This window comes from Lacerta agilis, chromosome 6 (genome assembly GCF_009819535.1).
Source record: "Lacerta agilis isolate rLacAgi1 chromosome 6, rLacAgi1.pri, whole genome shotgun sequence".
NCBI lineage: Eukaryota > Metazoa > Chordata > Lepidosauria > Squamata > Lacertidae > Lacerta > Lacerta agilis.
Window position 1 is genome coordinate 80,652,498 of NC_046317.1, and position 59,917 is coordinate 80,712,414.

Below are 59,917 nucleotides of genomic sequence, written 5' to 3' on the forward strand. Positions count from 1 at the left end.
TACCAAATAGTATGGGAAACAGCCTTACTAGAAAAACTAACCAACAAGCTGAAACTGACAGGGGGACAAATAGAAGAAGACATCTTCACCCCAGTATGGCTCACCTTCATCACACACACAGCCCAAAAAGACAATGACAAAAATCCACCAACAGCATACAAATCAATATGGCTAACCTGATTCAAAACACCCACCCACCCCACTCACACATGAAAACAAAGACCACCACAGCCAACCACAAATGAACAACCGCACCCTAGGCCAACCCCAACCTCTCTCACCACCAAAGGAGCACAAGCGAACAACAGAGAACCTGCACAAACAACGCTGACATCAAACTCTACATATATTAAGTAAAATAGAAACATCGTCACCTGACCTCACCCCCATCTCTCCCCCCCCCCCGTCCACCTCTTTCCCCCTTTTCTTCCTAATGTCTCAACAAATGAAACTGATTTGTATAAATGTTACATGGGGGGGGGGATATGAGAGAGAGTCATTGTATATACTTTTGTAAATCAAGAAAATCTTTAATAAAAATACATTAAAAAAGAAATATAAAATGTGGGTACCTTATGAGAAACCTTCAGGAACTCTCACAGATAAACGAGACTGAAAAACAATTGCGTTTGCATTTAGCAAAAACCAACCACAGAAAACTTGCCTTGTGGATTCATAATTCCCCTCGGGGGTTCAAAGGAGCAGAAGACTGACTTGCCTATTTTTTGGGGGGGGGGGGGAGAGGGACACCCAGGACTTACAGACCACAAGTGGAGGAGAGAGGAATGGGACCCACTGGAGCCTGTTTGTTGACTCACCTCCTGTATTCCTAAAACGTAGCCCTGAAACAGATTTGATAGAATTGATAGAGTCATGTGTTTGTTTGCAAACACAATTATGTTACCACCTGTCAGGAAAAATGTAGTGAGAAGCAGGCTTGGAGGGGTTTCCCCCTCCCCCTTCTCTCGTCTTAAATAGCTAGCACTTGATATTTTATGATGCTGACAGCACATCACTGGTACCTTATTAGTGTGATTATATATGACAGTGAGAATTAAGTCTACCATTTTGATTGATGTAAATTTTGCCAGCAGTGCAAAAAATCCCATCCTCCCACTCCCCCTTCGTGCTATTTTTGATCCTCCTGCCATCATCTTTGGTGCCTGGGAGATGGCAGGGAAGAAGGGTAGAATTCCCAGGCTTGGCCTCCATGGGAGGTCTAGGGTGGCTGCTTTTCAAGAGGCTTGTCTTCTCCTCTTTGTCTGCCACATAAGAACATAGCACATTTCTCTAGTGGTTCAAACCACTAGAGGACAGTACACCAGGAACACCGCTTTAGCTCTGAGCCACAGCCTTTCCCTCAAGCTGGGGTCTCTCTGTAGCTCAGTGTTGGGCAGTGGTGGCTGCTGTCTACCAGGACTGGTAGGGTAGAAGTCTGGGAGCTCACCAGTAGGTGGCACCAGAGCCAATGAGAGGCGGAGCCAATGGGTTGAACCCCCATCCTCCTCCCTGCTGGGTTCTGCTGAGGTATGCAAAAGCCAACAGACAAACACGGTAATGAAAGCCCAATATAAAATACACAAAACCGTGAAAAACACTACAATATGAACTACGAGAATATTATGAAAATATTTAAACTAGAAATTATTTATATCAACAAATAGACTGAAAAGTGATCGTGCAAAGTCTCTCAGGCATCCTCGTCTGTCCTCTGACGGGTGGCTAGCTTGTTGTCCCCCGTTTCACAGGTACGGTTTCATCAAGGAATGGACTTCGTCAAGAGGTATACAAGATTAACCCTGACTAAACAACTCCAACACTTCAATGGTTGGTTACCTTGGTAAAATCAGATGTCACCAACTTCTCAGTCGCCAGGTTTCCTTGTTAGGGGGTTGGTGATGCTTTTGTAGAAGCCGATGGTTAATACCTGCAACATTCACTAGCAAAGGCTAGATGAAACCGTACCCGTGAAACGGGGGACAACAAGATACCCACCCACCGGAGGACAGACGAGGATGCCTGAGAGACTTTGCACAATCACTTTACAATATATAAATATTGCACATCAAACTCTGCACCTTCAGAGCTGACCATTTGGATAATAAGCCATAAGTCATGCCTTCGAGTAGATACTTGCATACATAGTTTATGTGATTTCAGTCTATTTGTTGATATAAATAATTTCTAGTGGTTCTGAAAAGGGGCAACACTTACTCTAAAGAGGAGAGTTGATGGATAGTGCCACCCCCTGGACTGGTTGTCAGTAAAAAGGCAGGCAATTTGGGCTGGATAGGGAAGGTTGAGGTTGGTGGGGCAGTGCCTCATCTGTCCAAATGGATGTGAGACAGCCACAGCTGGAAGTCAACATGGCAGACAAAAAAACCCACTCCACCAAAAAGCTTGCTTGCTTATTTCCTTTATCTTCCAACATTCTTCCAGCAAGCTCAAGGTGGCTTATGTGGTTTCCGTCCTCGTCATTTTATCCTCACAACAACCCTGTAAAGTAAGCCAAATGGAGAGGCTGAGGTTGGCCCAAGGTCATGTAGTGAAGCTCCATGGCTGACTGGGGATTGGGACCCTGTTCTTCTAGATCCTAATCCAGGGTTTCCCAAACTGAGCCCAGCTGTTTTTGGACTACAGCTCCCATCATCCCTAGCTAACAGGACGAGTAGTGGTCAGGGATGTTTGGATTTGTAGTGCAAAAAACAGCTGGAGCCCCAAGTTTAGGAAACACTCCAACCATGATATTGAGTTTCCTAGAATGTTCTTTTCAATCTTGGGTATTTAGAGCTATCGAAGTTAGTGAAACTAATGCTGCAATCCTAACCCCACTTGCCTGGGAGTAAACTCCACTGAATTAAATAAGGCTCATTCTGCAGTAGAAATGGTTAGCACTGTACAGATTAGTCAAGATGAAATCCACATATTTTGGTTCAACAAATGGAGGATGGATTTGTTTGCATAGGCCTGAGCATTATGATCTATGCTTAATCTGCCCTTGAGGGTCCTTTCTGAGTATTCTAAATTTCTCTAGGCTAGGACTTCATTCCTGCTCATTCACCAATTAATGGTAACAGAGCTATGGGGGTACTTATTTAAGAATCATCAGTCTGAAAGGAACTTTGAGGATCCTCTCATCCCATCTCACCCCCTGGGGCACACTCCACCTTACCTCAATGGATATCTGCCCAGACATTACAACTTCTTCCATAATCTGACAGTTCTTTGATTGAAGATTCGCCTCTTTAGGCTGTGATGAAAGTGGATGGGCATCGAATGGGCAGAGAAATGTGTGAAACTGTGCTAAGATTTGTGGTGAATTCACATCTGTTCAAAGATAGTGAGGTGTATATATATATATATATATATATATATATATAGAGAGAGAGAGAGAGAGAGAGAGGGAGAGAGAAAGGGAGATAGCACTTCACTGTTTTTTGTCCCTGTGGGGAAGAATCCTTATTTGGCAGTGGGACTTAGTCTCCACAGAGACTTGGTTTATTTCTGCATCTGTGCGGTATTACTCAGATTGTCAGGTTGGCCAATTGGTTGGGGGGGCGGCTAGGGAACTGGGCCACTATGTATTTAGAACCTACCTGAATATAAATTTAACCTTTGTACACTGAACTACCTTTTTTTCCAACAAGCCTTTAAACTGGAGTTCTTTCTCAGTCTGAGCTCTGTTGATTCAGGTACTCAAAACAAACCCCTAGAACATAATTCTTTAATTCTGAGCATATCATCTTTTGCACCACCCTCCAGTGGATAAATCTCTGAATTCCAGTGAAAGTTAAAGTAGATCCCACCAGCCTGGAATCTGTCCGCTCCTGTATATTCCGTAAAGCACGCGCAAGTAGCAAGTCCTAAATTGCGATCTGTGCATCGCCAGTGGTCTACAATGTTCTTTCAGATGGTTCTGTAGGACCACAGTTGTGGGACGGGTGGATTAGCTGGGATTAGCTCCAGGCTGCAGTGGTGAGAGTTTATCTACTCGACACAAAAGGTGACAAAGATTTCAGTGGTAAGGTGCACACCTGGGAATAGCCACACTTCCCATTTCCCTCCAATCTACTTGGGCAGTACAGCTGCATCAGAGTGCAGAAGCAGCCAATTCATTGCAGCAAGAATGTAAAGAACAAGGAAACCGGCATAGTGGTTTCAACTTCAGCAGTAGAAAGGATAAATAACTAATTGAGGTGATTTGTGCTTCTAAAAGGGGGAAAGTAAAATAAATACCTTTTAAGCTCTTGGATTTATCTATATTTGATCATTTTTGGTTATGTCAACATGTCAGTATTTTCTTATGGACTAAAATTTGATTTTATTGATATTTCCTTACGATTATCTTATATTATTTCATGCAAATGCCTTAGAGGTTTTTTCTGATTAAGTGCCATATAAACCTTGTTAAATAAAACAAGACACCATTCAACCACAATGGAGCATTCTGAAGTCCTACTGATGTCAGTGTGAGAATTAAGTCTGTATGTCAGTTGCATTGAAATCCACACCTCAGTTAAACTTGGATATTACCGGGCTTCAAAAGTGCTCATTTTTTGGCAAATTATTCCCCTTGTTTTTTAAAAAATAAAAATAAAAATAAATTGAAAGCTGAACTAATTTCTGTAAGTTTGTCCTGCAAACTGCTACTCATTTTCCCACTTGTTTTATTTACTTGCAGTGGGGCACAGAACTTCAGCCTTATTTATTTGAGAACATATTTCTAAGCCTGCCTTCCCTGAAATGTAGTCCAAGGTGCCTAAAAATAATGGAAAATTAAAACACATTGTGTTCCTTTGGGGGGGGAAAGGAAGAAGAACCACACCAACAACTTTCCGCTTGAAATTATGTGTTGTGTATATGCGAATGGTGTTTGTGAGAGAGGGGATATCTGGTTTGAATTGGGCTCTCTCCCCCCCCCCCCGTCCTTTTTTTGGCTAGAGACATACCCTGATGAAAACTGAAGTACTGTAAACAAAATGAAGTATTTACATCGTATTTGAACATAAGCTCTCTTCCTCCCTCCCCCCTCCCCCCAGACAAAGCTGCAGCTTGGATGGAAATTGTTTAGTTCCATCATGGCAAATTTAAAACGTTTGGACTGTGAGGCAGGGAGTGTCTGAATTTAGAAAAAGATCTCTCTCTCTCTCCCCCTTGCCTTTCTTCTTTTATTTTTAGAAAAGGGAAAATACTGTTGCATTAGCTGAGGACATAAACTTTCTAGAAAGCAGAGGAGGGGATGTGAAACTACGGAGCCGGATTCAAGCAAGATTAAGCAGGGAAATGAATGGCATTTGGAGAGGGGGAAATTCTTACATTTCGCCTGGGTCGTACACTTTAATTTCTGCTATCAGGAAATAACAGATCGGATTCTCCTTTACGTCGGACAAAACTCTACTCGCTGGAGCAAGCTGAGAGACTGACTGGAGGGTAGAGCACGCATAGGATCGGCCTTTAAAGCCGCAATCCTAGCTAGGCATTGATAGGAGGGAGTCCGTCTTGAAAAACTCAAATATGCTCACTAGGCTCAGCATTACAGACGGCTCCCTCTCCCCAACCTCTTTCCAGAAATCAAGAACACATTTTCAGCATTTCCCCCACCTCGATCCCTCAGACAGGGAAATTACCCACTTCTGTCCTATCACGTTTCAGAAAATTAAACATCTGAACAAAATAATCATTAATAACCGTGGATTTATATTGCTTTGAGGGCGATGATAAGGAAAGGACGTGGCACAGGGCGATATCGACAGGCTGGAGCATCCAAATCCAGTAAAAGAAAGATTTAAATCAAACTTGACAGAGTTTTCAAGGTGATAGTCCGTATGTTTATGTAAGGTTTTATAATGCTGCGCGTGCTTCGCCTCTTATCTTTCCACAACACCCAGGTAAAGTAGGTCAGCGTTAGTCCTTTCACACTGCAAACTGGTAAGGGAAGAGCCAGCTCTCCTCTGCATGTTTTCTGAGAAGGCAAACCTAGAGAGTAGCAGGAAGCATCAAACCCATTAAAGAAAACAAGTTTATAGCTTCTGTATCTAGTTTCTGCCTGGTTATCTTCCTACTTCTCTGACGTCCTCCAAACTAGATTGCAGATTCAGTTATCTCTGCCCGATCGCAGAGATGAGAAAGCAAGGTTCTTTCTTTCTTTCTTTCTTTCTTTCTTTCTTTCTTTCTTTCTTTCTTTCTTTCTTTCTTTCTTTCTTTCTTTCTTCCCAAATGCCATTCATTTCAAAGGGGCTTGGCGTTGCTTAACCTTGACTGGATCATGCCTCATAGTTTCACACACACGCCCCTTCTAAAAAGTATGGCTCCTCTGTTAATGAAATAATGTATTCCTTCTTTTCTTTCAGAAAGCTGTTTCACAAGTCCAAACTGTTTAAATTTGGAAAAAAATAAAAAAATAAAAAAATTCCTTCCAGTAGCACCTTAGAGACCAACTAAGTTTGTTCTTGGTATGAGCTTTCAGGTATTCTTCAGATACCTGAAGAAGTGTGCATGCACACGTATCTGAAGAAGTGTGCATGCACACGAAAGCTCATACCAAGAACAAACTTAGTTATTTAATTTTTTTGTTTTGACTATGGCAGACCAACAGGGCTACCTACCTGTAACTGTGTTTAAATTTGCTTTGCGACTGCACCAGGCGATTTTCATGCGAGCTGTTGAGTTGGGTCGGGGGCTGAGAGTTAGCGTCCCGATGGCAGAAGGTGCTACTGAACCTGGGCACTTCTAAAACAGAGTTTAGCCTCTATGCACATGTATCTGGGAATAAGTCCCACGGAGCTCAATGAATGAGCGTTACTTCTGCACAGACCTGCCTAAGGCTCTGCTCTCAGACTCGCCCACCCCAAACCTATGCATGTTTAGGCAGAAATAAATCCCCTTGTGTTCAATGGGGCTCAATCCCAGTTAAATGGGTGCAGGATCAATGCACCTGCCATGTGTCCTCCCAGCTAAAGGAAAGGCCCACACATTTAATAATAATAATAATAATAATAATAATAATAATAATAATAATAATAATAAACACCCTGGGGAATTTGAATTCATGACTTGGTTTGCAATGCAATGCCATTGAAAGAGGGCTTTAGACAAACTGAAAGCTGCAAAAGATGGAACTCCTTTTCCTCTGCAGTTGCTAAAAGCACAGGTGCCCCCTGTTCACTTGCCCCCCCCCAACTACTATCTTCAAATCCTTCCTTAAAACTCAGTTTTCCCATTAAACCTTTGACACAGGCTCCTAGCTTCTAAGCTCTAGCTCAGCCTAGGTGCAGGTGGAGCAACCTCTCATCGCTTGCCTCTTTACAGTGGATCAGGGAAGGGGACTTGCTCGCAGCAGGCAAGGCAACTGCAGTAGCAACTGCATGAAGTGATAACAAGGCTTTCAAGTTTTCTGGTGCTTATGCCAGATTAGCATAGAGCATACTGTAAAAATAACATTGATTTACCATGCAACCCTAACTGTAGCTGCTCAGAAGTAAGCCTTATTGGGCTCATTGGGGGCTTACTCCCAAGTAAGGCTTAGGACTGCACCCTTACAGTGTTGCGCTGTCAAGGGCCTTCAAGATAGTTGAGATGATGTACTTGTGTTGCTAGAACACTGCAAAAAATTAATGCTAAGTAAGTGCTAAATATCAACAAAAGTATAATCATTTCTGGGGAGGGGGGTGTAAATGAGAAGACAATCTGGCTTTATGCTAAAGCATGTTATGTCCATATAACCATTCCTGTCTGATCATGTTTCAAGGAGGCTGGGGTTGTTCTTGGGCTTGTTTCTAGCCACAGCCATCCCTGGATGATCATGTGGGGGTAAACACCAAATTTAGCACCCTGAACTTAGACTCAAAGTCCAGGCTTTCTAAAGAATAATCGTATGGAAGCAGGCCCCACTGTGCCCAGAGTGAATAGCTGGGATCCTGAATGGGTTTTCGTCAAGGTGAGTCCCACTGAAATCTATTGGACTTGGTCATTTATTCAATTGAAAACTCTATTATTAATATTATTATTTATATCTATATAGCCTAGGGTTTCCCAAACTTGGGTCTCCAGTGTTTATCGGACTACAACTCCCATGACCATTGGTCCTGTCAGCAAGGGATGATGGGAGTTGTAGTCCAAAAAACGCTGGTGACCCAAGTTTGGGAAGCCCTGATATACAGACTCACTCATCAGTAAAGATCCCCTGGTGCCTTATGACAAAATAAGAGGAAACTATTTAGCCCCATTGGTATCAGGGATTAGCAAACATGTATATTCTTCCCTAGGTGCAAGACTATTCTCACCATTCCCTAAATCCAATAACTTCATTTTCGGTGGCCATGGGTTGGTTATGATTGCACTGTGCCTGGTCCCTCTGAACTGAATGGGTTTACGGGACGGGATAATTCAGGGGAGCTTGAAGCAAGCATGCAGAGGATCCGGCACACCTCTCTCCTGCTGCAATGGAGAAAACTTTGAAGCGCCTACACACTGGGCTGGATCGTGTCCCAAGTTAGCTGGTGTTTTAAGTTCTCACTAAGCTTTAATTAACTAAATAACTAATCAATGAGGCCCAGGGTTGGTTCTTAGTCTACAAAGGATAGAGCAGCCTCCAGATCTAAAATCAACATCGACAGTCAAGGCTACGCTACGGAGTTTTAATGAAAAATACTGGCTAGAATGTGGAAGCGCTGCGTTTCCACCTTCTGGAGGCTTTCTTCCCCCAATAGGAAGCTCCTCGGGGCAGGAGCCTGTCTGGTTTCCCCTGACTTTATAAGGCACCACTGTGCACTGATGAAACTGTATTGTTCCTATTAGTAGGAGCACCAGAAGAAAAATAAAAATAAAAGCCGATTTAGTTGCTCATTTACTTTTCGTTTCTTCGCTTGGTGGGGATGGGACAGGTAAAGGAATGCTCTTTGTTTTAGGAGGACCTTCTTTAAGTTCATCCAAGACCTCCTAAGTAAGTTGGGTAGCCGCGCGGCAAGCAAAGGAGGCCTTTCAATTAAAGCAAAAGTGCAACGACAGGCAGAAATCCAATAGGTGAAGCCATGGGCTAGGGCAAGTTTTACCTGCAGAACTTGTGTCGGCTATGCTGCCGGCAACACCCAGCGGGTTAAAGTGAAGGGGAGAAAGGCGCTTCTAAATGAACATTCTGTTCAAAAATGGTGAAAACGTCGCAGGTGACAGATGGATCTGGGCTGGAGACGCAGCGGGAGGCAGAAATTTAGCAGGTGGGCTTACCCCACCACTTTGCTGCATTTCCGAGCCCTACCTCCAGAACTTCTGCCTGCTAGACACCAGCCCGGATTACATAGGAGCCAACTCCTAGGGGCCGAGGTCCCAATAAAATAATTGAGCCCCATCCCACAAAGTTGAAGCGAATTCCCATTCAAATAGTGTGTGTGCCAAATTATGTAGGGTGGGGCTTACCTGCCCCCTATATTTTATTCAAGTTGACAACTCAACTCCGCGGTTGCCTTATTATTTTTTTCTTGCCCCCCACCTGCGTTTTTAAATTCAAAGAGGGGAGACATGGCAGCCCAGGTAGATATCCATCAGCTCGCCACGAGGCTTGCCAGATGATTATCCAGGAGTTGAAACCAGAAGGAATCAGAGCTAGCAGGAAAAACGAGGAATGCTCCTGCTTAAGGGGGGGGGGGCGAGAGAGGGATTGAGAGAGCAAGAGAGAGTAGATGAGCAGGTATCTGCGCAGGCGCCTAGTTCAGCCTCGCCGTGTGCCCAGGTGGAGCGCTTTGGCTGGGACTCCAGTTGAAGAGGCAGCTGCGTGGGGTTTCAGTCCCCCCGCCCCCCCTGCCGTCGGTTCCTGCGCAAAGCCCCACCGGGTGGCTCATGTCTCTGCTAGGGAGGATCGACTGGCAAGTAAGTCGCCTTCTTTCCTTGTTTTTCTCCCCGCAGGATCTTTGCAAGTTGTGGAGGCGGTGCGGGGTTTGGCTGGTGGCTCAGAATGTAGGTAGGAGTCGGTCGGGGATGATCAAGGGTCGCTTCAGGCGGCAGGTCTTGCTCGGCTCCTGGAGCTCTGAGCCTTCCACAGGTTAGAAGTTCCTCGGAGGCTCCACAGAAGAGCTCGGGTTGTGTAGGGGGAAGGGGAAGGGGTTTGAGGAATTTCTTTCCCAAGGCGGAGAACCTCGTGGCTTTCCGAGGAACTTCTCGCGCACGTGGGAGAAAGTCTGGTCCAATTCACTTTGAACAATGCGCCCACATATATATTCTTAGCATCGCACCCCATTGAGGAAAAAGCAGGGAGAAGACTTAACTTTCACGGAAAGCTGCAATCCTTGCACTCCATTACCCCGGAGTAAGTCCTATGGTACTCTGAAACCGCCCGATCCGGTGCGCGCGCGACTCGGAGACGGAGTGTTGTTCTAACTGACTCGGAGTAAACGAGCATGAAAAAGCCGTCGCTTGAGTTCAACGGGACTTACTCCCAAGTAAGCCTGCCCAGGGTTGCAGCCTTAAGCCTCTTTGCATTCCTGCCTGCAAGCCCCCTTCTTTAGGGGCAGGGGGCGCCACGTTCTCTGCAGTGCCCCCAACTCGCTCAGCCGCGCTGTAGAATGACAGCTCAGATCGGCCCGAAGCCAAAAGTCTCCGGTTCCAGAGAATTGTTGATGGGCCGGAGCGGCTGAGCTATCTTAAGAGAGTAACACGTTGATTGTGACACAAGCTTTACTGGTCCATAACACATTTCTTAGTTTTTAAAGGTGCCACGAGACTTTTTCTTCTGGTTTTGCTGCAACAAGCGGCAAGGCCGCAGCCCTAGCCTGATTTACTTGGGAGTAAGCCCCGTTGAATTCAATAGGGCTTACTTCGGAGTAGACACGGCTAGGATGGCTGTGAGTGGGGAGGAATGCATACTTTATCTTAGACAAGGGCAACTTCTGAAAAGACTTGTATTCCACTTCGTTTGACTGGTCCAGGAATGCTATAAAGTAGCTAGTCTTTAAGGCGACCCCAAAGATTCTTCTTGCTCTCCAGCGGTTACTGCAAAACAGCAAGTTAGTCATAAGAAACCACCGAAGTTAAAAACCATGCGCGCCTCGGAAAGCCTCTGTAGAGACAGCAAAAGGAAGGTTTATCTGGAATTAGGAAGGTTTTTCTGGAATTCGATGTATCATTCGATTTCCAGTGTCTGAACCCATTCGATCTTTTCCCTGAAGGAAATCCGTTCCTTCAGTCTAGCTATTTCTAGGCTTGTTCTACGAAATGATTTCAGTGCTTCCTGCAATCGATAGAGAATTAACATTCAGAGCGAGTAGGGAGGGGGGTCCGCCACTTCCCCCCTTCCCAGCTCCCGGCCCTGCTCCTGCGTTTCTCGCGCCAGCCTGAAGCCAAGTATTTCGGTGTCTGAAATTTGTCCTGAGGCAAGTGGGTAGAAGCGAGTCCTTTTGCAATGCTGGGCACTAGAGCAATTCCTCTGGCGTGACTTAAGAGTGCAAGCCTAACCATGCCTACTCGGAAGTAAGGCCCACTGACGTCAATGGGGCTTACTCCCAGGTAGGTCGGGGGTTAGGGTTGTAGCCTTAATTCTGAATAAATACGGGGGCGAGCAGGCTGTATGTATTATGAGCTTTGCATATCAGGAGCCGGGCTCGTTCAGAAACCCTAAAGATGGGCATTTAGTGATAACTGGAGCAAGGAAACTAGGTAAGCTTTTGAACCAAACAAATATCTTCGTCACGGTGTTTACCATTTAAGAGATTCCTTTGCCCGCAGTATTTTTGGTTGGGAATCCCCACTTCTTTCTATAGGGCAGGAAAATAGCAATGGCGTTTGGAACGCCTCTTTTAAGCACATGGTCAACCACCTGTTGCAACTGAGCAGCATCACCCTTGAATTAGGAACCTCCCAGTTACTATTCACATTAATTCTCACACACACACAAAATATCGGTTTCACCCTCAAATCCATCGTGGGTTTTCAAAAAGCGCCTGTCCGCCCAAGAATTCTCCTCTAATTTATCAACACGTCCATTGTGAATCATTTAGTTCAATGGGCATAAAATTTCCAAGCATATCACTTAGAAAGGGGAAAACATTAACCCACCCATCCCTGTATTTGAGAATTATTCCCCAGGAGCGTCTCTATGTGGCCAATTCAATGTGCGACTGTATGCAGTTACCGGTAAGCCTACAACCCCAGGCTTGCTTACCATTGCAGCCAGATCCATTGACCTCAATAGGGATTACTTACGAGTAGACATGTATGTTGTTGTTGTTTAGTCGTGTCCGACTCTTCGTGACCCCATGGACCAGAGCACACCAGGCACTCCTGTCTTCCGCTGCCTCCCGCAGTTTGGTCAGACTCATGTTGATAGCTTCGAGACATGTATAGAGGTATGGATTGGACATGGGCCTACATTTGCACGTCAAAAGCACAAATCTCTTAGTGTAAAAAGATACATCTTCATATTAATTATACTTCAGCATAATTACAGCAACATTTTTTTTAAATCACTGTGACAGAAGCTTTTAAAATATGCTAGAATTTTTGCACTGTCAGAGGCTTTGAACTGGTGTAAATATGTTCCACGGGACTTCAGTGTGCTTAAAATTGCAGGCTTTATCTCGAATACATATCCAACATCCACTTTGTTACTAAGAATCTCTCTGCCCCCCCCAACCCATTATTTGCATAGTGCTTTAGTTTCTTTGTGTATCATAATTAATGGGATGAGCTTCGACTGGGCTATAAATATATTTAGGACTGAGGATGCCCCAGTCCCATAGCGCGCAGGTGATGTCTCTGATTCAGGCAACTCCTATATGTATTACCATCTCTTTAGAGCTGAAACGTTAAAGTTTAGCTCTTGAATTTGGGAATGAATGGGAGAAAGAACGCCAGCATTAATTCCATCACTCGTCGCTGATACATTTAGAACAAGTTGGATAATTTAATTTGGGGGTGATGGTGGGGTTGTGCTGGAAAAGAGCCAAGCGAGCAGTGAAAGGAAAGAGGTACTTTGGGTGGGGTCGAGATCTTCAAACCTACCGGAGGAGGTATAGAAGAGGCACCCGGTGGTCCAAAGTTTTAAAAACAGTGGGAGTTGTTGTGTAAACGTAAAACTGGTTCTCAATTCTTTTCCGCGGATGTTCTGTCTCTCTCCCTCTCCCCCCCCCACCCTCTCCAGTGTGTAGGCAGGGTCTGCTAATTCAGGTGGTTGAGTTTTGAGGGACATGTTTTAAATTCTTACCCAAAGATCCCATTTCCTTAAGTTCTCATCTTGAAAATTTTACAGTACTTGGTTGTTGTTTTTTTAAACATGACTTGCTTTTGCCTGTACCACACCCATATGAAGGTTCCATTGAAAGAAGTGTGGATTATTTCTGAATGGATGTATTTAAGAGCTGAAGTGGGCAACCCTAAGATTTCTCACCTGGTAAGAAGACCCATTGAATTCAATGGGGCTTTCTTCCAAGTAGAGAAGCATAGGCTTGCACTCCTAAAATGGAATTAAATGCACATTGATTTGGGAGAAATTGGGCACAGTGGGGTTTACTTCTGAATGTAGGATTGGTATGACTTGTAATTTGATTTACAATTAATAACGATAGTTGAATTTCCTGAAGCCACTTTATAACTTCACAGGTAGCTCTGGAGGCATTTGTTTTAAGACATTTCTGCTTCACCTTCATGTCAATTTAAAAACAGCATATCGGACTCTGAGCCTATCTGCATTTTTAAGGAAGCAAGCCCCATTGATTTTAATTTGAAACGAATTAGCTACTGAATGGTATCTTTGCTTTTTCTACAAATGTATGCTGTCTCTTCTGGCAAAAACAGACAATAGTCACCGTTCATTCACACCCAAGCCCACAAAAGTTTGCACCATAATGTAATTTACTTTCAATGGCTGTCTTACTGCTTTAGTAAGCATATAGAGATTCCCAGTCTTACTTGGCGATTTCATTTGAAACGAGTGGGACTCAATTCAAGTTGGGAGTTTCCAAAAGGTGGGGAATTATCCTTCACAACCTTTCAAAGGAAATCAGCAGGACCACCCTAACCACCAACCACTATTCAGAAGTAAGTCCTATTGAATTCAGTGGGACTTGACCGCAGGTAAGTGGGGTTAGGATTGCAGCCTGGCTGCAGTCCTATGACCACTTGTCTGGGGATAAACCTCATTGAGCTTAATGGGATCAGACATGCATAGGATTGCACTGCAAGAACGCTTCCTGCACATGCTTACTCTGAAGTAAATGCCACTGTGTGCACTGGGACTTGCTCTCTAGTAAAAGTGCTTGGGAGCTGAAACATAATTCTGATTTTCTTTTCTTTTTTTCTTTTTTAAAAGGGTTGAACTATAACCCCCTCAGTTTTGAAACGTCAGCAAGGATAGATACTCGATCAAAGGTGCCCTGAACTTTGGAGCACCCCTTAAAAAGAAGGGTCAACGGGCACCCCTAATTTGGTTCTAATTAAATTTCAACCTTTAGGAGTCCCCCCCTCTCATATTTAGACTGTTCTGCAGGAGATCAAAATAAATGTATTTTAAGGGGATGATGATGATGGCACTTCTGAGGGGGTTTTAAGACTACCTCTGTCTTGCTTCCTGAGATGCCTAGCCTTAATGACGCCAACTGCCTGAGAAACGTAGAAGCTGAGTCAGCTTCACCTTTTTACGGTTAAACGAGGATTATTTTGCCCTTGCTGGGCCCCCCGTCACTGCTAGGATCCAGCACCTGCGTGCCAGATTGACAGATAACAGGGCTGGGGAGAATCATGCTGTGGTTAGCTCTTCTCTCCCCCTCCACCCCGACCTCCTTTTCCTTACCTGATCAGTGACATCGCTCTGAGAATCTTCACCTGGTCAGTTTCAAAGCTGGAAGGGCAGGGGGAGCTGTGAGCCAGATCGCAGGCTCACTTGAACAGCGTGCCTTTCGACTGGACCACTTCCGCGTTCCATTTGAGGAATCCCAAGTGGATGGGAGAAGAAAAAGGCACAGCTGAACAATATAAATCGATCAGTTTTATTCTAAAGAACTCTAAAGGGGGGAGTTTTCAATAAAAGGTCCAAGGGGTGTTATTTAGTGTGGCACCTTAAGCACTCCCCCCCTCCCCCAGGTCAGAGAAATCCAGAACGATTCCAGTTAAATACTTGAAAAGAGCTCTTTAAATTCCCCCTCTCCAAAAAGCTGAAGGGGTGTGTGTGTGTGGAATGAATGAATGAGGATAACTGCTTAGGTCAGAATGCTGCAATCCTATGCCAGGTCTGCTCAGAATTAAATCTTACTGAATTCAGACGCCTTACCCGCAGGTAACGGGGGCGAGTGGGTTACCAACCTCCCTTTCCAGTTAATGAGGCTCAGTTGTAGATACAGGAGTGCGACTGAACAGAGAAGAAAACTGATCGCCTTTTTAAAACAACACCATCCCTTGTTTACAAAAAGTGTGTTTCATCCTCCAGACGCCAAGTTAAACACTTTAAATACTTTTTTTTTAAAAAAATTATTTAATGCGAAAGGATGTGCGATCGTTATGCACACTTCCTTGTGAGCAAGCCCCGTTGGACTAAAGTGGGGCCCATTTCTGAGTAAACATGCGCTGTAAATCGCTTAGGTGCCCCATTAACTTCGTGGACCACGCCATAAAAAGCTTATAAAATCCCGGAGAGGGAAATCCAAATCGGAGGTCAATGTTTGAGTTTCCGGTGAATGGAACTTGATTGAAATGGAGCTAAGTGTAAAGAGAGTTCCCTGATTTCTATGGCATTTGACTTCCGAGGAAGTACGTTATGCTTAGAATTGCATATGGGGCACAGTCCTCTCCAGCTGACAACCTGTTCATATCTTGTTTGGAACGAAAGTGGACGAATGGAGAAAGGAAGATAACACGTGCCCCCTGAACACAATTTTATGGGAACCTCCATTGAGATACAGGAGTTTTTCCTTCAGCACAATGGACCCTGGGATCAGCCTATTATTTGAGAGAAATCCCATGAATATTAACTTCATTTTCTGTAAAACACCGGGAACGTCAGTCAGTGCAGAAAAGGCGGCATACGATTTTATTTGTAGTTTAAAAAAGTAACCAAGCAGTTAAAAACAGCCGTCTAGTGGCGCCTTTAAAAAGTTGCACACGTATCGTGGCATAAGCTTCCGTGGATTTAGATTTGTGTTTCCAGTACCTTTGCAGTGTAAAAACAAAATAATAAATAATAAAAAATAAAAAAATCTTCCAGTAGCACCTTAGAGACCAACTAAATTTGTTCTTGATATGAGCTTTCGTGTGCATGTGCTTCAGTGTAGTTTGCCTTTCGCTATATCGCTCGGCTGCCATCCTAACTCCGTTTACCTGAGAGTAATCTCCATTTACACCTGCGCTGCAGACCGGCGCACTTCCAAACTCTAGTGAGGAATACAAATTCAGGACAATAAATAACACATCTGATGGAAAACTTATTTGTCTCTAAAAAGGCACGCCGAACCCGTTTGCTTTAGCAAATCCCTTAAAAAGAAAGATGTGCATGCATGCAGAACGAGAGAGGTGTTTTAGGGTTTGTTAAGGGAGGCTAAAATCCAAGAGGATTGTATACTCAGCCATAATAAATGTGTTCGGCTATAGATGCCACAAGACCCCGTTTTTATACTCTACTGCAAAGAGCGCAGGTAGCTTTCAAAGTTCTACTTAGGGAGTCTGTTCCATTCATGTCATCGGTCTTAAGAATGTGATTGGATTTTATCTGCGCAGGTTGTAGGCACAATGGTGAGAGCCTGGCATTATCGTAGGTTACTGCGAGCCATTTGTGCTTTTTTTATTTTAAGTCTTAATCTTGTCAGTATCTTCCCCTTTTTGTAAATGTCCCCATCTCAGGAAGTCCGCGGTGCATTAGGGGAATGGCGTTAAGCACAAAGGATGCTTTTGTTCGTTCGCAAGCTTAAATTGTTAATATTTATTATTATGCTAAGTCGAGATTTCTCCATCTAATCAACCCACGCTGCAAACACAGGACGCTGTCGTTAAGGCTACTTGCCGGAGATTAGTTCTACCGTAGGGCGAGCTCTTAGCACCCGCCCAGGCTTGTACAGAAATCAGTTGGGGGAAAGAAAACCCCGCGCTTCGAGTCAACAAAAAACAAAAGGGAGTGTGGTGGCACCTTGAAGGACTAGCAGATCTGTTGTGGAAGTGGGCTCTAGCTAAAGAAAGCGTGCGCAGTGCGCAACAAGGTACTGTTCTACGTTTGGTATAGCAGGGCTGCCGAATAGAATTTTTGCAAACCGGTTTACCACCATTGTTAGGATTCTATTTATTTACAAACAAAGGCCTTCCCCGGGATTTAGTGCGCCTTACTCTTGTGTAAACGTGCATAAGGTTTGCAGTCTTCTGAGCCAGAAACGCTGCCCTTTTCTTTCCTATTCAATGAGTTTAGGATCAAGGCAATAGTTCCGTCTGATGTCCGCGGGTTGATAATCCGGACCGTGGGCATATTTGTAAGAAAGTCCCGGGAATCGTGAACGGTTGCTCCTGTCTCAATTGGGCCAGGTCCCAAATAATGATAGTCGTTTCTTGCCCAGGAAGAAGAAAAAAAATCTCATGTCATAATAAATCTGTCTTTAACGTACCGCAAAAAATCCCTTGTTGTGTTTGTGGCAGCAGCCTAAGGCTGCAAGCCTTTGAGTATTTCCCTAGGCGCGAGCCCCGTTGAACAGTGTCACTTACTTCCGAGTAGGCACTCGTGGGAATATATTGTAACAAGCGCGCACGATCCTTGGGGCCCAGCAAAATTGCTAACGGCGACCTAGCTTTGTATAGGATCAGGCTGCAATACAGCTCTTAACTTCGGCGGTAAAATGTGAGCCACTCGCAAACTATAAAAAGTAAAGGCAGCCGTCTCTGGGTGGCGGTGGTGGTTGAAGTTCATAAGGGGGTAATGCCTTTTATCAGACCAACCAAAATATTATCAAGTGGCGATCCAAGCTTTCCAAGTTCCCCAGGGACAGCCTATCAGACGTAAGATGTTCTTGAGCAAAGCACCGGCGGCTAAATTGTGGTGAGAAGCTGGCCTGGTGGAAGGGTATTGCCCTAGTTTATGGGTTTCGAGATTCATACACGATGCACATCAAAACTAGACTTAAAAGTGGCGTGCTGTGCGCAAGGCCTTTTAAAAAAAGGAGCGGATGGCTTCGCAGGAGCAGGCGAACGACCCAGATCAATTCCCTTTGTGGTTTCTCATCTAGCGGTGTATTCTGGGAACTATTAACACCTATGTTGGCTTCTCTTCTGTGACCCAGAGCAAACTCCCCCTTCTGCCTTTTTTTTTGGGGGGGGGGACGGGGAGGCAGGCGGGGGCTATTGCTGACTCGGTTTTCTTGTTCTCCGCTTGCTTGCTCTCTCTCCTTTTAATGCTTCTCAGTTTCCAGCTCTTTTCATCCGGTGGTTGGCTTGTTGTGCTGCCTGCATCCTCTTCTGACCAACGAAGGGTTAACTTTTTTTCTTGGCCCTTTTATTTTTTTAAAAAAACACTATTTTGGAGACCCTTCCGCGTCTCGGCTCCAGCTAGGAAACGTGCATGGCAGCTTGCAGCTCTCCCCGTCGTTTGCGTGCGCGCCCTGGGTAGACATTTGGCCCTTTCCCCGCCCCGTTGCTAGCCATGCGTGTGCGCCTTTGGGCAGCCTGGCGCTTTCCCAGGCGCGCGTGTGTGCGTCTTGGAGACGCTCCAAAGCCGAGAGCGCAAGGGGGCGCGGCTTGCCGAGAAGCGGCTTGCGGCTCCTTCGCCATTGGCTAGCTTGGCGCCGCCTGTCAGGGGAAGCCCCCCGCGTCCCGGGCCGTCCCTGGGGAGGAGCTATGCTAATGAGATTGCCATTAAGGGGAGCCGGTGAAAAGAGGCTCAGTCACTTACTTCCCGGGAAGTGAAGTTCTCTCCCCTAGTCTGCCTATATGCCTGCCCATTAAAACAGCCCTTTGAAGGTGGCGGGGAAGAGCTGCTCTTCCCCCCCGCAGTTGTTGGATTTACGACCCTTGGGCTGGGACGCCCTTTTGTTTTGTTTTTATTTTTTGCCCTCTCTGGTTTATATTTTAATTTTTGGGGGATACTGGACGCCATGTTGTGGAAACTAGCAGACAATGTCAAGTACGAAGAGGACTGTGAGGTGAGAGCTTAGGGCTGTGCATGGGGCTAGTCCTCAGTGGTTTGGCTGGGGTTTTCTTTTCTTGGACGGGAAACAAAAGGGCAGGCGGTAGGTGCATCCGCCGGTGGAATGGGGGTACTTGGATTGGAGCCTTTAAAGATGTGAGGATCCGTGGAAACAAGGGATTTAGAGAGAGTTTATTTCGAACAAAAAGAGGCACTCAAGCCAGGCAGCAAATAATTGAAAATCGGTGGCGTGGGGGGGGGGAGGGTTGCTTTCCTCATAAAGGAAAATAAGGCGCTAGTCCTATTGAGGCACAAACTGTAGAATTAATTGATCGAACTATAATGTCTTGGATGCCTTTATTGCATTCTGACTTTAAATTCAAAGAAAACCCTCTTTTGTGGGGCATGGGGTGCAGCAAGGCATTATAGAACGGGGCACTCTAAAACTTAAAATTAGTGCTTGGATCAAGTTAAGATGAGATGCAAGTTTGCATGGAGTGAGTCAGCTTTGCTGCGGGAGCTGACTTGAGGTGTTTGTGCCCTAATGAGATAATGAACCCCAAGCATTAAGTGGAAGTAATTGGATGGCGGTGTTTGGGTGCTTTCTGCTCTCTGGACCGTTTCGAACTCGCAAGTTAATGGTTCCGGATCTTGAATTGTGTGTTAAAATGGCAAGAACCTCCGAACAAGCCTCTTTCTCTCTTGTATATGCATCTAATAAAAAAGATGTTGCAACCAAGGTCATCAGAACTGGCGAAGAGCGGAGAAGCTGCCTGGGACGGGGGACGGACGTGATTGGCACCTCCCCTCTCCGCTTTGGAGGATGTGGCTACTGTCCTGGTCGCAGACTCTCGGTAGTAAGTTACTAAGCAGCACCACTGAATTCAGTAGGATTATGCCTAGGATCTTCCTAAAAATCGCCCAATATTTTTTTCGTTTGTGTGGCAGGGCTCCAATTCCTGCTTACTTCAGAGTAGTCCTACTGAAGCTAGCGGGATTTCCCCCGAGAGAAACGGTTCCTTCAAGTACGGTAGTTAGAGAGCTCAAGTGAGTCCCTGAGGGACGTTTTTCTTGTGCGTTGCACCCCCAGCAATAAAAACGCATAGCATGGTCGAGGTCCAGAGCGTGGAAAGCCGCGTTTGCGGAGCGTCTGGAATTCGTTCCAAGAGCGCGAAAAATGGAGACGGTATCCTAAGCGGCTGCGGTTCGGTGCGCCCTTAAAGCCCGGCAGTTGCGCTGAAATGGCATTTTAGATAATTCTAACGCCCCCCCTCCAAAACCTTCATTTTTCCGACGGTAGTGGTCCTATCCTGGGAAGTGAGTCCCCTGGAAGTCATGGGGCTTTCTTCTGAGTAGACACCTCTGTGTGTATCCCTGTTTGTGCAGAAAGAAGTACCTGGTCTCCCCAAAACTGTAGGACAGGGTAGATCTGCCCTCCCAGAAAACACTGAGCAGTGATTTCCCCCTTTTGTGCTCCGACGGCGCGGCGTTCAGGAAGGAGCGGAAACGCTTAATCCCCTCCGAGCTGCTCTTGCTCGCGGTTTTTTTCCTCCCCGAGGTGAAAATCAGTACAAACTTCCGCACGCTTTTTCGGCCGAGGTGCGTGCGCGCGCGCCCCGTCGGAAGTCCGCCCACGGCCGGGGGAGGGGGACTGAAGGAGGGAAGAGCGAGCGAGCGAGCGCCGGAGATCTTCCTTCGGCTAGGCAAGCGCTCCAGCCTGTCGGACGGGTTCTGCCCAGCGCGGAAGGGAGGCCTCTCGCTCCTTCTTTTGCCATGCGAGGAGGCAGCGAGGTAGGCAGGAGGAGAAGAGAGACAGAGGCCCCGGGAGGGGATGGCAGGAAGTCGGCGATCTTGGCATTGAAGTGGCGCCCGTGCCCTCTGGGAAGGCAGCTTGGCCCGGTTCCTTTTCCTCCGCAGAGAGAGATAAAAAGAGGTGGATGCCCACGCAGCCGAGTTATACTTCGAGGACGGCTGCTTGGAGGGTTTGGTGGGAACTCTGGCAGGGCTCCTTCCCCTTTAAATCTGTGCTCGGCGGGTGGAAGTTCAACCGGAGAAGCTTTGCACATTGCTCTTATCCATCCCGCAAAAGACCCCTCAAAAATGTGAAGCGGGGAGGACAACGGGCTGGTGCCTAAAGTCACTTTTCGCGTGGTTAAATTACTCCGCCCCACTTTATAGCCAAGGGCCTTGTCCCAACTGCAAGGGGGGTGCGTGTTTGCTTTAAGGGGGTTGGACTAGTTGACCCTTGCGGGCCCTTCCAACTCTACAATTCTATGGCTGGAAACTGGTGTGTTCTGATCCTCTCAAAGCCTTGTGAGGAGCTCGGGTTGCAGTTAATTCGGATTAATTAGTCCAGAATAAGGAGAGAGTTTTTTCTTTTTAAAAAGCCCTTTCGGGATTGCCCCCTATTACTTTCCATGTAGGGCTGCGGTAGATTAGGAGAGGCTATCTCCTCCCCCACACGCTTTTCATGTGAACATTTCGTGTAAATCCATTTAGGATCGCAGCGCGAACTGTATTGCACTGGGAATTCAGGCCTTCCTTCCCAGCGATGATGCAGAAGGTGCGATGCACAAGACGCTCATGTAGGTGGAATTTATTTGGGTGTTCTAAGGGACTCCCAGTAACCTGCTCCTCTTTAACACGTTTGCTGGGAAAACGTCTGTCCCACAGCTATGGACGAGGGCTGTTTGGATTTTCTCAGTAAAAGTGTGCAGCAAGATCCCAAACAGGTTTACTCGGAAGTAAGTTCCGTGTGCAGCGAGGCCTTCCTTCTGGTTGATCAGTGCACAGGGGGAGCGTGAATTTGGAATCGAGGAGGCCACGGTTTGAGATTAAACTGGGGGAGTTGAAACGCCACTTTAGGACTCCCTGCACCCCAGGCCAGTTACTGCAAAGTCCGCATCCCAATCCGAAATGGCCTTTTCTCGGGGAGGCTTCTACAGTCTTTGCTGAGGGAGGGAGATCCTACGGATTTGAACTGATCCCCTCGTAGAGCTGCACCTCTCTTAAAATGCACTTTTCGCTTGGTAGCGAATCATAGAGAGACAACGGGCAGTGCGAGCGTCTGGCATGTTTACTTGGAAGTAAATCCCTGTCGCCCTACTCTGCAAAGGTAAAGAGTGCAAAGGAGCTTGCAATCCTATACACACTGAACCTAGGGCTCAGTCTCGTGGATTTAAGCGGGACTGACTTCTGAGTCTTCATGCCCAGGATTTGCCCTACTATTGGTAAGGAAATGGCAGGGCCGCCTGGATGAAGATCTGGAAGGTGAGGTGTGCAACTTTCTTCTCCCCCTTGAAATGAGGTCCGCGTTCGCTTCCTTCCTGAAGGCTTCGGTGAAATCCAGCATCTAAAAGTGCGCTTTGGCTTAAAAAAATATCTATGAAATCCTGAGCGCGCGTTCTAGACCGCAAGTCTTTGCTAAGCGTTCCCTTTTCACATGGCCTCCGCGTCTGTTTTGGGTGCCTGCGATAAGTGAGAGAAGAAAAAGCAAATATACCTCTGAGCGGGTACAGATTATTTTCTCGGCAGTCTGACCTATTCTTTTCCCTGCGATCAGATTTTGTTGAACGCCCAGAGAAATGTGCATAGGGACATGAAAATAATAATAATAAAATAATAATAAAATGAAATGATGGCACTGTCAGGTTATCCTTCAATCCCCCTCCACCCCCCGGGTCATTCTATTTCTGATGCCTTTGAAGGTGGCAGAGTCTCCCTCCCGCCTCTGCTCCATTGGTCACACCGCAGCGTCTCTGGCTCCTTCCAGAAGCCGCTGCCGCCCCCGTTTCCCTTCCCGCAGGGTCCCCGTCGGGATCTCCATTCTCTTCTGATTAACCCGCCCCTGTTAGTTTAACGAGCGTGGAGGGAGAAGCGGCTTTAAAAACCCCCAGGATTATCAGTGTGGTTTAGACATGCTTTTAAATTGCTTGGTGTTTTTTTGTCGAAAAGTTTAATTTCATTCATTCATTGATAAATGCTGCCTTGAGGTCCCGGAGAATTTTTTTTTTTTTTGGCTAAATGATTCGGGGTTTCAAGATTGCATGTTTGCTTTTTAAAGAAATCAGTACTGGAAACTGGTAGTTGTTTTGTTTTTGGCAGATTTTAATACTCTGCTCTCTCCCTTCTTAACAGGCGCCCTGGGCAGTGAGTTATATTAACTTTTCAATGGCCACGGGAGGGGGGTATTTTTTAAATTAACTCTTGTGATGGGCATAGGAGTGTTGTAAGACATTTCCCAAGACAGTGGATTTGTACTTTAAGACAACGTGAAGGTAGCATTTGTTTATTTTTAAGGAGGGGAACACTAATAGACATCAAACTTGTAGTCACCAAATTTTAAATCTAGGCTTTCTAGGTAGTAAGGAAAGTATGCATATTTCTTTATAACAAATGGGGGAAATTTCCTTCGTTCCACAGTATTGAACAAATTGATTACCCTCTGCCCACCCAATCTAAGCAAAATAAACAAAAAGCAAACTCAAAATTTACAGTACTGTACTAAACAAATTTTCTCTGTAAGTAAGATCCATTGAAATAAATGGGTTTTTTCGTTCAAGGACATGCACTTTGATCTAAGTATATGCAAAAGCCTCCCAGCCGTATGGCAGGAAGCCCAAAGTGCAGTCCTATGTACACTTTGGGAGTCCGTGTACTCTGTGGCACTTACTTCTGAGTAAACAAGTTGTAGGCTTGGCTTTACTCTTCTACCTCCCCTTCTTTCCCCCATTTCTCCATTGATTTGAAACAGAACTTAAAATTAAATTAGTGTGTTGACTTAAAAGTATTTGTATTTATGAAAGAGGCGGGAGGTTCCTAAAAACCAAATGCATTGCTGAAAATAAGATGATTTGAACTTTCAGTGGGTGAGTGAAGCTGCAGTCCTAAGATAAAATTTAATTTAGGTCCCTCAGGTGCTAGTATATCATTTCCCCCTACCTCATTCAGGGTTAGACTGCAGTCTTCAGACTGCTTGCTTCGAAGTAAAGTTCTTAAAAGGGGGGGGGCAGAGAAGATATTTTAGACTCATCCAGAGAGTTTCCTTGTACAGTAACTGCTACTTCAAATGGGTCATTTGGAGGACTATGACTAAAAATCCTTGTGTGCCAAGTAAACAATAATAAATTGAAGCCTGCAAGGCTTTTGAAGCACAACCCTATGCATGTCTACTCAGGAGTAAGATCCATTGATGCCAGGTAAGTGTAACATTGCAGCCTAACTTGCAGTGCTACCTTGCTCTGAAAGACAGAATGTACCACTAAGATTTGTCGATTTACAGTGGACCTTGCTTCCCGATTTTTCCTTTAGATACTGGGATGCAAATGTGCTGTTGGCTCCTTGAGTGGGGCTACCAGAGACCTCTCTCTCTCCAAATATCCTCCTTTCAGGCTGGTACCTCTTTTATAGAAATCAACTTCCTCCACTTTGCTCCCCCCACCCAGTCCAGACCCTATGATATCTTGGACTGATGCAGGATCTTTCTTTCTACAGGACCGTCACGACAGCAGCAGCAATGGGAACCCCAGACTGCCCCACCTCTCGGCCGTCAGCCAGCACTTGTACAGTCCGGCACCCCCACTTTCCCACTCGGGGGCCTCCGAGTTCCAGCCCCCTTACTTCCCGCCCCCGTACCAGCCTCTGCCTTACTCCCAGTCCAGTGATCCTTACTCTCACCTGGGCGATCCTTTCTCCATCAACCCGCTCCACCAGCCGCCGCCGCCTCCCCCCAGCCAGCAGCAAACCAGTTGGCCCAGCCGCCAGACCAGCCAAGACCACTCCAGTTTGTCACACCACGCTCGGTCTGGTTTGGTCCCCCATCTCCCGGCTCTGGAAAGCGGCTCTGCTGGGGTGAGAAGGGAAACCTACAGGCGATCTGAGCTTCTCCTGCCTCACGGTCATGGTCTCGATGCTTCCAGCTTGGCAGAGAACCTAGGACTTCATGAAATGGCCCATCAGATGGAAGAGGTGCAGGTAAAGATTGGCGAAAGTGATAAATGGCAGTTCTGGATGCCCCACAGCCTAGAAGAAAAGCTTTGGTTGCCTTGCCAAAGCGAGTCTTCTTTAAAGGAAGGGACTGTAGCTGAGTGGTTGAGCATCCACAGGTTCAATCCCCTGCACCTCCAAATTAGGGTTGGGAGAAAAATACCGTCAGAAACCCCAGAGAGTTGCTATCCATCAGTGTAGACAATACTGAGCTAATATCCTGACTCTTTGTTGAGGCAGCTTCCTAAGTTCCATCAGGCCCAACAGAAAAGCAAAAAACCTGGAATGTGAGCACCAGTAAATCAAATGTGGGAAACTTAAGGGCTGATCCTTCTTTATGCTTTTTATTTATACCTGACTTTCCTCGAAAGAGCTCAAGGCAGCATGCATGCCCCTCCCTCAGTTTGTCCTCACAACAACCCTGTGGGGTAGGTTAGGCTTGGAGATAGTGACTGCCCAACATCACTCCGTGAGCATTGTGGCTGAACAGGGATCTGAACCTTTCCAGTTCAGGTTTGGGGGAATCTGTGGCCCTCCAGATTTTGCTGAACTCCTGACTTCCCTGTCCATTGACCATGCTGGCTGTAGTCCAGTCATCTCCACACCACAATGAGGCAAACTCTTGCATGGAGGAGAATCATGTGCCCTGTATCTTGTTTCATAATTGGTCAGGATCCATAGTGCTTCAGTGATGATGATGATGATGTACTTGGTTGGTTATGTGTACAGGGTTTTAGTCCCCTAATTGAGGAATTGAGAACTTGTTCATTGACTTGACCAACATGGCCAGTGGTCAGGGAAGATGGGAGTTGTAGTCCAACAGCATCTAGAAGACCACAGGCACTCCTGACCCTACTTCAAAGCACTTCACATCCATTTCAATAATTTGCCTTTTGAGTTAGGTCAGAATTATCCCTGCATTGCTGAGTAGTGGCTGGCTTAGCAAGTTCACTGCAAGGAGAGATTTGGAGAGTCGCTCCTTCATTCTCTTACAGAGCAGCCCTATGCCTGCCTGCTCGGAAGTAAGATCCATTGGGTTCAATGGGACTTGCTCCCAGCTAAGCACGCATAGGATTGCATCCTTGGTTGTTATACAAAACGGATGCAAGAGAACCCCCTTCTGCATTATTGACCAGTGTTCCTGAAGCTCACAGAGATGTCACTGCAGTGTCTTATAGATTAAAACCAGTCACTTAAAAGTTCTATTCCTTGCACTTTGTTCCAAAATCCGCAGAATATCACCACTATGAAATAGACCATACAGAATAGGCTCTTTGGGGGGGCGGGAAACCCTGTAGACTGGAGCCCACCATTTTTGCTCAGCAAGAAGCTAGATCCGTTTACTAATTTGCAGAACAAACCCTGTACAGATCCATTCCATGCATTTAAAGGGCATCCAATGCACATTTTAAGCCCACGACTTCCCCCGAAGAGTCCTAGGAGCTGTGGTTTGTTGAGGGTGCTAGGAGTGTGTAGCGGTGTGAGGGGCAAACTACACTTCCCAAGATTCTTTGGGGGAAGTCATGTGCTTTAAATGTATGTCAGGTGCCCTTTAATAATTTTACGCTGTGGCGTGGCTCTCCTTCCTCTTTGTCCAACATCTCTTTCCTCCAGACTAAAGAGAAGGTAATCGGTCCACAAAACTTTACAATGGTCCCCATTTCAGAAGCCAAATTAGGGCAGCAGAACTGCAGTTTCATTTCTTGTGCACACTGCAATCCTTAAAAGCCTTGGGTGAAATTTATCTCTTACTAGTCGTGCTGAAGTCCTGGTGAAATCTGTTTGCAGTTAAGAATGGAGCTGCAGTCCGAAATGTGCAGGAATACCCTCTGAGAAATAAGCTAAGTCAATGGGACTGAATTCTGAGTTAGCATCAGGAATGGGCTGCGCACACTAACTTGCATGAAAAGAAAGTGCCACTGATTTCAGTAGGGCTGGCACCTCTGTATGCATTATTAAGAGAAGACTGTACACCCGATTGCTGGTCTCTGGTGGGCATCCTATTGGAATAAAAGGCTCTTCTTGCAATTAATATGTTTAGCCTTAAAGTTAACCCACAGTCCCGCAGCTTTTGATTGGGTTCATAGCCATTTGGAGGAAAATAGCATTGTGTATGTGCATTTCTTGTAGTGGGGGGAGGTGGGCTGTATTTTCTTTATTCCACAATTGTGTCCTAAAAATTTCACATTCTCTCTCCAGCATGTGGAAGATCAGCATTTATTAATGCATGACCAGACAGTCATTAGAAAAGGTCAGTAAATCTGCATTCTCCTGTTGGTTTTTCCTCTTGTCGTCTTTTAAAAAAAGATAAGGATTTCTAACTGATATAAAGGCTAGTTTCATAGTGGTAGATTGTTTTGGAAAAAAAGATTTTCTTTCATGTGGCTTTCCCTCCCCCCTTTTTTAAAAAAATGAAGTTTCTGTAAACGAAAAAGTAGAGCTTCCCTACCCCTTTCCAGTTCTCTGCATGAGCTAGCATGTGTGCCGGAGGCTGTATTCCATATAACCCATTTACTCCAAAGCAAGTAGGTTGTGGGTTTGACTGGAGTGTGCATTTGTTTACATACAGATGCTTTTAAAGGCTGTTAAAAAAAAATCCAGGACGTGGAATTTGGGACTAATAAAATGGGTTATTAAATTTTCTTGTGGAAACTTTAAAAACTAGTCTGAGCTGTAATTTCCCCAGGAACAGCAAATCACTGTACTTGCCCATACCAGGATAATTTTTTCCTGGTGCAACATTCACACGGGTGAACTGTTGCTTTTTAAGTGTCGACATGCTGTTCTATGGGAAACCAGTTGCTTCCCCTCTCGAGATTATCACCAAGTTATGGTTTTGCACTGTGCAGATTACAGTATGATTATGTTAAGGGTCTCTGAAATGAAAGAGCTTCTATCCCCTGAGCCTGTAAGACAAAAAATCTAAGGCTATTGCAAGTACTTTCGAATTTTTTGGTTCCCTTTTCATATGGTCTTTTATTTGGAAGCGAAGCAGGAGTGTTTGGCTACGCAGGTGAATTATGGAAGAATTTTCAAAAGCTGATTGGGTGTCGGGAAGAAATGTTCTATTGATCTAATCTGGGGAAGAGTAGATGCGGATCCCAAGTATTACAGTAAAGGCTGGAGAAAAGGTTAAGAGCTTTTGCCTGTTGTCAAATTAACCAGGGAATTCCACTGTTTTGAAGCAAAGGTCTTTATTCTCTCCTGCGTCTCGGAGTTCACCCATGTTGCTTTCCTTTCCTTGTTAGAAAGGGAAGACTTGTCACTACTTCCATTAATGACCTTGGGGGTGGGCGGGGGGGGGGGAGATCACTGTTGAAAGATACAGGCAGATACACAGATAGGTACAGGCAGGCATGGAGGGAGAAAAGTGAAATTGCCTTCAGACTTTCTAAGCAGGGAGGAATGGGTTAAGCTTGCTGTCCTATTGCTTCTAAATGGATGGGCAGAAGGTTTGCTTAGGATTTATCCACAGTGAAAAGTTTTCATTGGTGGCATTTATTTATTTTTAGGGGGGGACTGATGTGGGGGATACTAGGGTAGACGAACTCCTTGAATCTTGTTCTCTGTCCTTTCCTCCCCACTACGTTGTTTAAAAATAATAATCAAAGGAGAGTTTTGCCTCAAAAACCTCAGGGTGACTTGGAAAGGAAAAATGTGACTGAGAAAAAGCATTTTTTTTTTTGCGCTGTAAACTGTGCTGATCTGAGAATTAGCTCACGGCAGAAGTATTTTCTTTTTTCTCTTTTGCTGTCAGCTTCATGCCGCTTGAGAATCTTCCTCTTTTGATAAATAAAAGTATTGGGCCTGATTGTTAAACCGTTTCCTGGTCCATACATTATAAGGGGGGGGGGAGGGGACACCGGCCTTTGATTTGGCAAAACATGACTGTTTCTCAGGCAAATGTAAGATAAGTTCTACTGACTTGCTTCCTTTACTACAATTCCTGCATTGCAACAGTGAATTTATGGTGGCTGCTTACAAATCCCCCCCCTCCCCATGCAAAAAAGCAGGGAGTGCATAACTAAAGAAAGAGGATATAGATTTGCATGAAATATGCAAATGTAGATATGGAAAATAATTACTGTAAGTTAAATAAATGCAATGATCTCACCATAGTGGGAAATACCTTTATGCTTGCTCAGTCTGCTATCTAGGTGAGGGGTAGATTCAAGGTTGATGTTCTCCCACCTTACGGTTCTTTGTTGTTAAACTGGGCTGGAATGGAGCAGCTGTTCAGAAAGAGGATTTCCCTCTGTCAAATAGGGCATGCAGCCACCCAATGCCATTTCAGGTTTCAGAAAAAGGAAGGGACAAAGAGGCATCACTTCCTTAGTTAAATGAAACTTTAGCATTTTATAGCAACAATAAAACCGAGCATTTCTGCCAGAGAAAAATAGGCTGCATTGCTGCAAACTGGAAAAACAGTTAAGCATGCATATGTATGTATTACTCTTTTATCATTAAATAATAATAGTAGGAGTGCATCAAATGTGGATGGTCTTCTACATTTTTCACTTTCTTACTGAATAATTTGCAGTAAAAAGTTTCAGCTGTTCTTCATGAGAACCCCATTGGGAAATGCATCTTAATGGGTTAATAAAACACAGTGGATTTATGATGTCTAATAGATCTATTAAAATGTTAAGTGATTTAGACTTCCTTAAAGGAAAACCCAAAAGTGGGGAAAACACACACACACCATCCTCTCCCCCCCCTGTATATCTTGGTTCTCCTAGGTCCTATTTCATTAACAAAAAACAATGCATTAGGTCTCCCTTGCCAGAAGGATGGACTTATTGGCGTCGTGATCAACCCCAACGAAGTATTCTGCTCTGTTCCTGGGCGGCTTTCTCTTCTCAGTTCGACATCTAAATACAAAGTGACAGTAGCAGAGGTTCAGAGAAGGCTCTCTCCTCCAGAATGTCTCAACGCTTCGCTGCTGGGAGGGGTTCTCCGAAGGTAGGAGGCTGCGATTTCCACCCCACTCTTCTCTCCTCCTCCTCCTCCCCCCCCGTCAAAACTATTCCAGTGACTAGAGCTTCTCATGCAGCCTCTTAAGCCAAACGGCATGTAAATACCATTTTTGTGTCTCGACAATTTTGCGCAGGGAGAGAGAGAGTGAAACCCAAACGCTGCATCCTAATGCAGTTTATTTCCAAGCTCTGTGTTCACGCTCTTCTTTCTCTTTAGCGCCCCTTGCATTTCCAGAAATGAAAAGTGCTATAACAAGTCTAGAAACAAGTTCTCTTTTTCCTGTTAATATGACACGTTGCTTCTCAGTCTACAAAAAGAGAATCTTGCACCCATTATTTTCAGGTTTTCTTACTCCTCCTTCTGTGTACCACAGTGTTTAAATGGCGTTCACATAAATTAATAATCCGCTGATTCCTCAACCCAAGGGTACAATTTCCAGTTTGCTGTTAAGGATGCCAACTGGCCAAACTTCTCACACGCATAGATACATGCCTACACCCCGTGTCTTTAATAGCAAGCCAGAGGCGCAAAACCCGGCAGGTGAAGCTTTCTGAAGCAGAGTGAGCCATGCTCCCTGCTAATGTCTGTGCACTAAGCTGCTGTTAAAGGCACAGCTGCAGAGATAGATCAATAAGCTGGCAACCCCAGGGGGATCATCAGGGCAGCAGAACTTCGTTGGAAAGATGTCCAGGGTTCCTGCTCTGCGGAACAAGCAAGGGGGTCTCCAGTGCAGTTGGGGTTGGCTTACTGCAGGCATAGGCAAACTCGGCCCTCCAGATGTTTTGAGACTACAATTCCCATCATCCCCAACCACTGGTCCTGTTAGCTAGGGATGATGGGAGTTGTAGTCCCAAAACATCTGGAGGGCCGAGTTTGCCTATGCCTGGCTTGCTGCATTTTGAACTAACACATATTGTTATCTAAAGACTGGACCCTCCCTCGCCCAAGATCATGAAGTCTCTAGAGACTAAAATGACCTCTAACTGCACCCATGGAAAATTCTAACTTGGATAGAGATAGAGGAGAGAGATCTTCTGAGCAAGGTTCTTGGATAGGTTAAAACACACACACACACACACACACCCACACACCCACACACAGTGTATTAAGAGCATCTGTTGTGGTTACTTTCTAAAAAGAACCAGAGCTATTGGCATCCTTGAGGAATAATCACGAGCATGTGGTTTGAAACACCAAAGGGGTGTGCTGGAGAATCCAGCTCAGGTCCACCCTCCCCAATATTCCTCCTCCTCAAATGGCACTCCTGATTTCGAGGGCCTGGGTGGGGATTGCAATCTTGGTTAATATATCTATGCTTGTGCCGCAACAAATGCTCAACTTGATGCTCCATGCTTGTAAAAGGTTCAATTTTCATTACGCCTGCCATAAGCGTAATGATCTTTGATAGTGTGAATGCAAAGGCAAAGCGTATTCTCTCTCTCCCCCCCCCCCCCCGGCTTCCTTTCTTTTTGATCTTGCTTTCTGATGTTTATGTGATGGAGCATTAAAAAGTAGGTCAAAGCTTGTTTTCCCATTCTGACCCCCCCCCCCGATTCCTCCCCCCCCCCACCCCCACGCAACACAACAGAACTGCACTGAATGTCAGTAATTTGGCATTTCTCAATTGCTTTGAAATGTGGCCTCTTTCGGGGGCGTGCGGCTAAATAAAACACTGTCCACCTCTCCACCCCCTATTTGCAGAGCCAAATCTAAAAATGGCGGCCGATCTCTAAGGGAGAAGCTGGACAAAATTGGCCTCAACCTTCCAGCTGGCAGAAGGAAAGCTGCAAATGTGACTTTATTGACATCGTTGGTGGAAGGTCAGTCTTAATTCTTTATTTATTTATTTTTTAAAAAAAGAGCTTTTCTGGGTAAAGGACAAACGAGGTGACTTGGATGAGCATGTCCTCTAAAGCAGCATTGTTCCATTTTCAGACTTTAGCCCAAATATGCATATCTGGACTTGCTGTTTCAGCTTTTGCCAACCTGGTTCTCTCCAGTTGTTTCTGGACTGCAGTCCCTGGCTGGGGCTGATAGGAGCTGTGGTCCAAAATGATTTGGAGGGCGAAGGGCAGACCCACACCATGCATTTAAAGCACATCCAGCACACCTTTTAAAAACTCCTGACTTCCCCCAAAGAACCCTGGGAATGGTTAGTTCCCCCCTTTGCAGAGCCAAAATCCCCAGTACTCTTAACTAAATTACAGTTCCCAGGAGTGTGCTCTATAAATGTGCACTGGATGTCCTTTAGATATATGGTTTAGATCTGGTTCTGCCCTAAGAGTGTTTAACTTGGAAAATTTTTTTTTTTACTACTACTGCATGGTGTGTCAGTGCTGCTGTTGAGACTTGCGCCCTCCCCTTCCCCGTTGAAGCCCAGTGCTCCAAAATCATTAGGAAGGAGAAGGAGAGAGAGAGATAAATGTGGGGGGTGCAATGCCACAAGCGTTAAATTGGGGGTGCGGCCATTGATGTAATGCAGGGTGTAGGCTGTGTGTGTTTGTGGGGGTTAACGTTAATCTGAGACTGCCCAGACTCTAAACTGGAAACCGTGCTGCTGTAACTCCATCCTTGTGACTCATCCGTGTGTGAACTGGCAGCTGATCTGTGCTTCAGTAATCGACAATCCCAAGATTTTATTCATAGGAATTTTATGGCAGCGCTTCTCAAAAGATCTGGATAGCCAACGTGTGCATAGTCTCCTTTGTTCCCGTCTCTTCTCCCCCACCCCAGATTATGTCTTGATCCATACTTGGCCAAATAAAATTATTTTTAGGATGGGAAGGCGGAGTGTGCTCCATTGTTGCTTTTCTGCAAGAGCTGCGGATGTGTTGTAAGCAGGAGAGCAAATCGGGTAGCCTCTTCAGTGGGAATCCTAGGAACCTCTCATTATTTAATTAATTCATTTCCAGAGGCACACTAGCAGTGTGTGTCCCATCAGATAGTTTGGCGAAATTCTTGCCCCACTGCATAACTTTTGATTAAGGAGTTTGATACAAAGCCTTAAGGGGACCAGATCTAGTTGAAATTAATCCATAAATTTAAGAAAGTGTCTTAAAGTTACTAATAAGAGCTTTAAGAGTCCAGAATGAGAATGTTCATTCTGGTCTTATGGAACTTGCTGTACTGCCTGGGGTAACCCGGGTGCAGGGGTGAGGGGGTAAAAACAGATGAGATCTTGGTTAAAAAAACATAATGTTAAATAAAGGGATATCTTTGGAAATTAACTTTAGGCTAAGGGGTTAAAATGTATAGATAGAAAGAATGTATGAATTTAGAGGTAGGGTATAAGATGTAACATGAAAATTTCTACAAATGAAATAAAATGAACTCAATGAGGGGGGAATCGGGGAAGTCTATACAACAATGTATTCTAAATTATAAATGTGAAAATGTTTAATTGGTTGTTAAATTTATAAATTTGGATAAAAATTTATTTTAAAAAAAGAGAGAGAATGTTCATTCTGATAACTAGCTTAGGAATGTCCCCGAGACAGCAGAGTTCAGTGGTGGACAGTTCCCAGTAGAATAGCTCTCCCATAATAAAAGCTCCATCAGCCTCCAGTAACCTTCAGATCAGAGATAACTGTTTCCAAAAGAATTATTATTATTATTTTACTTGGCGGTGGAGTTTAAGGTGAGAGTGTAGCAGAAAGAAAGTACTGGTGTATAAGACTACTTTTTAATTCAGGAAAATCTTCTTTTAAAAAAGTCAGGGGTCGTCTTATATGCCGGGTGGAGAATCTGCGGTCGAGTATATCTCAAACTCTATATTTTAACTGGAAAAGTTGGGGGATTGTCTTATACGCCCAGTCGTCTTATACGCCGGAAAATACGGCACATGCAGTGGTTTACTAAGTGAGAGCAATGCTTTATTACAGCCATGGTTTCAATGGGATAAAGAATATTCGGGATTGCAGCCATGGGTTCTTCTTACATTTTCTACAAATAGAATGTGTGTTTAAAGCAAAAGATTTAATGAAGGAGGAAGGGAGAACTTGTTGGTATGACAATTCCCACCATCCGTGACTGAAAGCCATTCTGTTTTGGGCTGGTTGAGTTTCAACAACATCTGCAGGGCCACAGATTCCAAATTTTGGATTTGATGGACTTGCAGTTCCATGTCTTTAAGCACATGGTGTAATCCCATTTGAAATAATTAACTGAAATTACTTGGGGAGGGGAGGGGGGCTGAGCTAGTTCACATGTGCATGGATGTTTAACTTCCTTGATGAATGGAAAATGAATGGATGATGAATGGCATCCATTGAAAACAAGCATGTCTGAGATGATGCACCACCTGTCTGTAGCAGCTAATCTATGATGGTTCACTCAACACTTGCAAGAGATCGCTTGGTGCATGTTCATCACTTTTATTGCAACATAGGCGAACCATCCTGTATTTTCTGAGCAAATGTGTTCCATCACCGGAATGCCGGGTCGATTGAATTCAAACGGGTGAAATATGTTTCGCATCCCACATCTTTTCGTTTAACTGGATTGTCTGGGTGGAATCCAGATCCATTAAAACGAATAGTTGCTTTGCTAGTTGTTTTGATGGGAGTTGTCCTCAAGTTCTGGATGAGGTGTCTTTTTGGTTCAAGCTGCACCAACCGTATGGGAGGGGATGCGATGAACTCGTGTAAGCCAGCCGTGGTAGCTTCTGTCGCTGTGCGGCTTTACAAATATCTAAGCTGCTCGGAATTTTGTGTTCATCCAAGCTACTTAATTGTGAAGTAATATTTTGCAATCTCTTTTGACATCTTCCCAAAAACAGTCTGGGAACAGAGGCCAATTACAGGATGAGAAGGTAGAATTTGGCTAATTATTGGGGTGGGGGTGGGGCGGGGACGTGGGATGATGCAAGAAACTCTCTGCCTCAATCCTAAACAAAATGCCTAGTGCCCCAGTCCGAAGAGGATGTTTCTGTATAGACAAATGTCCAAAAAGGGTTTCTTGCTGAAACTTGTTTTCAAGAGAGCTTTGTTTGATCAATAGAGTAGCTCAATAAGTCTCCACCCTTTTTGGAGTCTGGGCCCACCATTCGTCTATGTATGCCATACTAGGCAACTGCTGTGCCATCTCCCCCCCCCCCACAAGAGCCATTTGGGGCACCTTGGTCTCTTGCACGATTTTGGGCAAAGATCTCCCCCCCCGAAAAGTGGTTTTTTTTGGGGGGAGGGGTCCATGATCTTGCAATGTACCCCCAAATGTGTGTGTGCTTATGGCGCTGTACCCTAAGAAAATGCTTTTCCCAAGTCTGATCTTGCATGGCTTACGTGACTTGTGCAGGATTTTGGACCCGGAAGATGGTGTCCCGGATTTGGGCCATGTTGTGTTGGAGGGTATGGTATGTGAGGACTCGTGCCGCCTTATTTCCACATATTTATATGGTGACAGTGCTACTGCTGAAACCCTCATTAGGTCAGCCTGCAACCCAGTTAGCATAGCTTTTGTCAACCTGGTGCCTTCCAGATGTTTGGGACAGAAGCTGCCATCAGGGATCAGAGACTGGGTGAGACTGATGGGAGCTGTAGTCCAAACTGTAGATTGCTTCAAGATGCTGTGGACCCTCTCTTGTTCCCCAGACACCACCTGTAGAAATCACTTCCTCTTCTGCATTTTGTGTGTGTGTGTGACAGAGAGAGAATATGTACACACACAGAGGGAGAGGGAGAGAGGCCCTGTCCACGATTGGACCTGGCTGTGCAGCTCCTGATTTATTACTCATTTCACCCCAAAGATTCTAGTCCATGGGTAGGCAAACTAAGGCCCAATCGCCTTCTAGATCCATCCCGCGAATGGTCCGGGAATCGGCGTGTTTTTACATGAGTAGAATGTGTGCTTCTATTTAAAACACATCTCTGGGTTATTTGTGGGGCATAGGAATTCATTCATTCCCCCCCCAAAAAAAAAGTCCGGCCCCCTGCTGAAGGTAGAAGGTCTGAGGGACAGTGGACCAGCCCCCTGCTGAAAAGGTTTGCTGACCCCTTTATCTAGTCCTTGATGGTGAAAAAGTTTCCCATCCCTAGGCTAGTTGATCCACACCCTAGAATAAACCAATAGGCTAGAAGGGGGTGAGGTTTGTGAGGCCTTGGCCTAATTTTACTTGGGCAGCAAGGAGAAATGGAGGACCCCCCCCCATATTTGACTCTGGCCACTGGTTGCACCAGCTTGGTCCCCTGTCCGCACGCAGCCCCTGACAGGCCACCCTTGAGGTAAGTTATCCTGTGGCAGAATTCTGTCAGACACTGGTTTGGGCTAAGAACAAAGAAACCCCCTATTGCAAGTGGCACTTGAAACATAAATTATGAGCCTGGTGGAAAAATAAGTTGGGACGTTATAGCCATAAGTAGGGCATATCATGAAAAGGATGTATTATGTAAAATTTGTGCTGCAAACTGCTTTTTGGGGGGGGGGACGGGACATATTAAACTACTATTAGATATTAACATAATATCTAATGTAACTCACCCTGGGACCTTGGGGGGGGGGTGAAGGGTGGGTAATTAATAAAATGAATAAGAATAAGAAGAGGATGAATGAATAAGAAGAGGATGATAATCACAGCTTTATTTTTGTGGTTTTTTTTCCTCATCTTTTCCAGGCGAAGCTGTACATCTTGCCCGGGATTTTGGCTACGTCTGTGAAACTGAATTTCCTTCCAAGGCTGTGGCCGAATACTTGACTCGGCCGCATCTGGGACGCAATGAGATGGCTAACAGGAAGAACATGCTGCTGGCTGCAAAGTAGGTATTCTCTTCTTGAACACGAGCATCCTGGGTGACCAATTTGTATTTCAGCATTTGTATCGTAACCCTTCCGTTCTACGTGAAGGAGGACTGTGATCTGAATTGTTAAAAAAGATTTAGGGCAGGCGTAGGCAAACTCCGGCCCTCCAGATGTTTGGGACTACAATTTCCCATCATCCCTAGCTAAGAGGACCAGTGGTCAGGGATGATGGGAATTGTAGTCCCAAACATCTGGAGGGCTGGATTGAGGGGATGGTGGCAGTTGTTGAGGCTTGCTTTAAGGCAAGGCTTCCTGATATTGCTGGTCTGCAAGCCCCATATCCTTTCTCATGGGTCATGCTGGCTGGAGCTGATGGGAGTTGAACAATTGCCTGAAAGTTTCCCTGTCTGCAGCCTATAGGCTCCTACAATGGCTGGTTCCAAGTTCAAGGGCCCTCTGACTAGTGCCCCCAGCTGGGTCCCCTCTTGCATCAGTGCATTAAAAAATTTTTTTAAGCAAGTTTAGGTTTCTGAAGATGTTGAATGTGTATGTCTGCCTGATACTGTCTTAAGCAATGCTACAGAATATCGGGGTGATTTTCATAGTAATAGAGCAAATTGTCTGAATTCTTATGCTTTTTGACATGCAAAGTTCCTTGGGTGGGGAGGGCTGTTCACTTCCTGGCAGTTCCAGAAAAAGACGCATTACGAATTGCTGAAGAGCTGCTGTCGGTTGACCTCTGTTGACCCTCTTGTTGTGCTCCAGATGTTCTTGGACTCCAACTCCCATCAGCCTCAGCCAGCATGGTTGTTCTAGTGATGATGGGAGTTGTAGTCAAACAGCAGGTTCCTCATCCCTGCTTGTAGGCAATTTACTCATTGGGACTGGGCAAGGCTCTGACTCCGTATCAGCCTGTTTCCTGTGCTCCTTCTGAAGTTCAGCAGAGCTGGGTTCAAACTCACCAAAGTGAATGCTTTAGTTCAAATGAATTAGAGTGGTGGTGTTAATTGCATGCTTCATCTCTCCTCCCTCCCCCAACTGAAAGTCTTGCACAGCATCCAAAGGTGCTTCTGTGTTGAATCGGAGCCCCTGGTTTTTGCTGATCACCCAACCTCTCCAGTCCAACGACAAACTGCTCCTCAGGGTTTGGGAAGACCTTTTCAGGACAGCGTGGGATGTGGCTTGGTTGGTGGTGGTGGTGGTAGGAGGGCTTCGGTGGAGAATGTTGGAAAATTGGTGGGACTTGCCTTGTGCACATGAGTGTGTTTCTCATCCAAGCACAATCACCATGCAGCTCAAGACAATAGTTCTTTAAAAGACTTTCATTTTGGGGGTGACACTCTCAGATTGAAGAGTACCAAAAGAAAGTGTTTGCGGTGAATTTCTGCTGATGTCTAAATCTACCAAATATTTTTATTTTGAGTATTCTTAAACCAACCTTTCACTTTTTGTTTCCCCACATTTGTTTTGTTGTAAGTGTGTGTGTGTGTGTGTGTGTGTGTGTGTGTGTGTGTGTGGTGTGTTTTAATGGAATAGTGGACTCCTCTAGGAGGCTGTAGCTATTTAGTGTTTTAAAAAAACGTTGTATGGACCTCAGGATTGCATAGCTAGTTCCTGATACAATAGAGTTTTATGGTGATTTGTGCCAAAATCTGGTTTGGGTATACCATGGCGTCTGCTTAGAGCATTTTGAGGTTTGGAGTGCAGCCCGATTTTTTACTGAAATTCTCTTTGAATGGAGAAAGGATTTTAAGAAGAAATCTGAAGGCTCCAGAATGCATCACACGTAGGCTATTATTTCAGGATGACAGCTTTCCAAAGTAGAGCATTACGTATGTTTCTGCATTTGGGCCTGGATGAAAAACGCTTTTTATTTTTAAATGGTGCTTAAAATGTCAATAGGAGGAAATAAGGACCTTTTAGCTTTAATATGTCTTGGCGAATGCTTGCAAGATCAAAAGGCACCACGTGCCTTTTGGAGCACATATTCATCAAATCCCAGCAATACAGTGATCCCTGTGGGGGTTTTAAGATGTGAAACATCCAAAAGCATTTTAGGTGCATCTAGCAACACAGTTCCACTTACAGCCTGCAAACTTGGTGAATGGTTTGGAATTTGTAGGTATTATAAGCTTCAACCATATTTCTCCAGTGAGAGATAGCTTGCTAAATTCACTGTCTCTGTTCTGTTGCCTTCCATACCTTCTGCCAAAACCAAAGCTGTGGAAATTGTCATGCAGCTGTACCTTAAAAGCAGATTAAATAAAGCTGGTCTAGGCAGAAGATCATACGGAAGGGAAGGTTTTCCTTCCAGCACTCAGGGCTAGTACACCCCCCCCCCCCAAGGAATTGAGCCTGGTGGCTATGTGGGTGCTTGTGCCAAGTTATAAGGATTGGCATAATACAATCTTTTCTTGCTGCCCAAGTAACACCCTGGCAGCAGTATTCTGCACTAGCTGCAGCCTGTGAACTGTATTCAAGGGCAGCCACACACAGTGCATTGCAGTAGCTCAGCCAAGAGGTTGGTTCACTGATGCCTGACTGTCCCAGCCCAGGAAGTGTTTGTCACGGAACATAGCAGCTTCTTATATACCAAGTCAGACCATTAGTTTATTAATCTATGCAGCTGCTCCTTTGGGGAGTGTTGCCCTATCCAGAACAGGCCATCTCACTCATTTCTGTACCCATGAACCACTTAACCCACAGCAGCTCCATGTAATCTGATTCAGCTTCGTTTTTTAAAAAAAATATTTTTTATTGAAGATTTTCTTGATTAACAAAGCAGCTTCGGTTTGTTGGCTTGCATCCAGCCCATCACTGCCTACAGGCACTGATTCAGATGGCATGGAGCGATACAGTTGGGTGTCACCTGCAGGGCATCGCACTCCCAAATCCCCAGAGGACATCTCCTAGTGATTCCATATGCACGCTGACTAACATGGGAAATAAGACGGATCCCCGTGGATCTCAAACCCCTTGCCCAAGAAAGGGTGCTTTTGTGTGTGTGTGTGTGTGTGTGTGACAGGGCAGTAGCTGCATAGAAACTTAGTGTCCTGTTGAGGAAGATGTCCTTCAGTACGATGGATACCTTCTTCCTAAATGAGGCATCAACTACTCTCTGGACCCACCCAGTCAGGCCCTCCCTGCCACATCGCAAAAACCATCGTGGGCACAAGGGTCAAGAGAGCACATCCACATCCCCATCCTCAATAACTGAAGCTCATATCGCAAACTTTGAGCAGATGGTGCTCTAAAGGCCCTCACAGGGCCCGCATCAACTGTGGTGTCAGATTTGTGGCAGGGATAAGCAACTCAAAGGCCCTCACGGTGCGCTTAAGACAGTTTAGCCATGAACAGTCTCAAATTGATAACATGGTGCAAAACAAGCATTAACTCCCCCCTCCCCAAGTAGTCTTATAGGAGGCAAAGAGGTTTGCTCTCCCTCTTAAAATTCTGAGGACCAATGTGTGAAATCGTAGCCTTCTCTAGGAATAATAAAATGAATACTGGCTTCCCCACTGCCCTCTTGAGGTGGTCTTGAAGGTGCCAATGGCAAGTGCGTTGGTGATGTCAGAAACACGTGTTCCTTAGGCCCCTCCTCCAAAAGGCTCCGTCCACACTTGCACTCTACTGGGATTGCTTTGCTCCCTTCCTTCCTTGGTGGTGCTCTTAGTGTGCCGAAGGGGTGGCTGGTGGGAAAAACCAGCCTCCCTTCGCTCCAGCCAGCTCTTTTACCACCTCCTTTGCCCTGCCAACTTCTGAGCTTTGCTACATGGAAGAACAGTCTGACTTGGTATAAGATAACTGCTTTTGTTTAGCCTACCTTGGAGGGTTGCTCTGAGGATAGCAAACACACTGGTCTGAGCTGTACAAACAGCCGACTTTTGTGACATAGGAAATGGCATCATCTCCAGCTAGCAGAGATGATGGGAATTGTAAGGTACACTAAGGTAGCTGACCTTAAAGTATATTTCTGTGTTTTAGTATACTTGGGGAAGTGATTAGACACACCCACACCCACCCACCCACCCACCCACCCACCCACCTGCCCGCTGTAATATCATTCTTGACTTTCTGATTCAGCAGGCCGTGCCCCCTTTTTTAACTGTGGCGGCCGATGGTTTTGTTGAAAGTTAATTCAATGTGTTGTCTCTTGCAGGCAGATCTGCAAAGAATTCACTGAACTCCTCACTCAGGACCGCACCCCTCTTGGCAATGCGAGGCCGAGCCCCATCTTAGACCCTGGCATCCAGGGCTGCTTGACTCACTTCAGCCTAATCACCCACGGCTTCGGGAGCGCTGCTATCTGTGCTGCCATGACGTCCGTCCAGAACTACCTGAACGAAGCTCTAAAAATAGCAGACAAAACGTACATGAACGCCGGGGACCAGAGCCCTGCGGAAACCAATAAAAGCATTGAGAAAATGGACAAGCACCGGAAGTGAGTGAGAGAGAGTGGGAGAAAGAGGAAGAAGCCAGACTTTTGTATACTGTTTCTCACACACAGACTTTAAGATCGTCTTGCCTAGAGGGCATGTAGATAATCTGTTACAACTTGCTTCGGGGCGTGTTTTTTCATTTTTTAAGCATCTTTTTCAGGCTCCTCCGTGAGATACATGTGTCTCTCTTTCTCTCCTTTCTTTAAAGCTGCTGTTATCCATTCTTTGTGGGACCAGGGAACCGAAGATAAACATGAGTACAAGCTTCTAATTTCATTTTTTTAAAGGAAAAAAAAACTTTTAAACAGTAAAAAGTGGTGCTATTTTTTTTCTTGTATGGAAGTCTGTTTAGTGCTGTTTCTCAAAACTTTGAGTAAGATGATCTTTTTCATTGCGTACATCCTGATAGCTGCGTTCAGATGGAACACTAAACCATGGTTTTTAACGTTACCCGAAACCCTGGAATCGAGAACCTCCCTCTTTGCAATTGCAAGGATGAGATAGGAAGCATTTGCTTCCTGCTTGACACCAAGTATGTTAAATAAGGACAAACCATCATTAGTGTAAATTAATCTGCTCCAGTTGATGCTCTCTTAACGGTTTTGGACTGCAGCTTCCATTAGACCATGGTCAGACATTATGGGAGTTGTAATCCAAAATGTCTGAAAGGCATCAAGACTGGGTGCAAGCTATGGTTTGATAATAACAACCCAGGACTATAAACCCCACGCCGACCCAGGTTGCTTCAACAAATCACATGTTTACACACAAATCATTGTTTATCATTCTGAGACGTCACAATAAACTAAGGTTAGTGTTAAACAGAAGGCAAATGCTTCTAGTCTCCCTCTCATGGCTGTGCCAGACAATAAGAAGAGAAGGGAGAATGGGGGCCATCAACAGGGTTATAACTAGGATTTCCCTGGTTCTGGAAATCTTTGGAAACCAGCAACAACATAACTCAGTATTAACCCCAGGGTATCTGAAGCCTTGACAAGGCACCCAGGACTGTAAATGTAATGGAATTTTTTATCCAAAGGGAAGTTGAACTTGGTATAAAGTGAAATAAATTGTCTGATGGTCATTTGAACACCTTGCATCTCCTTGCAACCTCTTGGGGGGCTTTTTGAGAGTGATTCAGACTTCTAGGCACAAATCCTGGAAGCTATTCTAATGCCGACTAGGCTTCTGCTGGACTCAAATGAACAGAGCAGCAAGCACTAAGGTAGGGAAGCGGAACCTTCAGCTGCTCAGATCTTGTTGGAATACAGTTCCCATCGTCGTCAGCTGGCATGGCTGGGGGTGATGGGACTTGGAGTCCAACAGTGCCTGGGAGACCACAGGCTTCCCATCCCTGCAGTAAAGCGTACTGTAGCAGTTCTTCTTGCACAAGGAAAAACTAGTTCAAGCTAAAAAGAATGCAAAATAAACTTGCTTCCATTTTTTTTAAAAAATGCCAGGATATTGCAGCTTTATATATGTCATCAGGTCTTGTGGTTTTTAAAATAGGAAAAAAACTTGAAAGAATAGGCACATTTTTTTTTAATTTTTTTGCCTATATAGGCCAAAAAGTTATATATATATATGAATATATATAAATATATATAAATATATCCAGGGAGGTTTTTATGTGTATAAGGGAAAACAGTGTGTTGGAATGTATATATTTATTTATGTGTAATTTAATGGGTCTTGTAAATAATGGTGAACATTTTAATACTTTTTTTTATAAATGGGATTCAAAATTTAAACCCCCCCCCTTTCCTCCCAAAAAAGGTAATGGGTAAGCTCAAATACACTGCTATACAGGTCTGTTTATGCTGGGTATTTAAAAGTGACTTTTTACAAAAAAATAAAAATGAAAATCCTCAATTCTTGCCACTTGTAGATTTTTGTATCCGGTCTGATGTGTGTATTGACAAAGCAATAACTTTGTGTACTTGGTATCCATTCAAAAGGAGTGTGTGTGTGTGTGTGTGTGTGTGTGTGTGTGAGAGAGAGAGAGAGAGAGAGAGAGAGAGAGGAAGAAGAAGAAGAAGAAGAAGAAGAAGAATGGAAGTCATTAAAAAAAACCCACATCCCACTTCACTTGTAAATGTCTTCCTGTTACCCAAAGGCCGTTGTATAGGATAATCCATATAATAAAAATATTCTGGATAGAAAGTATTGAATGGTGTTTAACTGGAAGTGGGTGGGTTGGGGGAGGGAGAGAGGAAGAGTGTTTTTGCTTCTTATGGGGGATGGGCAGCAGAATACCGAAAATGGACATTGTAATTGAATACACAGTTCTTTATAGTGCATCGAACTAATGGAACAGACATGTGAAGCTGAGTGCCAGCGCAGCTAATGGTTTCAATTATATCAGGAACCGTCTCTATTGCCATGACTGCTCTCTTCCCCTACCTCCGTCCTCACGGATAACGATGTGCCAAGGCAAAGGAGGAGCCTGAAAGCTTCCTTTAAAAAATAAAAATAAAATGCTCTGTCTAATCACTTAAGCGTATAAATTCAGAGCTGGCCCAAGGCACTTTACTGCTTGAGGCAGAAGACAAGGAGGTACCTCCCTCCCACGGTCAGAATGTGATTGAGAGCCAACTTCAACGCTGGCAACAGGATAGCAAAAAACCCTGCACCACATGAGGGGGGCGGCGGCTGTTGGCTAGTTTAGGGGGTACAGGGCATTCCTGGCTTCTGCCCTCCAACAATGGGGAGCAGCCAGGGAGGTGGTGCTGCTGCCACTCCTCAGCTTTTGCTGCCTGAGGCACTTGTCTCCCTCTGCCCAATGGTTGGGCTAGCCCTGTGTGAATTGAATCTGAGGATGCCAAATGGTGCATGTTTTGTTTCTATGCCCATCCCAGCAATTTCTAATGTGGAGGGCGCAACCACAGTTCCATGCATTGAAAGCCTCAAGGTTGGTTTACAGCAATGCACTTGTGGGGTGAAACTACCACCAACTGACCTATAAGGCCCTGCACCACTTGGGATCTGCTTACCTGAGAGACTGCCTTATTTCTTACATCCCCAGTAAGGCACTAGGTCTCCTCTAAGTTTCCCACTCTATGGCAACTCAGAGCAGGGCTTTCACAGTGGCTGCCCCAGCTCCACGGAATAATATTTCTGATGAGATATGTCAGGTGCCCACGATCCATACTTTATGGAACATTTTTTTTGTTCTGACAAGCTTTCCCAGCTGGATGAATAGGTCTCTGCCATGGGCATCCACTTCGTCTTGTCCTGAAAACCCATCTTTGGTTCTTTGTACTGCTTTTAACTGCTTTTATCATATTTTGTACATCACTTTGGGACCTTGGAAGGATTGGTCCAAGGGCAAGTGAGCCACTTCTATCAGCTGTTTGAAAAGCTCAGCAACGTTCAGGGTGTCCTGGTTTTTACTTTTTGAAATATGGCAACCCTAGACATGGGGAGAGACTCGGGTGGCACTGTGGGTTAAACCACAGAGCCTAGGGCTTGCCGATCAGAAGGTCGGTGGTTCGAATCCCCGTGACAGGGTGAGCTCCCGTTGCTTGGTCCCTGCTCCTGGGCCAAGGACTGGGGGAGTGGGGCTGTAATCCCAGTAAAGATGTGGAAGGGGAAGATACAGAGGTGGCTGAATGTCTGCAAGAGGAGGAAAAGGCCTAGTTACATCAATTCTGTTCCCACAGCAAGCAAAGCACCAGATTGCCTTTAGTTCCTCTGGAGGATTAACTGTCCCTGTCCCTCCCCTCTTCTAGCTAGCTGTTAACCTGGCAGAAGCCAATTCCTTGGCATTGAAAGTGCTCAGATCATTGAATTGTTCCTGCTGTGAGGACGCATCAGGAATTGTCTTCTGTTTTCTGTTGCAACTCTCTCTGAGTTACTGCTCTGGCCTGACCAGCTTCCATTAAGAGGGCACAGCAGGAACACTAGTATCTCATGAAAATACAGAGATCTGGCTCCTGCTATGTGGATACATCTTCCTGTCACATATCCTACTCTGGGGGAAAAAGGGCTGAGGAATCTGGACTTATATACTAATTGCCCAAAACAAGAGTAAATAAGAGTTTGGAGTACAGAAGTTTGGTTCTGTCTAGTTCTCAGTGCTGGTTCAGCAGATCAAACCAAAAGGAAACTTTTCACTTTCCCTTAAAATGGAAACCAAATTGTAATTTTCCAAAGTCATGTGAGTTGGTTCACCTGTTTTAGTGCCTGATGAGTGCAGTGCAAATTGGTGACCTGATTTGTGGGGGATTGCAGGAGGAGCCTTCAAATGCAACTGGGTTGTTTGCTTGACGAGTCGTAGCTGAAACCAAACCAGTTTACCCTCTGGATCCAAGGTGCTGATTTTAAGCTCGTAAAAATCTTCAGCCTGCGCTACCTCCTCTCCCCATATCCTGGTGCCATCTTTATGGAGGGTGTGCTCTGGGCAGCGTACCTTTGTGGCAAGGAAGGTCTGCAAGAGAGGACTCACAAGGTAGCCTGACTCCACCTGCTCTCTGGGTCTGACTTCCTCTCTTTCCAAATGGGTCCATGGCTCAGTGGTAGAGCTTAGTGCCTTGCGTGCAGAGGGTTCCAGGTTCCATTTTTAGCAAGCGCAGTCAGATTCTCCAAAACCAGAAGCAGGATGACTGCAAGCCAAGCCTCCTCTAGAATTCAACCTTGCAAATTGTTTTTAAACTGAAGGATGAAACTGATGGCTAAAAAGATGTGTGTTCCAAAAGCTTCATACTAACCAAGATCATTAGAGGGAAAATTGCACTCCAGGTACACTTTTCATTGCAGGATTTACACAGAATTAGACCTATCCATTCTCAAAGACATCAGCCCTGAGTGCTCACTAGAAGGACAGATCCTGAAGTTGAGGCTCCAGTACTTTGGCCACCTCATGAGAAGAGAAGACTCCCTGGAAAAGACCCTGATGTTGGGAAAGATGGAGGGCACAAGGAGAAGGGGACGACAGAGGATGAGATGGTTGGACAGTGTTCTCGAAGCTACTAACATGAGTTTGGCCAAACTGCGAGAGGCAGTGAAGGATAGGCGTGCCTGGCGTGCTCTGGTCCATGGGGTCACGAAGAGTCGGACACGACTGAATGACTGAACAACAACAGACCTATGACGTGGGTGGTGCTGTGGGTTAAACCACAGAGCCTAGGGCTTGCTGATCAGAAGGTCGGCGGTTCAAATCTCGTTGCTCGGTCCCTGTGCCTGCCCACCTAGCAGTTCGAAAGCACGTCAAAGTGCAAGTACAGTAGATAAATAGGTACCGCTCCAGTGGGAAGGTAAACAGCATTTCCGTGTGCTGCTCTGGTTCACCAGAAGCGGCTTAGTCATGCTGGCACATGACCCAGAAGCTGTACGCCAGCTCCCTCAGCCAGTAACGCGAGATGAGCGCCGCAACCTCAGAGTTGTCTGCGACTGGACTTAACTGTCTGGGGTCCTTTACTCTTTTTTGACATAGTTCTCCTAGGTGAAGCTACCTTAAAGGCTAGTTCTCTCCAACAGGCATCCTGTAGATGGCAGGTATAGTCACTGAGGAGCTATTTTCCCTTCTCACACACAGGAGGCAAAAGGAATACTCCTTGCAAGGTGGTGCCACCTGTGGCTGGTGCATGAATCATCAAACAGGTGTATGCTCCCTGCACTCTCCCACCCCCCCAAAAGCTGAAAATTTAGGCTGCAGTCCTGTACACACTCAATGGATCCTCCCCCCCCCCCGTGCAGACATGTAAAGGATTGCATGGTCAATCAATTAAAATACGTATGGATCTCCAGGAAGTTCAATTAGTTAATATTTTGTAGTAGGTCAGTGATAAAGGATGGAACAAGAAGGATGAGGTTCTGACTTCTTTTTGTAGATTTACATAAAAGGAAGACATTCAAATCTTGCTTGAGGAACAGGCATTCTCATTCAGAGTGAGAAATGCTGGCCATAAGGAAAACCGAGCATCATGGAAAGATTAAGAAGGACCTTCTGTCCCTCTTCAGATTGCTGTGTGCGGCTTTCTTTTCTGCAGAGAGAGAAAGAGAGAGGAGAAGACTTTGATCATACTGTAGTACAATATTTTAAATTAGCTGAACAGAAAAGGCTTGCTTTTTATTAGTATATCAAGCTAGACACTGCGGTTGCCGTCTGGAAGAGGGAATAGGCTTGTTTCCATTTATTTCAGGATGTACCCAAGCCAAGCCAGTGGATAATCTAGTGGGACTGACTGGTGCATTGTATAGATGAGACCCCCCCCCCCCCCGGTCTTAATACGCATGACTGTGCTAATGATATAGATTATAGCACTACCATGTCTACTCTCATACTTAAGAGGCTTCATCTTTATTCTGTTTTTCTTAAAAGTAATAACAACAGAGGAAGAGGAAATACCCTGCTAATTAAAAAAATAGAAATTTTATTTCTTACAGCAGTGCTGTAAAGGGATTTTTCAAGCAGCCTTCCCCCCCTCCAGTTCTGCCTTATTCTCAAAGCAATTCTGTAGTAATGGCTTGCCATGTAGAAAAATGAGCCAGGGAGAACTAGGAAAATAAACAAATTCAAGTTCCCACTCTTTCTTTATGGTTGCCTTCGGATGTCACAGTAGACAATGGTTTATTGTGACAGGAACAAGTCTAGCCCAGACTCATACTGCACGAGTCCTCTGGCACAGTCACAAGGAGGAGACTGGAAGCTTTTGTTCCCTTTTTTGATTAACAGCAATTTAGCATTATTTCCAAACTCTAAACTGTGGTTAGTCTTAACTGTGATTTGTTGAAACAAGCCAAATTCCTAGACCATGGTTTGAAGTCAACTAATCTCAAGATAACCATAGTGAAGATTAACCATAGTTTGGTATGGGAGACACAACAAGCTGTGGTTAATCGGAAATGGAAGATCAAGTGTCTGATCTCTTCCTTGCAGTTGTGCCTGAGGAGGAGAAGGGTTCTTTGGTGATGTCCAAACATGGCCACAGTTACATAATGAAATAATGTTATTACCACCAGGAATAGTCCTTGCAGGAGATAAGATATTAGTAACTGCCATAGCCCAGTTGCATGTACAGCTAATCCAAACCATGGCTTTGTGTGAATGAGCAAGGGTTTGGGTTTCTAGAGTGAAGATGATGGCTGTGGTACTCTTCCATGGGCCCTGCAGGGCTAATCCATGGTTTGGCTCAGTGTTACTCACAACAAAATCAACTCCTTATTTACAAACTTATTATCCCTGCTGTTGCACTTTCAACAATTCTGCCATTCTGCTCATCCACCTTCTATTGTAGAGATGTAGTGGAATTACCCATATTAAAAAGAGGCTGCATATTGTGTCTCTGCATGAGTTAATGCCCTGGGTTGAGATCCTTCCAGCTGGGAGGTACGCCCAGAACAGTGACTTCAGCAGCAACAGCGATGGTGAGTCATTGTTGCAATTACGCAGTCTAACAGTAAATCTTTTCAGGCATTAAGACTGAGGTGTGCCTTAATTTTAATTAAGGTGGGGGGAAGGGTGTATTTCTGCTAACAGGAGTTTGGGAAACATTAATTCAAAGAAGTGGGGATGTAGTATATATAAATCAGCTTTTCAAGGTTTGTTAGGTTTGGGAAGAGTGAATCAAATGGTCACATTTGACCATGTTTTAGTCACATAACTCTCAGCATGGGTTCACAAGGTGTAGACTTTGAGGTTTCTGGATGTGTCTGAATCTTGGCTATCTTGGTATGAACTATTTCCTTCCTTCCTTCCTTCCTTCCTTCCTTCCTTCCTTCCTTCCTTCCTTCCTTCCTTCCATCCATCCATCACTTTCTGTTATAATGGTTGTTTTCCTCGCATTAGATCAACAGCATCTCTTTCAAGTGTCCTTGCTACCACAAATAAACCACACCAGTTGCACTGAAAATGTATTTGTTGCGATGCTGCCATCTTCCTTCCAAAGAACTAAGGCTGAGGCACATGAATACAGTTACATCGAAGCACCGAGAGGGAGAACACACTCACTAAATGCATGGAGAGAGAAAGTCCTACTGCACCTGCTAATCCTGCCTGGACATTGCCACACCCCACCAGCAAGGCTCCGAAACCTCCCCACACTAGCCAGAAGGCCTGGAAGATATACCGTACCTGCACTTGAGCAGCTAAACACACACAGCTGCTTCTTTCATGGCTTCCGGCTAACGCGAAGAAGTCTGGCACAAATGGATTGCAGTGGTGCCAACCCTGTGGGGTACAGCAACATTAGGAGCAGGGTACAGTCCCCCTCCTCCATTGACTGTAACTCATGGTAGAGCACATGCTCTATGCAAAGAAAGCCTTGGTGTCTCCCAGGTGGAGATAGGAAACTTTGGAGAGATGACAAGCTTGTGGCACAAGCTGGGCATCAGCAGGAGGACCTTTTACTGTGACACTGTCTTGCACATTTGAGCCTGGATAGCTCAGTTGGCTATAGCATGGTGCTGTTAACGCCAAGGTTGCAGGTTCGATCCCTGTATGGGACAGCTGCATATTCCTGCATTGCAGAGGGGTGGACTTGATCCTCAGGATCCCTTCCAACTCTACAATTCTATTATTCCATCCGCCTGTCCTCCTAAGCCACACTGCTGGGGGGGGGCAATATAGCCAATGGCAAGAGGGGATTGGGAGAAGCGTTATGCTATGGCTTCCCCCACCACTGCTGATCACAGCTTTAAGGCTGATTTTCATTTCAAAAAAATGATTAACAGCATTCATTTTTCTACAGCTAATTTGGTCCTGCATGAGCCACTTTTGACGACCAGTTTAATAGTCTCCCATTTTCTTCCCAGGAGCCAAAACTTGCTCATGTAATGAGATGACTTTATGGAACAATGCCATGCCATGACATCGTCCACAACCATCCCCATTTTTTATGAGAGGGAAAAAAATAGATCCCTTAACACATTCTTTCCAAGCAAATATAGTATGACCAACAGAACAGGTTTCAACAAGCATCCTCAAGCAAAAAGCTACAGTACACGAAGGAAGGGGGTGGGGAACCTCTGTTTTCCCCCTTGAAATATTTTGATGCCATCCTTTGTTCACCCTAAAGTGGAATATATAGTGAGGACCACTTGTGTGGATGGATAAAGGCTATTAGACGAATTCCAGGAGGGTAAGTCTACCAGTGGCTACCAGCCACAGTCAGTGGCCAAATGCTTCTGCATACCAGTTGCAGGAAACCGCAGGAGGGGAGAGTGTTGTTGTGCTCTGGTCCTGTTTGCATGCTTCCTGTGGGCACCTGGCTGGCCACTGTGAGAAAAGGATGCTGGACTAGATGAGCTGCTGGTCTGATTCTTATGGTCTAAAGCAGTGTTTCCCAAACTTGGGTCTCCAGCTGTTGTTGCACTACATCATCCCTAGCTAGCAGGACCAGTGGTCAGGGATGATGGGAGTTGTAGTCCAACAACAGCCGAAGACCCCAATTTGGGAAACACTGCTCTAAAGCAACAATATGCTTTGACCATCAATATCATTGTCAACGAGGAGGATGACTTGGAGGTAACCACGGCACTCCCTAGATGGGGACTTCCTTTGCAGCATGAAGAGGTTGCAACAGAAACATTTGTTGTTGCTCAGTCGTGTCCAACTCTTCGTGACCCCATGGACCAGAGCACGCCAGGCACGCCTATCCTCCACTGCCTCCCGCAGCTTGGCCAAACTCATGCCAGTCGCTTCGAGAACACTGTCCAACCATCTCATCCTCTGTCGTCCCCTTCTCCTTGTGCCCTCCATCTTTCCCAACATCAGGGTCTTTTCTAGGGAGTCTTCTCTTCTCATGAGGTGGCCAAAGTACTGGAGCCTCAACTTCAGGATCATACACTGATTCAAATTTCTGAAGCTGGAAAATGTTGCATTTCATATAATAACAAGTTCAAATAAATTGATATCATGTTGATATTTGAATCTCTTGCCACATATCTTTAGGCACACACAAACCCCCCACATGCAGGCAAACAAAGAAAAAGAGAGAGAGACACATATGATACTAGAACAGTTTATCAGAATTCAAAATCAACTTCCAAAGGTCGAACACCTATTTTGAGAGTCCTATTTGTGCATGTAACTCTTGACGCTTAAGACGTGGCCTATGGAAAGAATCTGGTTTCAAAACAATTTTTAAATGTGTGAACTTCTATAATTTTCATTTCCAAAATATGTTCAGATCCTATTTTTTGAAATTGACCTTTGGTGTATATTCTTTTAAAAAGCTAATTTTAAAAGTCTCAGTGAATCTTGAAGGCAAAAAAACATTATTATTTTTTGGTATTCTGATTTACTTACAATAAAACAGTAATAATCAAACTACTATCCCAGTTGCAGCTTTATTCTCCCCTCCCCCATGTAGACATGTGTATGTGTTTTACATAATGGAAACCTAAGCAAAGCATAGGCTGTGAGATTTTTATCGGGTGACAGCAAATTCATCAGATCTGGCTTTCTGCACTCACACGCCCATCTAGATTAAAAAAGAGAGAGAAACTCTCTTGCTTGACCTGTTACTGGGCTGCAGTTTATTAAATTCCTGGGAGAGGATATACTATGGGATCCAGATACATGACAATGAGATAATGAGTGTAAACCACATATCTGACTGGAAGGGTTTGTTGACACACCAGGAGCCCTTAACTCTTGCCAATCTCACTGAGGCTTAAGTTTCAGGGTGATGCAGATAGAAACCAAAACAAGCACATCCCATAAAGAAGCTGGTTTTCCTTTACCATCAAGTAAAGCATTAGGAAACCATTAAGATTTTTTTAACACCCTGCAAATATACATCTCTCTCTCCCCCCTTCCAAATATGGAGATTGTTTAACTTTTAATATTTGTATGCCATTTTTTATCTAAGTAATTCCAGGGAAGTTCCACAAAGAACCAAGTAAATACAATGGGTTGCATTCAATGAAGTTGCCCTGTGTCACACACTTAAAAGATGGAGTTAGCTCATCATTAGCAAAAACACGATCTCCATAGACTTGATTGAGTGTCATGCCTATTGAGCAGAGCAGCTCGTTCCCGGTGGTTTTCCCTCCATAAAAATCACTTGCCAAGACTGAAAGCCACCTTTTCAGGGCTTTCCCCAAGCAACTGGAGACTGTGCTTGTGGGCAACCAACTTCTCCTTCACCCTTTTTATGCTTCTTCTGGTTCTGGGAGACCAGCCTGATTCACCTCTGTCTCTTCAGCCCACTTGCCTACACACTGTGACATCTTCAAATATCTCAAGGGCTGTCACAGTGAAGATGGAGCAAGCTTGTTTTCGCCTGCTCTGGAGGGTAGGACTCGAACCAATGGCTTCAAGTTACAAGAATGGAGATACCAACTAAACATATGGAAAAACTTTCTGACAGTAAGAGCTGTTTGACTCTCCTTCTTTGGAGGTTTTTTAAAGCAGAGGTTGGATGGTCATCTGTCATGGATGCTTTAGCAGAGTTTCCTACATTGCAGGGGGTTGGTGTCGATGACCCTTGGGTACCTTCCAACTCTACGATTCTATGACTGCAAAGGCAGAAGTCAGCAGCTGCTAGACTGGGATCCAAAGGCAGAGTCTCATCTGCTTTATTGACCGCTGGCCCAGCAATTACATAAAGTGTGTTTGGATTTTAGGGAAGTGCGCTAGCTCTGGCGCAAGGGTGGGGAACATCCTTCAGCCTGAGGGCCAGATTCCTTTCTGGGCATCGTTCCAGGGCCACATGCCATGGAGGGGGCGGAGCCAGGGGAAGAAGCAGACAGAGAAATAAATGTAAATTCTACCGTTGTGCAGTAGGCTAGTTTCTTCACACTCAAATGCCGCCTTTCTATCCTCCACCCAGGCATCAAGGGACAACTTCCAGCCAGGCAAAAAACATTACCCGGATAAAGCAAGGCCATGGGGGGGGGGCGGGGACTGAAGAGAAAGGGTGTGGCCTGCGGAGAAATCCGAGGGCCAGAGAGAGAGAATGGAAGGCCCTCGTTCAGCTCTTTCTTGTACGCATGGATTATGAGTGCTCCAGTAGAAAAGCACTTTCACCTACTTTTTTTTTGTACTTGAGACAACACTTTTAAAAAAGGTGTCTCCATTTTGTTGTAATATATCTATATTTCTAAAGAATAAGATGGCTTGCAGCCATCCTTCCTCTGGTTTGATCTTCAGCTCTCTCTAGCTAAACAAGCTCTGGCCTGCTGACTACTTGGCTAGGAGACATTCAAGGCAGATTCAGATGCTGCTGGGAGGAGGGCTGCTGAGCATTTCAGGTAAGAATCCCACACCACCTGTGATCTGCCCAAGTAAGTGAAAATGCCGCAAGGAGTACAGGGGTACGAACACAGCACTATCGGGGCAATGGATGGTTCCCCCAGGCACATTGATCCCCAGGTCTCGACAACGTGCGGTCAGACCGAGATCCCACAACCCAACAGTGTCATAAACATATGAAGGTGAGTAATGGTGCAAAGTTGTCTTCGGCATGCTGCGTAACCCTGTGTAGGAAATGATAAATGAGACGGCGAGGGGGGGAAAAGAGCAGTCTGATCTATGGGAATCTGCTGCGTTGACAGAAAGAAGGAGCCGGAGGGTTAACAACCAGGGAAAAAAAACACCCCAAAGGGAATGTGGAATTTGGTGCAAGAAGCATTGCGTGACCAGAAATGTGAAATGCCGTGTTGGGAATAAAGGAGGCATGAGAGACAAATATGGATTTTGCCATTTTTATTTTCATTAAGATGTGGGGTGGGAGTAAAAGAAAAGAAAAGAAAAGTAAAGTACAATGAATATTCCAAAAAGGATACCCGGCCCAGTGAATACCACAAAATGAACCTTTGTGCACATTCCTTGGAAATCTCTTTCATATAAGAACTAGCAGACAATTTGAAGCCCTCCTGATATTGCTGGACCACAGCTCCCATCAGCCCCGGATAATCTGGCCAACGATCAGGGAAGAGGTAGTCTACCAAGATCTGCAAGGAGCTATATTGGTCACCAGTGGGTTAGAGTGTTGGGTTAGTTTTGGGGAGACTCCACTCAGCCATGAAACTCATTGGGTGATAGAATCATAGAGTTGGAAGAGACCACAAGGGCCATCCAGTCCAACCCCCTGCCAAGCAGGAAACACCACCAAAGCATTCCTGACAGATGGCTGTCAAGCCTCCGCTTAAAGACCTCCAAAGAAGGAGACTCCACCACACTCCTTGGTAGCAAATTCCACTGCAGAACAGCTCTCACTGTCAGGAAGTTCTTCCTAATGTTTAGGTGGAATCTTCTTTCTTGTAGTTGAATCCATTGCCCCGTGTCCGCTTCTCTGGAGCAGCAGAAAACAACCTTTCACCCTCCTCTATATGACATCCTTTTATATATTTGAACATGGCTATCATATCACCCCTTAACCTTCTCTTCTCCAGGCTAAACATACCCAGCTCCCTAAGCCGTTCCTCATAACAGCTCTTGGACCAGGATATCTCTCTGCCTAATCTACTTTGCAGGGTTGCTGTGAGGATAAAGTTTTGGGAGGAAAGGAAATCATATATGCCACCTTGAGTTCTTTGGAAGAAAGGAAGGCTATAAACACAATTAAACTCCTCAACACAATTCCAACCCCCCCCCCCAATACTTTCTAATTTATTTTCCCAAAGTCTTTTGATATGAAGTGGAAAACGCCATACCATAGTTCAGTGTTTTTCAACCTTTTTTGGGCAAAGGCACACTTGTTTCATGAAAAAAATCACGAGGCACACCACCATTAGAAAATGTTAAAAAAATTAACTCTGTGCCTATATTGACTATATATAAAGTAATTTTTCAATTTTCCCCACGGCACACCAGGCAACATCTCGCGGCACACTAGTGTGCCACGGAACAGTGGTTGAAAAACACTGCCATAGTTTGCCAGGCGTTCTGCAACCAGTGTTCTACAGCAGGCAAAATGTTAACCTTTTCCTGCCATCCAAACATGGACTCATGAAATTACTTACCGTATGTTTATGCTTTCTCCCCCCCCCCCCAGTTTTTAACATGCTGCCCAAATAACCCTAGCAGAATATCTTCTGGTTTAATGTGTAGCAGATCTATAGTTTCTTTAATCATCACAGTCAAGATTACTGTTTGTTCACAAGACCACCAAATATGTCTAAATCCTGCATTTGTTGTGGGCACAGTTGTACATTCCATGTTTCAATCCCCTTTTTGGGTGGGAGGTGTGGCCAGCAAAGATGGAGGCTGAAGAACTACTGTAAAACAATATCTGCAGGATAAAGCCTGGTATGAAATGAAACGAAACATGTTTAGTGATATGAATCTCATATAAAGGTTGTGAAACTCACTAAGGCAACATTAAGCAATTGTGGGTTGTTTTTTTTTACCACTTACACCTTTCCCCCCTGTGGTGCCTCTATTGCTATCGTACTAGACATCCAAATTATAAAAATATGGCTTGTGATGCTTACCAGAAAGAGATCCCATTCTTAAGGACTTGCTTTCTTTTCATGCTTCTCAGAAGAACATTCTGATTTATTTGTAAACAAAATGGACAAGCTGTCTTGCAGATTGGTACAGCATGTGATGTGGTTTAGATTTCTGGGCTGGCCTTGTGTTCATCAGAGAAGTCATGAAAAGAATGTGCCATGGTGTGGTCGGTGAGCAAAAACACGCACACCAACACACACACACACACACACACAAAAACCCACACGCACAGAGAAACAACAACAAGATTTTTCCAGGATTCTCAGCTGCAGGGGCTGGACGTCAGTGGGGGAATGAAAAAAAATAATGGCATGTCTGTGGCCAGAGCCTTGCACAATCTGAGCACATGGGATCCAGCTTCAAAGGCACAAACAACCAATTTGAAAGAGGGAGACTAATTGGTCAAGCCAAGTGAAGCCTTTCGTATAACTTACCTATTTGTCTTTCTTTCTTTCTTTCTTTCTTTCTTTCTTTCTTTCTTTCTTTCTTTCTTTCTTTCTTTCTTTCTCTCTCACACTAAGGGTACCTCCAGATGTCATTTTTATCACACACATTCATGATTAGGGTTGCCTGGTCTGGAGCATCCCTGAGATTTCAGGGCCCAAACCTGAGTCGCAGGTGATGTCATGGAGAGAGCCCTGGAAATGGAAGTTAATTGGGAGAGGTGAGTGGAGGAGGCCAGCTCCCCTCAGCGTGTCTGCAGCCAACTGCAGCTGGACTGAACCTTGCAAGCTACATGCACAGTCTTCTTAATATATATATGTTTAAACCTAAAGGCACTCTCACCCACTAGAGATCGAAGCCCTCCACCTGCCACCTGGAGTGGGCCAGGCATCACGGGCCCATCCCAGATAACTAAGAAGCACACATCTGATAGTTAACTCTTTATTTGCAAAAGAAACACAGCAGCATCCATGGTCTGAGCCCTATGGAGCAGTTGCAGCAGCAGTGGGGGCCTGCCCTTCTTCCAGCTTATGTACTCTCCTCTGACGGGTTGCATGCTTGCAACTGGAGACTTATCCCGCAAGGAAGTTGTCACTTCTCTTCCCTTTGCAAGCCCCTCCTGGTTCTAGGAGATGGTGGGGCAGGGGAAGGTGCGGAATCTACCGGCCTGCTCCTTGCCTAAACCATTCTTCTTCCTCCACTATGTCCTGTGCATCTTCCTCCACCTCAGAATGCCCTGGCTCTCCCTCCTCCCCTGGCTCCCGCCTTGCAGGTGGTGTCAAACCCCCATAAATCACTGGTCCCCTGCCTCCACCACACACTCTTTGAAGCTCTGCTGGTCCTTGACATCAGGCAAACCTGGAGACTTTGGCTGAGACCTTGTAGGAGGTCTGGCAACCCATGATGATTTGAGAACATGTTGCTATCAGGGCAGTGATATGGGATCCTCCTGTCAATATACTGTTTGCGTCAGCAAAGTGTTTGGTGGCCATGCTGTTTTGTTTCCACTCAGTGCATGTCCTGTACATTCTTGTGGAAATTCTGTAACTTTTCATACCACAATTATTCTCCCCCCCATTCCCCTCAGCTGCTCCCCCCCCCCCCCCGGCCACCTGCAACAACAATAATGTGGTGCCACTGGGAAGGCATCATGGAAAAACTAATAAAGCAGACCAAATCCACAGTGTCATTGTGGCTGGGTGTATACCAAGATGGTGACCACCACTTTCTTCTTCATTCACCTGGGGCATGTGCAGAGAAGAAAAGGCATGGAGAACATAATCAAGATGCATAATCAAGATGTTTTCAGATGCATCTCAGGTAACCACAACCACCCTTGTGGATGGGTAGTAACTATAGTCAATCTGGATTGAAAGAAGCATGTTGAGGAGAAGCATGAACGATTCTTGTTGTTGTTCAGTCATTCAGTCGTGTCCGACTCTTCGTGACCCCATGGACCAGAGCACGCCAGGCACGCCTATCTTTCACTGCCTCTTGCAGTTTGGCCAAACTCATGTTAGTAGCTTCGAGAACACTGTCCAACCATCTCAACCTCTGTCATCCCCTTCTCCTTGTGCCCTCCATCTTTCCCAACATCAAGGTCTTTTCTAGGGAGTCTTCTCTTCTCATGAGGTGGCCAAAGTACTGGAGCCTCAACTTCAGGATCTGTCCTTCTAGTGAGCACTCAGGGCTGATTTCTTTAAGAATGGATATTTTTGATCTTCTTGCAGTCCATGGGACTCTCAAGAGTCTCCTCCAGCACCATAATTCAAAAGCATCAATTCTTCGGCGATCAGCCTTCTTTACTACTGGGAAAACCATAGCTTTAACTATACAGGAAAACCATAGCTTTAACTATACGGACCTTTGTTGGCAAGGTGATGTCTTTGCTTTTTAAGATGCTGTCTAGGTTTGTCATTGCTTTTCTCCCAGGAAGCAGGCGTCTTCTAATTTTGTGACTACTGTCACCATCTGCAGTGATCATGGAACCCAAGAAAGTGAAATCTCTCACTGCCTTCATTTCTTTCCCTTCTATTTGCCAGGAGGTGATGGGACCAGTGGCCATGATCTTAGTTTTTTGATGTTGAGCTTCAGACCATATTTTGCACTCTCCTCTTTCACGCTCATTAAAAGGTTCTTTAATTCCTCCTCACTAGACTGAGAAAAAATCACCTTTCTGTGCTACCAGTAGCTTCATGTAGACGCAGCCAAAGACAGATTTCTCAGTGCGGACTGTGGTATCTCCAGTGACCTTTGCAAAGAGTCATGTGATATGCTTTACTGATGACATCAGGACACCTGTCCATACCGAGGCTATTGAAACAAGACTCTGCTCCTATATTTAAATGGCTAGGCACTCCTGGATTAGAATGAACCAACAAAAATAATTCTTAGAGTAAACATCAGACAGGTGAATAAATAAGAGAGATGGAGTAATGTAAAGTTGACCAAATCCAAAGTAAAGCCCAAAATAGATAGCGGGCAAATATTCCCTGCTTTGCTTTACAGTGGTATGAGCACTGCTTTTCAGTTAGTTATAAGATCTAAAAAAAGATTTACATGTTTAGAATATGCACATGGTACAGTCCCAATGGGACAGTTCTAAGAGGCAGGTTACACATTCAAAATAATCAGATGGGTCCTTGTGATTTTCAACTGTGGATATGCCATTACATGCTTTAATGCACCTGTCTTAATAAAATGAAATGGAACAGAAACATCTCAACTTTTAGAAATTAAGCCATTAGGGAGAAAGACTTGAGCCTAGGTAGGGTCTTTAATAATTCCCCACTTTTAGTCTGAACTGCGACAGCTTGTTCTGAATGTGTATTTGTATTTATTTAATGGATTTTAAAACTGCCTTTCAAGAGAAATGATTCTCCCAATGTGGTGGTTTACCTCTTAGATAGAATGCTGAAGACTTTTATGTCACTGGGTATATCCAAATCTGCACATACAGAATTCTATCCATGCACACAAACTTACTGTTCCTTTCTTTCCCCCCGCACACCTTAAAATCTGCTCTGGAGGGTCTTTCAGCCCTCTGGCACACATCATAAAATACAAATGGAAGTTTCCTGCAGCAGCATTGGAAGCCATTTATGAAATCTTCATTTAAAATGAAATGGATCAGTGTCCTTGTTTGACTTTCTCTTTTGACTTACATGTGTTGAATAATGAGGTGAGGCACGAGCTTTGGAGCAAAGGCGAGTCACAACTTTATTTAATATTTCGTAGGATCTGCAACTAGCACAGCATTTCCCAGCAAATAGAACAATACAATCTGTATGTTCCACTAAAGGGTAATAATTAGTGGTTGAGCCTGGCTCTGATTCAGAAGCAGTTAATTCGCTCCCCCCCCCCAGTGTCATTTTTTGCCACACAACCCACGGTGTGTTAACATAAGAACACAAGAGGAGTCTGCTGGATCAGGCCAAAGATCTAGTCCAGCATCTGTGGGAATACGTTTTTGTGGACTTCCTGCACTTTGCCGCAGCACAAAAACCTTTCGCGCAGTGCACGGAAGGCAAAAATATCCGGCCAAGGTTTGCTGCCTGGATTACTCCACTCTTGCAAGAAAGCGCGCCAGGAAGCTTAAAGTAACGTCCGAAAGCAGTTCCCGCCCGGAAACAACAGCCAAATGCAATGTTGTGATTGGTTTATGTTAATGCTATGACGTTGTTCAGTTTATCAATAAACGGCCCCTGCTCTCTGTAGCGGTGTAGAGTGTGCGAGACAAGCAAGAGAGAAAGCGAAAAGAAACTAAGCCGCACAGAGTAGTAGTCGGGACAGCGCAACTCCACCATTGACTGCAGTCTCTTAATTTTTTTTCTTTATTTTTATTTGGCCGCCTTCTTATTTTTGGCC

The 59,917-nt window shown here is 45.1% G+C and overlaps 1 protein-coding gene across 4 annotated transcripts; it reads left to right on the forward strand.

The window, feature by feature from the left end:
* Positions 1 to 9,695: 9,695 nt before the first annotated feature.
* On the forward strand, positions 9,696 to 43,074 carry TFAP2C (transcription factor AP-2 gamma). 4 transcript variants are annotated; one of them, XM_033153594.1, is made up of 8 exons: positions 9,696 to 9,861; positions 24,566 to 25,045; positions 27,257 to 27,308; positions 29,797 to 30,019; positions 31,736 to 31,854; positions 36,642 to 36,783; positions 40,926 to 41,207; positions 41,414 to 43,074. In XM_033153594.1, exons 1-8 carry the CDS (start codon positions 9,832 to 9,834, stop codon positions 41,454 to 41,456), a joined length of 1,371 nt encoding a protein of 456 aa, XP_033009485.1. In that variant the 5' UTR covers positions 9,696 to 9,831; the 3' UTR covers positions 41,457 to 43,074. The 4 variants fall into 4 exon arrangements, with proteins under 4 accessions (XP_033009485.1, XP_033009484.1, XP_033009488.1 ...); XM_033153593.1 differs by lacking the exon at positions 9,696 to 9,861 and adding an exon at positions 18,811 to 19,088; XM_033153597.1 differs by lacking the exon at positions 9,696 to 9,861 and adding an exon at positions 18,811 to 19,088 and having other exon boundaries at positions 29,830 to 30,019.
* The last annotated feature ends 16,843 nt before the right edge of the window (positions 43,075 to 59,917 follow it).

What these genes read in the sequence shown, in the direction of transcription:
- TFAP2C (XM_033153593.1), top strand. Translation starts at nt 19,041, where the DNA reads ATGTTGTGGAAACTAGCAGACAATGTCAAGTACGAAGAGGACTGTGAG. An exon ending in ATTGACATCGTTGGTGGAAG is followed by an intron (nt 31,855 to 36,641) that starts GTCAGTCTTAAT and finishes CATCTTTTCCAG; the next exon opens with GCGAAGCTGTACATCTTGCC. An exon ending in AAAATGGACAAGCACCGGAA is followed by an intron (nt 41,208 to 41,413) that starts GTGAGTGAGAGA and finishes CTTTCTTTAAAG; the next exon opens with CTGCTGTTATCCATTCTTTG.